This window comes from Oncorhynchus keta, chromosome 23 (genome assembly GCF_023373465.1).
Source record: "Oncorhynchus keta strain PuntledgeMale-10-30-2019 chromosome 23, Oket_V2, whole genome shotgun sequence".
In the NCBI taxonomy this organism is placed as follows: Eukaryota; Metazoa; Chordata; class Actinopteri; order Salmoniformes; family Salmonidae; genus Oncorhynchus; species Oncorhynchus keta.
Window position 1 is genome coordinate 19,368,838 of NC_068443.1, and position 72,089 is coordinate 19,440,926.

The 72,089-nt window shown below is 41.7% G+C and overlaps 3 protein-coding genes across 3 annotated transcripts; 2 read left to right on the forward strand and 1 right to left on the reverse strand.

Annotated features, from left to right (window-relative positions):
- The first annotated feature begins 274 nt into the window (after positions 1-274).
- iba57 (iron-sulfur cluster assembly factor IBA57) lies at positions 275-2,555 on the forward strand. The gene is made up of 3 exons (XM_035799680.1): positions 275-841; positions 1,056-1,405; positions 1,837-2,555. Exons 1-3 carry the CDS (start codon positions 465-467, stop codon positions 2,226-2,228), a joined length of 1,119 nt encoding a protein of 372 aa, XP_035655573.1. The 5' UTR covers positions 275-464; the 3' UTR covers positions 2,229-2,555.
- A 121-nt stretch (positions 2,556-2,676) lies between these two features.
- jmjd4 (jumonji domain containing 4) lies at positions 2,677-4,349 on the reverse strand (the record flags this gene model as incomplete). The annotated part of the gene is given in 4 exon segments (XM_035800740.2): positions 2,677-3,757; positions 3,881-4,087; positions 4,089-4,149; positions 4,246-4,349. Coding segments are annotated over 4 exon segments (582 nt in total), but the record flags the coding sequence as incomplete, so codon positions are not given.
- A 3,968-nt stretch (positions 4,350-8,317) lies between these two features.
- Positions 8,318-22,482, forward strand: snap47 (synaptosome associated protein 47). The gene is given in 6 exon segments (XM_035799681.2): positions 8,318-8,756; positions 9,137-9,665; positions 9,915-10,414; positions 11,227-11,348; positions 13,524-13,634; positions 13,636-22,482. Coding segments are annotated over 5 exon segments (1,275 nt in total). The 5' UTR covers positions 8,318-8,756; positions 9,137-9,159; the 3' UTR covers positions 13,672-22,482.
- Positions 22,483-72,089: the final 49,607 nt, after the last annotated feature.

Sequence of the window (72,089 nt, forward strand, 5' to 3'; positions counted from 1 at the left end):
ACCATATACCATGAGTATGACAAAACATGTATTTTTTACTGCTCTGATTACATTGGTAACCAGTTTATAGTTTACCTCCCCATCATCGAAATTGATTGAAGTGGAAGTAAATTACCTCAATGAGGGATCATTGCATTCATCTGGATTCACCTGGTTAGTCTGAAACCATGGGAAAGAGCAGGTGTTCCTAATGTTTTGTACACTGTAGAGTTGTCGGTCCATGAATCAGCGTACGCGAACGAGTGGATTACCTTGAAAACAACAGGCGGGTAGTCCTAGTCAGAGCTCCGAACACACGAATTTTCTGGTACGCACCCATCGTCGTGACGTAAATGCGCGCAGTGCATTGTGGGATTCAAAATGGAGTTTGTTATCAAGATGTCAGCTGAAACGTCCCGTCTTGGACTTATTTAACGAATTTTATTTAATTGTCTAGTTGCTGTTTTTCGCACACGTACCAAACAATGCACTGTATGGGATTGGTTTGTTTCGCTAGGGCCGCGGTTGGTCCAAACTCTTTTTTTCGACTTTACTCACGCAATTTAAATGCTAGAAAATGTTCCGAACGCCGGTACCAGTGGACAGATGCTCGGTGCCCAGCAGGATGGACCAACATCAATAATTACAGTCAGGAAGCACGTAAGAATGAATTGGGACAGTATGTTTGCTATCATCTTCCACACAGGACCTTAATGAAAGTTCAAGGGCAAGATACAAGATCGTTTCTTCAAGGTATTGTAACCAATGACATGGAGCTCTTTGCAAAAGAGGAACAGAACGTTTTGTATGCGCACATGCTGAACGTTCAAGGAAGGACACTGTATGACATTATCATATACAGGTAATGCCTTATTGTAACAGCTACATCTTGTTTACGGTCAGGTTAGCCGTAACCTCCATTGTGGGCGTGGCTTGCTTATCTAACTACTAAGTTTCACATAGAAGTTACTGTGCAGCAGTTAAGAATGATTAGTTACTAGAAACCCAGGCGTGGTATACATTTGAAGCACTCCCACATGATGTCTGACATGTTCTTTTTTTAAATTGTTATTTAGGTTGAAAGTAGCAGAAGCGGGTTGTGGTGTTCTGGTCGAGTGTGACACCACCATAAAGGACGTAATTTTGAAACATTTGAAGGTGTACAAAATCCGCCGGCAGGTGCAGATCAGCACCTGTCCAGAGCTTTCTCTATGGGCTGTGTTGCCTCAGGGAACAGCCCCAGGCCACAAGAGGCCTAAGCCAGATCTCACTGCCCCAGAAAAAGCTCTGATGTGGGAGGAAGATCCGAGAACTGAAGCCATGGGCTGGAGGTTGGTGGTGGACAACGAAGTCGATCCTCTGGAAATGATTCCATGGTGTCAGCAAGGCAACTCAGAAGAGTACCACAGGCACCGCTATGCAATAGGTAGGATCAGCCAACTAGAGGTTTAAGTAGTGGAAATGGTTTGCTTGCCTCATCTAATACTATGTGGTGTGTAGCCAACTCTATGGTTGTATATTGTCAACTACTGGGTTGTTGTTATGCCATATACAATAGAACAGTTGGTTGCAGTATACGGTATGCTGCAACCTGGTAGCCTAGTGGTTAGAGCGTTGGACTAGTAACCGAAAGGTTGCAAAATCAAGTCCCAGAGCTGTCAAGGAAAACATCTGTCGTTCTGCCGCTGGACAAGGCAGTTAACCCACGGTTCCTAGGCCGTCATTGAAAATAAGAATTTGTTCTTAACTGACGTGCCTAGTTAAAAAAAGGTAAAATAAAAAATATGGCTAGCAGGGCTGTTGGATTGAAATGATTCCTGTAATCACTGTATGTTTCTATCTACCTGTTTCGCTTAGGACTTCCTGAGGGGGTGAAGGACCTTCCTCCCGGGGTGGCTCTTCCTCTGGAGTCCAACCTGGTCTACATGCAGGGCATCAGCTTCAGTAAGGGCTGTTACATTGGCCAGGAGTTGACCGCCAGGACTCATCACACCGGGGTGGTGCGGAAGCGCCTGATGCCTGTACGCATGTCAGCACCAGCCGAAGGCCTGGAGGAAGGAGTATCGCTACAGACCCAGTCTGGCAAGCCAGCCGGGAAGCACAGGGCCGGGGTTGGAGAGCTGGGCCTGAGCCTGATCCGCCTGGCTCACGCTAAAGAGCCACTGACACTCAAGGCGTCAGAGGACACCACAGTGACTCTAGAGGCCTCTGTGCCAGACTGGTGGCCCAAAGACACTAAAGCAAAATGAGGATAGAGGTATTTATTGACCCCAACAATATGAAACGTACATATGTTCAAAAGAGCCATATCATTTCTACATGGATAGGGTCCATAGTTACATCTTCTCATTCCAAATTAATCTAATACAGTATTTCACTGGTACCACTAGCAGGCATGTCTGACAATAGTTTTACTTTGTTTGCAATATTGAAATTGCTTTAGATAGACTCTGAAATTATAATTTGCCTATCTTCCTTGAAACTATGCTGTTTGCCAGTTGTGCACCACAATTTACTAGCTATTGTCAGAAATATTACTATGCATCTCTGGTGTAATAAACATATAAGGACACAAAGTATGGATGTTAATCATTTTCTCAACATCTCATTCACACAAAACATCCATAAACGTATGTATTTCAAGACATCGGGCAAGTCATTTGGGCTACCTATCTCTGAAACCAAAGCCTTATCAACTAAGTGTATTGATAAAGATGCTCAGAAAGGGATACAGTGGCCTACTCCTGGTAAAGGGAGTGCTGCCCTCTAGTGGAGTGTATGGTTTCTTTAATCTACTCCAGAAAACTTTCAGTTTTTTAAATTTCACCTTTATTTAACCAGGTAGGCTAGTTGAGAATACGTTCTCATTTACAACTGCAACCTGGCCAACATAAAGTAGTTTGACACATACAACAACACAGAGTTACACATGGAATAAACAAAAATATAGTCAATAGTACAGTAGAAAAAGTATATATACAGTGTGTGCAAATGAGGTAGGATAAGGGAGGTAAGGCAATAAATTGGCCATGGTGGCGAAGTAATTACAATATAGCAATTAAACACTGGAATAGTAGATGTGCAGAAGATGGATGTGCAAGTAGAGATACTGGGGTGCAAAGGAGCAAAATATATAAATACAGTATGGGGAGCTGCTCTGACAGCTGGTGCTTAAAGCTAGTGAGGGAGATGAGTCTCCAGCTTCAGTGATTTTTGCAGTTTGTTCCAATCATTGGCAGCAGAGAACTGGAAGGAAAGGCGGCCGAAGGAAGAATAGGCTTTGGGGTGACCAGTGAGATATACCTGCTGGAGTGCAATCTACGGGTGGGTGTTGTGTGAGCTCAGAGTTGAATGTTCCAGTTAAAGTAATTGCACAGCATACATTCTAGAATGTGAGCCATCCTCTGCAGGTCACAGGCAGCGTGGTGCGGTCCTAACGTGGTCAGGGTATCTGAAAGATGCAGGGGGTAATTTGAGGTGTTTCAAGAGCTCAAGAAAGACATGCGGTTGTCAGCGATGATCTTTAGGAAAGAGGCAAGCTCTCTGTAGTCAATCCCAGAGCAAGACTTCATGATGACCTGGAAAACAAAAACAATTTAGTTACTACAGACCACAGCTTTTTCCAAAATAAATCTGCTTTTGACATACAGTATCTCCAAGTGTTACTCCACTCCTCTATCTCCCTCTGGACAACAGACAGCTCGTTCTGAAGAAACTGCCACATAATGTACACATTGCAGCCATTCAACCAGTTATGGTTGATAGAGATGGTGTCTTCCTGTAGGATTATGAGACAAATGGGGTTATTACATTTCAAACTTAACCAGATGAGCTTATATGTGCTTAACTGGCAATGATTTATAAATAAGTTCTTGCACCACATCCAAACAGCAGCACTTACCAAATAACAAACCTGATGGTGCCAACCACTGAGCACACGAATGATCTCCCCCGCTTCCTGAATGATCGCTAGTGGTTGGCAGGCCTCAACAGAGTGTGGGAACTGCCCCTTGTCTTGAAGCTCGGAAGTAGTGATGTCATATGCAAGGTTGCCATGGCTGTCTTGTAGAAACTCTTCTTGGCCCGGGGGAAACAGGAGCCATTTTTTTCCTGCCACAGATATTCACTGACCAGCTGTAGGAGCGAAACGCATCAGTGTGGAATGGCGTCCTGTAGTGATGAAAGAAACAAGCACATGATGTTAAGGGAGAGTGAGATAAGAGGATATCCATATTAGGGTCTATAATGAAATATGTTTTGTTATACCATGAGTCTTTGGGTTCCATGTAGACGAAGCGGTAGTCGTCCACCTCCAAGGTATCCCAATACTTATTGAACCAGTCAGAAGAAAAGAAGACTGGGGTGGTATAAACGTGTTAAGGAAAATCCCTGTTGCAGACAGGAGAGAACAGTTGAGCAATGTCTAAATCAAATCTCACATAAATTCAAATTTTATTGGTCACATACACATGGTTAGCAGATGTTAATGCGAGTGTAGCGAAATGCTTGTGCCTCTCGTTCCGACCGTGCAGTAATATAACAAGTAATCTAACAATTTCACAACATCTACCTTATACACACAAGTGTAAAGGAATGAATAAGAATATGTACATATAATATATGGATGAGTGATAGCCGAACGGCATAGGCAAGATGCAGTAGATGGTATAGAGTACAGTACATCCATGTGAGATGAGTAATGTAAGGTATGTAAACATTATATAAAGTGGCATTGTGATACATTTATTACATCCAATTTGTAATTATTAAGTGGCTAGAGATTTGAGTCAGTATGTTGGCAGCAGCCACTCAATGTTAGTGAAGGCTATTTAACAGTCTGATGGCCTTGATATAAAAGCTGCTTTTCAGTCTCTCGGTCCCAGCTTTGATGCACCTTTACTGACATCGCCTTCTGGATGATAGCGGGGTGAACAGGCAGTGGCTCGGATGGTTGTTGTCCTTGATGATCTTTTTGTCCTTCCTGTGACATCGGGTGCTGTAGGTGTCCTGGAGGGCAGGTATTTTGCCCCCGGTGATGTGTTGTGCAGACCTCACTACCCTCTGGAGAGCCTTACGGTTGTGGGCGGAGTAGTTGCCGTACCAGGCGGTGATACAGCCCAACAGGATGCTCTCGATTGTGAATCTGTAATCTGTTTGAGTGTTTTTGGTGACAAGGCAAATTTCTTCAGCCTCCTGAGGTTGAAGAGGCGCTGTTGCGCCTTCTTCACCACGCTGTCTGTGTGGGTGGACCATTTCAGTTTGTCCGTAATGTGTATGCCGAGAAACGTAAAACTTTCCACCTTCTCCACTACTGTCCCGTCGATGTGGATGCTCCCTCTGCTGTTTCCTGAAGTCCACGATCATCTCCTTTGTTTTGTTGATGTTGAGTGTGAGGTTATTTTCCTGACACCACACTCCGAGGGCCCTCACCTCCTCCCTGTAGGCCGTCTCATCGTTGTTGGTAATCAAGCCTACCACTGTAGTGTCGTCTGCAAACTTGATGATTGAGTTGGAGGCGTGCATGGCCACGCAGTCATGGGTGAACAGGGAGTACGGGAGAGGGCTGAGAACACACCCTTGTGGGTCCCCAGTGTTGAGGATCAGCGGGGTGGAGATATTGCTTCCTACCCTCACCACCTGGGGGCGTCCCGTCAGAAAGTCCAGGACCCAGTTGCACAGGGCGGGGTCAAGACCCAGGGTCTCGAGCTAATGACGAGGTTTGGAGGGTACTATGGTGTTAAATGCTGAGCTGTAGTCGATGAACAGCATTCTTACATAGGTATTCCTCTTGTCCAGATGGGTTAGGGCAGTGTGCAGTGTGATTGCCATTGCGTCGTCTGTGGACCTATTGTGGCGGTAAGCAAATTGGAATGGGTCTAGGGTGTCAGGTAGGGTGGAGCTTATATGATCCTTGACTAGTCTCTCAAAGCACTTCATGATGACGGAAGTGAGTGCTACGGGGCGATCGTCGCTTAGCTCAGCTTCCTTAGCTTGGGAACAGGAACAATGGTGGCCCTCTTGAAGCATGTGGGAACAGCAGACTGGGATAGGGATGGATTGAATATGTCCGCAACCACACCAGCCAGCTGGTCTGCACATGCTCTGAGGACGTGGCTAGGGATGATGTCTAGGCCGGCAGCCTTGCGAGGGTTAACCCACTTTTCCTAGCCCGTCATTGAAAATAAGAATTTGTTCATAACTGACTTGCCTAGTAAAATAAAGTACAAAAAAAAAAAAAAAAAAAAATGTAAACGTTTTACTCACGTTGGCTGCGCTGAAGGAGAGCCTGCAGATTTTGGTAGCGGGCCGTGTCGGTGGCACTGTATTGTCCTCAAAGCGAGCAAAGAAGCTGTTTATTTTGTCTGGGAGCAAGATATCGGGGTCCGTGACGTGGATGGTTTCGTGGTCCATGATTGACTGTAGACCCTGCCACATACCTCTCGTGTCTGAGCCGTTGAATTGCGACTCTACTTTGTCTCTAAACTGACGCTTAGCTTGTTTGATTGCCTTGCGGAGGGAATAGCTACACTGTTTGTATTCGGTCATGTTTCCGGTCGCCTTTCCCTGATTAAAAGCAATGGTTCGCGCTTTCAGTTTTGTGTGAATGTTGCCATCAATCCACGGTTTCTGGTTGGGGAAGGTATTAATAGTCCCTGTGGATACAACATCACCGATGCACTTGCTAATAAACTCGCTCACCGAATCAGCGTATACATCAATGTTGTTGTTCGACGCCATTCGGAACATATCCCAGCTTCAAGCAATCTTGAAGCGTGGAATCAGATTGGTTGGACCAGTGTTGAACAGACCTGTCGTGTTCCTGGTCACAATGTTGGTAAATTGGCATTATTCTTATATCCAATAGTTCCTCCCGGCAGTATGTAATAAGACTTAAGATTTCCTGTGGTAACAGTGTAAGAAATAATACATTAAAAAAAACTAAATACTGCATAGATTCGTAAGAACGCAAAGAGTACAGGTACTATTTATTACAAATAAACACTTTCAAATCTTTTGGACTGCTGCTCTTTTGGACTGAGGCAACATATCAGTGAATTCAATACCTTGACATGTGTCAATCCTTCAGATAAAATATTTAAAAAACATGAGCTGGCGCCCACCCAGAATAATAGTTTGTGTGGAGGTGCTGACTAACGGCGAATAAGCTATCAAAATAAAGTCGCACACTCCATGTATAATCTCCCAGCAATTTAATGGGTATTTACCAATGTTTTGGCATCACTGTGCCTTCCTCAGGGTGATGCCGAAACATTGGTAAATACCCATTAAATTGCTGGGAGATTATACATGGAGTGTGCGACTTTCTTTATTTTGATAGTTTCGAATTGTTCAGATAGACATCCTTTTGGTGACGTGTGTCCATTCTGGATGTATTCTTTCCAGTAGTGAATAAATAATTTGCTTGGGGTTTGCATTGTATTCTTTCACATTACTGTTTGCAACAGGAACCAGTCTCATCTGCAAGGGTAAAAATAAAAATAGAAAAACCTTATGTGAAAACAACTTAGAAATGGGTTATTTGTTCATCATAACTGCAGCACAAATTATATCAGATAATTCCACAGACGATGAGATATGGCTGTCAAATCACAGATCAGAACAGCCCATGCATCGGCTAATCAAACTCGTCCATGTCACACCAACATTATGAATACAAAGTTACTGGGCATTGTAATAGATCTGTAACAACATTTATTTACCAAATTGCTGCAGCAGTTTCTGGAAGGTTGGTTTCCCCTCTTCAGTGATCCACTGTTGTCTGCATGTCCAGTCTAGTGAATTTCCTCGAGAACATGAATGGGTGGTTGGGAAGTAAGTACCTTTTAAAGAATTTGGAATAGCTCAACTCCTTGTCTATGTAATCCACAAAGTGCGAAGACCAGAATTTTTCATAGGATTGCCTTGGTATTTTGACAAGGCTGCAGCAGTTATAGTAAGACTCCCTGTCTATGATAATCAATAATGTAAACAAATCCTGGATATAGCTAACTAGTTAGCAAGCAATTAAAACTGGCGATGTATCTACGATATAACTACATCATTTTGGGATTTGCATTACAAAGATACATCGAAAATTAGGAGGGTCTGGTTCGTTTATTCGAACCTACAAATAGCTTTCTATTTTACATGCTATGGCTATGATATTCAGTTTGCATTGCAAGGGAACACATTTATCGATGCACAAGCCCAATATTAATTACAAAGCTACATTTGTTTATTTTTTTTGCACCTTATTGTTTCCGTACATTTTGGGTATTGTCTGCTAATTCAACGTTGTCTTAAAAATACAATGTATGTAGTACATATAAGCAACGAAATTAGACAATCATTTAAATCTACACATTTAAGGTAGCAGGATCATTGTTTCGAGACGGACTGTAAACATGTCTGTACTGAGAACCTGCCGCTGTTCCACTTCCTAAACAAATCAGTCGCCTGCAAACAGGTGTTTTTATTTAATTTTACGAATTATTAAACTGACAGATTGAAATATATATTCACAGAACAACTGTTCTCGAATAAAAATTACTTTTGCACAATCGATAATATTAGCGCCTTGCCCAACATTGCAGAATTGTTGCCATTGATTTCCTGGGATAGTCATAACCCTGCAAGAGCTCACGTGCCAGGTTTCTAAAAAGTAAACAAAAACATGAACGTTGAATGGTCGCTAGCTATTTTGTTTGGTTACAGCTATTATTTAGTTTGCACACGAATGTAATTTAATGCTAAATATATTTTATTTTATTTTAGAGGTAAGTTTATGAAGATGGCTGCTGGCTGGATAACTAGCTAACGTTAGATAGCTTCCTGGCGTATTATGATTGTGCATGTTTTTATAGCCAGCTAGCAAGCTTAGCATATACAAAGTGGCCCTAGCAAAGTAACGTTAACTATTACACGATAACGTATGTTTCTAGCTGTAACGTTACTGCCATGCAGTAGGTCTAAATAGCTAGTCCAAAGTTCATTGATTACCATGATGACATCTAGCTAGCTACTTGAAATACCTAGCTGGTAGTTCCAAAGGTTTAGGGTCTAATCTTTAATCTTGATGAACATCTTGACCTTGATTCAAGTACTCTGTTATTTCTAATATGACATCTGAATTTATGTTCACCCCTCTTTACCTAAGTGAGCATCTGAAGCCAAGTCAAGATGACAAGCCCAAACCAAGACATCCCCATCCACAGCTGGCCAGGCTCCTACTACATCAACAGCGAGAAGCGCTGGGAGGCCGGGACCCTGTCCCTGACCCGCACCATATTGCGCTTCACCTCAGACCAGAGCAACGAGAACCTGGTTGGCTTCCGCCTCACCAGGATCATGGAGATCAAGATGGAATCGTCCAGCTTCATCTTCAGCGCTCTGACTGTGTTGGAACAGGGGAATCTCAAGCACTGGTTCGGCTCACTGAGGCCCAACCGGTTGGTGGTCTACAATGTCCTGTAGCATTTCTGGAGGGAGAGGTTGTTGTCCCCCTCTACTGAGGTCCAGGGGGCCGAGGCACAGCCCACCAAGGGGAGGGAGCTGATTAACCTGGTGGCAGGGGCTCAAAGACGGCTAGAGGACACAGGGAATGTCCTCCACCACCAGGGAGAGCAGTTTGATAACGTCATGCAGGGCCTGGACAAGATCGACTCTGATCTGGACGTGGCAGACAAGTAAGGAGGATTTTGATATTCTATTCTACCTCTTGTCCTTGTCATGTAACTGTTTTATTGTTTTTATGTTTACAAATATTGTAGCTTGCCATGGATATTGTCTGATGTTTTGATGCCTTTCTATTTACATGTAATTGGTTAATCTATAAGAGTAAGGAATTGAGATTGGATAGTCCAGAAGATTGATTTGTGTAAACCGTCACTGAATTGGATGGATTCCTCTAACTTCTGTCACCATTCACTCCGCAGGCTACTGTCTGAACTGCAGTCTCCCCCTTGGTGGCCTTTTGGCAAATTACCCTGGAAGAGTCAGCAGGATGCCAATGCTGAGCATGCTGCCAGAGAGGCCAATTGTAAGGGAACAGCAACAGGCAAGCACAGAGTGATCACCAGCATACGAGCCATCGTTTCCAGACGTGGGGACTCGTGCCTGAAGCCTGGCTGCTTGATGGTGATGGTCTCCTCTTTAGAAGTCCGAGACACAAACTATGTGCTCCTCCACCACTTTGAGAGGGACGAGGTGGATGACATCCGGGTGCACAACCCTTATGAGATCAGTGTGAGGCAGAGGTTCATAGGGAAGCCAGACATATGCTCCAGACTCCTGTCGGCTAAAATGCCGGAGGCCATGTCTGTGCTAGAGATGCAGTATAAGAAGAAGGTAGAGTACACGAGTGAGTACTCTACCTTTAAGACGACCCCAGCCACAACCCCATGTGACCAGAATCAAGTTTTAATATGGAATGCAGGTAAGAACTGTAGATTTCACCTCTGAAGTCACAGGCAGTTGTTCTTCTTTGTTTATTTTGTATTGTACATTGGTTTGTATTTGACCACCAAGTGGCAGTAAAGGTCTGTATTTTAGCATTAGTTCAATATATATATTTGAAATATCTTTAGGCTCAAATGTCATGATACACTCTAGATCATTTTATTTGGCACCCCAAGTTTTCTGATTTAAAACATATATCATTTTTGTTGTTTGACATAAGACTGTAAAATCCCCAGGATATCAGCTCAAAGTGTGTTTTAATTTAGGAAATCTGTTCCCAAGTGCTCCCACACATAACTAGAGAGACATTGGCGGTCGTATTCCAGTGTAATCAAGGTTTTAAAGGATTCTGTGTTTGTCAAATACTATATCTGTTTGGGATTCTTGCGGTTAATGTTGCTGTATACAAATTATTTATAACTATGTTGACCCCTGCTCTAGATTATTGATTTATTATACAATTCTGCCTTTTATGTTATGAGCTTTCCCCCATACATTATCATGGGGATATTGTTACGCTCATAGGATGATCATTTGTTTGTTTGAGTTGCCTTCTCACTGTACCACACAGGGTAGCCTAGTGGTTAGAGCGTTCGTTGGACTAGTAACCGAAAGGTTGCAAGTTCGAATCCCCGAGCTGACAAGGTACAAATCTGTCGTTCTGCCCTTGAACAGGCAGTTAACCCACTGTTCCTAGGCCGTCATTGAAAATAAGAATGTGTTCTTAACTGACTTGCCTAGTAAAATAAAGGTAAAATAAAAAATCTCTGTCCCCCTTCCTTGGAGCAGGCTTGCAGCAGTACCAGGAGACAGAGGTCCCCAGTACGGTCCCAGCAGGAGAGCTTTCCCAGGTGCATCTACATGTCCTTAAACCAGAGGTTACTCAGGCTGAGGTTCAGGAGCTCCGACAGGTGAGAGATCTCTCCATCTGTATACTAAAGCAGTCTAAAGTTATACTGCCCTTACATTGTCTCTCTTTCTGCTTAATACCTGTCCTGTAGACACCTGTTTTGTATGTAGAGGAAATGCATAATTTAATAACCATGTTACGATTCAGGAAAGGTATTCCATTTCAATAGCAGGTTTTAAAGAACAAGCATAACTTTGCCCATGGAAATCATGGGAAGATAAATGCTGTATTTCCATTCCAAACAGAGATTCACTGTAATGATTTAGATTTGTCAAATTATATTTTATATGTAAGTCGGTGAGACCACAAACCAAACTCCAATGTGTTTAGGAGAGAGAGAGGAGAGAGGGAAAGATACATGGCCAGTTATTTGGTCGACTTTTCTGGTCAGACAGTGTATAAAGTATTTCCATTCATAGCCATAATGTTGAACAGGGTGAGCTCCATACATGGTCTATGGTCGCGAGACATAAACAGTGACGCAAATGCAGTCAATTATTTTTTATTTAACACATTATTATAACTTTCTCAGAATGCTGTATTCCATATTAAACCTCTTCATAACACAACATTTTGTGTATATCTAAGACCACATATGTAATTGGTTGGTGAACCGTTACAGGTATGTTGTCATTTTCATAATCCTCCTGAAACATAGGCTACAGTCTCTCCAGACATATGGATGGTTCTTACTGTCCCATAAGCAATTCTTTCAAACTGAATGAAGCTAAGATTGAATGAGCCTTTTGTGGAAACTGCGTTTACAACGGAATAGTTAGTTAGGTATTGCAAGTTAAGTATTGACCACTTCAGAATGGTCTCAATACGATTGTATCTCAATATAGTTTTATATATAATCATTTTACAAACAAATCGATCATGTAAGTGACATTTTTCTCAATTAGTCTTTGTACAATTCAGGGATGTGTATTCTTTATCTATCAATGGATTATTATGTTGTGCTGATAAGTCTTAATGGTTCTTTTGAACTACAAAGCCTGCCACTTTCTCAAGTGATACGATAGTACACTTTTTGACACACCCAACCCTTCTCTTGAAGTCATTCATATCATGATTAGAACCTATAGTAAGAGCCCCTCGTTGAGAGCCACTTTCAACCTTATTTCCTACCCAAGTGTATAGCAAATAGACCCTTTTATCAAAAGATATTTGATACAGATTATCAATAGGTTTATTGTTCAAATCAGTTAAATATTTACAGTTCTTTATGTCCTAAACAAATTCCTACGAGTCACCTCACCTCACCTTTCATCAGTTTGCTGAGGTTATTAGCCTGCTTTTTAAAACTTGTGTGTATTTTACTAACATATCTGACTAAGTTAATACACCCAAACAAACCTAATTTTCAAGCAGCAGTGTGATGATATTGAACTTGAGCAGTAGGACTGAGTTAAAGGTCCTGTGCACATTGTGTCTGTGTCACTTACTGGCAGTTGAAAACGTACATAATGTCAATGGGTGTGTGTGTGTGAGCATGTGTAGGATAACATAATATTAGTTCAGAAACCACGGTGGAGTTAGGAGCGAATGTTTATTAGATTTTGCTTGGCACAACGCAGTTTATTTTAGATGTTCCATTGACCATTACATACACAGTTTTTGGAGCTTGGAGATGGAGTTGCAGAATTCCCTGAACACATGGAAAGTTGAAATAACATTTAATTTGACTTGTTTTTTATCGATGACCAGAGGAGCACCTCTGTCAAACCACCATGTGCTTGAGTATCATATACTAGTCACATGAATATAGTTTCACATGGCGATTGTGTCTTGACCTAGCGATGTAAATTCAGTTATTATAGATCGTTTTCTTTCTGTCTCCTTGGCCCCGGCAGGCAGTGGAAGAAGAATTATGACTGAGAAGAAAGTGTTATTCCTCCTCTCTGCTCATCTCCCCCGTCTTTTCCACTGACTGACTCACTCCCTCTCCTCTCAGGACATAACGCCTAGACAAGACACTTTTCCCCCCACAACAAGAAACAAAATGACTCCCACAGACCGAGGTCAAGTACATATGTCAAATACTTGAGCTGCACTTGATTTACTTTTCCCTGTAAAGTGAAACAGAAGAAATGGATCCAAAAGTGCGAACCACAAGCTAAATCAAGTGTGTGTGTGTGTGTGTGCCTATATGTTTCTCTCCCTGTTCTCTCAGATGCTAATGCAGCTGAAAAATCTTGCTCTGGAGGCTGAGACTGAGCTGGAGAAGCAAGACGAGGGCCTGGATGTTCTGACCACCTCTACGGACCAGGCCACCATGCACATTAGACAAACACACCTGCCGCATGAAAAGGCTGCTGTAACTAACTCACTTACAACGCAATGCAGAAATGCACCGAGTTGCTATTGCCTTACAACAAATGTATTCTGTCAGAAAGTTGTTGTACTGTACCTCTATATTTGAGGTTCCATAACCATTGAAACCAGATTTTACCATCTGCTTCGTTGTATCACATCAAGTTAAGTCTTAGCCTCAGGTGTAGTCATACACCCTTACCTCATTGTAACGTATAAAATATAGAAATCGATGTTCCTCTCAATGTGGTAATTACTGACCAGTCCACTAGATGTTATTTACACCAAGGTGAGGAAGCGTTCACTCATCAGCACTTTGTGGAGATATCGTCCTCTTTGCACTGACAAACTATGAATATATCCAAACTTGGTTGTTGTTGACGGGAGGTTGGACAGACATAATGGTCTCTGTCACACATGTAATCCATGGTTTCTGATGATGTACTTAAATCACAGTGTGGAGCGATTGTCACACCTGTTTTTTCCTTCTTCTTTTTCAGTTGCAGGTGTCAGTAAAGCCATCCCCCTCCCTCCATGCACATGGTTTCCCTCCAGCTCCAAGTGTTGCATGTTCCCATGTTTCTGCTGAGTAAAGCGATGCATCGAGTGGGATCTGTAGAACTGTGAGGTATGCAGTGGGTATGTAACATGTAGCAAAGTCCGTTGAAACTGTGTCCCTTGAAATACACGGAATACTTTACAGAGCCCCTACTCTTAAGTCAATTTCTATACCATAATGTTCCGTACTAGAGAAAGCAGGGAGTAACTCACAATAGGTTGTCTCTCTGACATTATCACGGGATTTAGGAATATCTGTATAATCTTATGTGTATATGAATGACTTGCATATTTCTATGCTGTGGTGTACTCGGATGTTTTACTGAAATGTAATTATTGTCTCGCTATCATTTGTGAACTTGCGATAAAATGTTATTTAAACTCAATATCTGGTAAATAATGCATTTCTCCGTACAAATAATGCCCAAGGCTCCCCATGGTACTGTACTGTAGAGAGCAGAGGAAGTATTTGAGTGGCGTGTAATTATCCAATAGAACACATTTACATAAAATACAGACGAATGGCTTTAAGTAGTACAGTACGACCCGCCCAGTTCATAAAAGGCAATTGACACTGAAACAAAATATAAATGCAACATGTTAACTGTTGGTTTCACGAGTTGAAATAAAAGATCCCAGAAATATTCCATGCGTCTAAAATTTTGTTCACATATTTGTTTACATTCCTGTTAGTGAGCATTTCTCCACACCTGGCAGGTGTGTTATATCAAGAACATGATTAAACAGTGTGATCATTACACAGGTGCACTTTGTACTGGGGACAATAAAAGGCCACTATAAAATGTGCAGTTTTGTCACACAACACAATGCCACAAATGTCTCAAGTTTTGATAGGGCGTGCAATTGGCATGCTGACTACAGGAATGTCCACCATAGCTGTTGCCAGAGAATTTAATGATAATTTCTCTACGATAAGCCGCCTCCAACATTGTTTTAGAGAATTTGGCAGTACTTCTAACTGGCCTCACAACTGCAGGCCAGATGTAATCACGCCAGCCCAGGATCTCCACATCTGGCTTTTTCACCTGCGGTATTGTCTGAGAGAAGCCACTGCGGACAGCTGGTGAAACTGTGGGTTTGCACAACCAAAGAATTTCTGCACAAACTGTCAGAAACCTTCTCGGGAAGCACATCTGCACGCTCGTTGTCGTCACCAGGGTCTTGACCTGACTGCAGTTCGTCGTTGTAACTGACTTCAGTGGGCAAATGCTCAAACGCTTTTCACGGATGAATCACGGTTTCAGCTGTACCGGGCTGATGGCAGACAGCGTGTATGATGTCACGTGGGCGAGCGGTTTGCTGGCGTCAATGTTGTGAAGAGAGTGCCCCATGGTGGCTGTGGGGTTAAGGTATGGGCAAGCAAAAGTTACAGACAATGAGCACAATTGCATTTTATCAATGGCAATTTGAAATCACAGAGATACCGTGACAAGATCCTGAGGCCCATTGTCATGCCATTCATCCGCTGCCATCACCTCATGTTTCAGCATGATAATGCACGGCCCCATGTCGCAAGAATCTGTACACAATTTCTGGAAGCTGAAAATGTCCCAGTTCTTCCATGGTCTGCATACGCACCAGACATGTCACCCATTGAACATGTTTGGGATGCTCTATCTACGTGTACAACAGCGTGTTCCTGTTCCCGCCAATAACCAGCAACTTCGCACAGCCATTGAAGAGGAGTGGAACAACATTCCACAGACCACAATCAACAGCCTGATCAACTCTATGTGAAGGAGATGTCTATGCGAATGAAATGTGTCGCACTGCACGAGGCAAATTATGGTTACACCAGATACTGTCTGGCTTTCTGATCCACGCCCCTACAAGAAATGTGTGCAGTGGTTGAAAAACAAATTGTAAACTTAGTGTAAACTTAGGTTGGAGTCACTTAAACTTCTGACTTCAACTGTAGGTTGGAGTCATTAAAACTCGTTTTTCAACCACTCCACAAATTTCTTGTTATCAAACTAGTTTTGGAAAGTTGGTTAGGACATCTACTTTGTGCATGACACAAGTAATTTTCCCAACAATTATTTAACTTATAATTTCACTGTATCACAATTCCAGCGGGTCAAAAGTTTGCATACTGTGCCTTTAAACAGCTTGGAAGATGTAAAAAAAAAAAAATTCCATGGCTTCAGAAGCTTCTGATAGGCTTATTGACATCATTTCAGTCAATTGGAGGTGTACCTGTGGATGTATTTCAAGGCCTACCTTCAAACTCAGTGCCTCTTTGCTTGAGTTCATTGGAAGATCAAAATAAATCAGCCAAGACCTCAGAAAAAGAATTGTAAGACCTCCACAAGTCTGGTTTATTCTTGGGAGCAATTTCCAAATGCATGAAGGTACCTCGTTCATCTGTATAAACAATAGTACTCAAGTATAAACACCATGGGACCACGCAGCCGTCATAACGCTCAGGAAAGAGACGCGTTCTGTGTCCTAGAGATTAACGTACTTTGGTGTGAAAAGTGCACATCAATCCCAGAACAACAGCAAAGGACCTTGTGAAGATGCTGGAGGAAACAGGTACAAAAGTATCTATATCCACAGTAAAACAAGTCCTATATCGACATAAGCTGCAAGGCTGCTCAGCAAGGAAGAGGCCACTGCTCCAAAACCGCCATAAAAAAGCCAGACTACGGTTTGCAACTGCACATGGGGACAAAGATTGTACTTTTTGGAGAAATGTCCTCTGGTCTGATGAAACAAAAATATAACTGGCCATAATGACCATCGTTATGTTTGGAGGAAAAAGGGGGTGGCTTGCAAGCCGAAGAACACCATCCCAACCGTGAATCACATGGGTGTAAGCATAATGTTGTGGGGGTGCTTTGCTGCAGGATGGACTGGTGAACATCACTAAATAGATGGCATCACGAGGAAGGAAAATTATGTGGATATATTGAAGCAACATCTCAAGACATCAGTCAGGAAGTTAAAGCTTGGTCGCAAATGGGTCTTCAAAATGGCTTAAGGACAACAATGTCAAGGTATTGGAGTGGCCATCACAAAGCCCTGACCTCAATCCAATAGAAAATTTGTGGGCAGAACTGAAAAAGTGTGTGCGAACAAGGATGCCTACAAACCTGACTCAGCTACACCAGCTCTGTCTGGAGGAATGGGCCAAAATTCACCCAACTTATTGTAGGAAGCTTGTGGAAGGCTCCTCAAAATGTTTGACCCAAGTTAAGCAATTTAAAGGCACTGCTACCAAATACTAATTGAGTGTGTGTAATCTTCTGACCCACTGGGAATGTGATGAAAGAAATTACAGCTGAAATAAATAATTCTCTCTACTATTATTCTGACATTTCACATTTTTAAAAAGAAGTGGTGATCCTAATAGACCTAAGACAGGGAATATTTGTTAGGAAATGTCAGGAATTGTGAAAAACTGAGTTTAAATGTATTTGGCTAAGGTGTATGTAAACTTCCGACTTCAACTGTAAATATCTGTATTCCCAGTCATGTGAAATCCATAGTATAGGGCCTAATGAATTGATTTAAGTTGACTGATTTATTGATATGAACTTTAACTAAGTAAAATCTTTGAAATTGTTGCATGTTGTGTTTATTTTGGTTCAGTGTAGTTCCCTTTATTAATTTAAGAATGATAATGAATAGAAAACAAAACAGGCAACAAAACAACACTCGGAGAGAGGCAAAGCAAGGCAACACCCAATAATAACAGGGTTCACGTGACAAATTGGCATGGAGATTGTCATAACTATGGCAAATGAGATGGAAGTGGAAGCTATTTACTATTGAAAGTTCTCCATGCGTGTCGGTTCCTGGCCTGTTGAATGAAAGTGAGTGCAGAGTAAACAGGCCTGTTGTTATTACATCCTGTTGGCACCAGGAGTTGGTTTGGTATCTGCTCACTGTGTTGGGGCCAGAGCTCTCTCTCACACACACATACGTACAACACCGAAGATGTGGCCACGGGTAGTGGCCACTAGCTTTCACGAGAGAGGGGACCACCAGGAGCCAAAAGCCCAGATTAACCCGATTTGGTGGGGTGGCTGTACTCTCATTAATGACTCAGGAAGAAGCTAAACTAGTTTTTAAAGAACACTGGCGACCTCTCAAAGGTCTCAGCCCGGGTACATCACTGGGATGTGATCCTACACTAAAGATGTAATAAATTGAGGATGAACACTTGTCATGAGTTACATTGCCTTCGGAAAGGATTCAGACCCCTTGACCTTTTCCACATTTTGGTACGGTACAGCCTTATTCTAAAATTGATTAAAAATAATAATAATTGGCATCAGTCCACACACAATACCCCATAATGACAAAGCAAAAACAGGATTTTAGAAATGTTTCCTAATAAAAAAACTTGAAAAAACTGAAATACCACATTTACATAAGTATTCAGACCCTTTACTCAGTACTTTGTTCATGCACCTTTGGCAGAGATTACAGCCTCTTCTTGGGTATGACGCTACAAGCTTGGCACACCTGTATTTGGAGTTTTTCCAATTCTTCTCTGCAGATCCTCTCAAGCTCTGTGGATGGGGAGCGTCGCTGCACATCTGTTTTCAGGTCTCTCCAGAGGTGTTCGATCGGGTTCAAGTCCGGGCTCTGGCTTTGCCACTCAAGGACATTCAGAGACTTGTCCCGAAGCCACTCCTGCGTTGTCTTGGCTGTATGCTTAGGGTTGTTGTCCTGTTGGAAGGTGAACCTTCGCCCCAGTTTGAGGTCCTGAGAGCTCTGGAGCAGGTTTTCATCAAGGATCTCACTGAACTTTTCTCCATTCATCTTTGACTCGATCCTGACTAGTCTTCCTGCCGCTGAAAAACATCCCACAGCATGATGTTCCCACCACCATGTTTCACTGTAGAAATGGTGCCAGGTTTCCTCTCGATGGGACTCTTGGCATTCAGGCCAAAGAGTTCAATCTTGGTTTCATCAGACTAGAGAATCTTGTTTCTCATGGTCTGAGAGTCTTTAGGTGCTTTTTGGGAAACTCCAAGCGGGCTGTCATGTGCCTTTTACTGAGAATTGACTTCCGTCTAGCCTCTCTACCATAAGGGCCTGAATGGTGGAGTGCTGCAGATAGGATTGTCCTTCTGGAAGTTTCTCTCAATTTCCACAGAGTAACTCTGGAGCTCTGTCAGATTGATCATCGGGTTCTTGGTCACCTCCCTGACCAAGGCCCTTGTCCTCTGATTGCTCAGTTTGGCCGGGCAGCCAGCTCTACGAAGAGTCTTCGTTGTTCCAAACTTCTTCCAATTAAGAATGATGGAGGCCGCTGTGTTCTTGGGGACCTTCAATGCTGCAGAACTGTTTTGGTACCCTTCCCCAGATCTGTGCCTCGACACAATCCTGTCTCGGAGCTCTACGTACAATTCCTTCGACTTCATGGCTTGGTTTTATCTCTGACATGCACCTGTCAACTGTGGGACCTTATATAGACAGGTGTGTGCCTTTCCAAATCATTGTCCAATCAATTGAATTTACCACAGGTGGACTCCAATGAAGTTGTTGAAACATCTCAAGGATGATAAATGGAAACAGGATGCACCTGAGCTCAATTTCGAGTCTCATAGCAAAGGGTCTGAATACTTATGTAAGTCAGGTATTTGTTTTTATTTTTAATACATTTGCATACATGTTTTTGCTTTGTTATTATGGGGTATTGTGTGTAGATTGCTGAGGATTTTTTTTTTTTATTTAATCAATTTTAGAATAAGGCTGTAACGTGACAAAATGTGTGAAAAGTCAAGGGGTCTGAATACTTTCCGAATGCACTGTATATGACAAGAAAATTGTTGCCGGAGAAAAGGGGGTTATACCAAACACTTCTTCTAGTCTGATCAAAGATGGTGAACTGGAGAGAGTTTCTTCTGTTGTTGATTTGAGCGATAAACAGTTCCATTCATTTGGGAGACCCGGTGTCCCGAACTCCAGAAGCATACCACATGGTTATGTGCATTCTTAGCCTCTAAAAAAAGGTTGAGGAAGGGAGAGAGTGAACACATACTGCCGTGGTTTCGAAGCAGCCCTGCTTTAGAAGGAAGTGGTGTCGGTCTGGTCTGACCACAGATGCATGAGATCCGGCATTGCCTTCCTAGCGGATGGTATGGAGACACCATGCAGGCCTGGACTTCCAAGTCTGTTTACTAGATTGTCCCTGTGGTGAGGTCGTTCTTTCCAACAAGGAGCGTGTCTCAATTGAAAGCCAATCAATCAAGTTCTGCTTGGAAAGAGCTTCACAACGGCTGTGGGATTCTGTCAGGGCACATGTGGGTTGCTCTCTGCTCTCGAAAATAAGGAGCCATGTGATTGTTATACCAAGTCAGAGTTGTCATTTCCCCAAGGGCTTTGAGGTAGATGTTGTTTTTGCTTTCTGTAAAAATAGTGCTCAAGACATCTCTCATGACATTCTTTGTTATTTAATTACCATTGTTTTGTATTTAGGTTACCTTGGCAATATTATCACAGATTGCATCAGTAAAATAATACATGTTTTCTGTGTTGGTAAATGTAAAATATTTAACTGACAATTTTTCTGTTTATCATGCAAATGAAACTCTGTTAATGTCGGTAAGGATTTTGATGTTTATATTCATCAATGTGATTCATTTTGAGAATGGATTCCAAGGTCTCTAATTGGAAATGAGAGAAATACACAATATTATTTTATTCCTGTGTAGCACTATAATATTAGAGTGTGTCTGTAATGGTTGGACTCTTGACTCATGTCCTGGCTGGTCTCCTACTGGTGCAGGTGTTGCTGCTGCTGTGTTCGTTTCACGACGCAGAGGGAGGCTCCAGTTTCAGGAAATTAGGCCTGTTGGTTAATGTTAGAACTGGAAGGAAAAGTTCCTGGAAGGTGGTTGAGTCCAACCGGGGGGTGGTGAATTGGTTCCCTTTCTATTAGAGAAAAGATATGACACCCACTTCTTATAGATGGCTTTGGTTGAAAGTCAATTGTGTCATACATGTTTTACAATACGTTTGCTGTAAACTTACAGTACATGAATTGCATTTTATGTGTTTTCAATCCATTTTTATAACATTCCTCCATAGTTGACTTCAATGATTGATGTCATAAAAGTAGTGGTAAGAGTTTTGTTTCTGTTTGTGTACCTGTTGTTGTTGATGAGGATTTGGCTTCAAATTAATTTAACTTCCGATTGCAATCCCATCAGAAGATGCCCTATGTTTTAGTATTCATGTGGTACTTTCCCACTGAGAGACAGAATGATATCATATACCTCTTGCACTTGTTATTGTTATCTTTTCTTTGGTCTTCAGACGGAGGTGCACTTTGTTGGATTTCCGTTTCTCTTTATTCAGAGAGTGACTCTCATCTCTGCTAGAGGGAGTTAACTGCAAGTCGCCCTGGCCAAAGTAAACTCCAACCATGGTCTGGTCTTTCTGAAGCAACTCGAATGAAGGTCTACTACTCCATAAGCATTGGTGTGTGAACAGCACCGGCCTACTGTATTGAACAGCTGAAACAATTGTGTGATCACTATTTAAACTTAAATTGACTTGTATGCAGTGACAGGTAGGTTTTAGCTGAAAAGTAAACCAATGTGGATTGTTACCCAATTATTTAATATTTACACAGTAAACATCTTAAAATATACAAGATTCTAATTGTTCTCAAGGACCAGTGCCACTGTTCTTGATTAAATATAGGGACATTTAATCATTGTTGTTGAAGGACTGATAATGGGTAAATTTCCTTTGAGATAGTATCCTAATGAGTGGTGTCTCAGTTATGTATGATCATGACACTTGTTGGCTGTAGATTCAGAAGAGGGCAGCAGTGAGTTGCTTATTCAAGGGAATGTTGGGCTGCAGTTAATTGATAGACAATTATTAGACCTTGTGAAGTTTCAGTACTTGGGTCTGGTGTCTTATTTCTATTGAAGCTGTATGTAAAAGTTTTCACTATTTTGTTGTGATCGATTTGTGTTACTTTACATTCTAGATATGTTAACCGATGCTTCACTCTGAACTAGATTTGTCAATGGGCTTCTTATTGAGCAACCCTCATATTGTAAGTTAAAAAATCAACCCACAATTTGACACTCACGGTTCTTTCTCTATTTCATTCCAATTTTGGGTTCCTTATTTTCCTCTTCGTAATGATGTAAAAAAAAAAAAATCTGCCCCATCTTCATTTCTACTCTTTCATATTATGGAACAGTTACAGGGAATAGGAAACCATTTCCCAAATAAACATTTTCTTGTTTTCTTTCTGAAACCTACCCTAAAAACGCCTCACATTTCTCTTCTGTCTGCTGAATGAAAACACAATGGTCAGGAGTGTAGCCTACCTTTGGCAAAGAGTTAGGAGCTAGGGACGGGGTCTTTTTGTGATGACTGGATTATGTATTCATTAAAATCACATCTATACTGCTCCCCAAACAGGTTGTCAGGCTGGGAGCCAGCTCACACCGCATCAGTACTTTTACGAGTGGGCCCCCCAGAAACTTTCAGCGAGACTGTTTTTAGTGGCTCTTGATGCAAATGGAAACACTTAGCTCCCACAATAAATTACCCTGCAGCCAGAGATGGTGATGCCACACTGCACAGACCCCCAGCCCTGCCACTCTGCCCGGTCAGAGAGATACTTGCACACGTAGCAGCAGAAGTGTTTGGATTGAGCAAAAGTCGCGGTTATGGATAGTGGAATGATGATGGCAGACGGTGAATGGACATAAACAAGAAAAAGGAATGGGGTTGTTATACTAGGGTGTAGTGTCCTCTGGTGAAGAGTGATAAAGGCAGGAGATATCATAGCCCCCCTCCCCGGGGTTGAGATTGGGTTCGTGTCAGGATAGTCGAGTGTCTTGCTCTTCATTTTTTGGAGGGAAATAGATAAACAACCATTAGTGTTGTTTGAGTTCAGTGCTCTCCAGAGTAATACTCCCATCTCACCAAAGTACTACTATTCAATATAGCTACTATTATTCTGAATATGCTTTGTATGATTAATAGATACATTATGAAAGCTCTATAGGCTATTGTCAAAGTAGCACTTTCTCGGCCAATCAATGACATACTCTCTTTCTACCAGACTCGGATGTCGTCAAGTTGAAACATTACAACAACACACTTACAGGTACTTTACTTAAACTGCTGTATTAGAAGTCCAGGTGCATAAGGAAATAATAGTTGCAAAATGGTGTGTTGCCTTTGTCTAAGAACATCTACCCCAAAAAATAATACAAATGATTATGCCTGCTGGTTATAACTTGTTTGACCGCCTAATGATGTAATTGCAGCTGACCAAACTGATTGTTGTTGAAATATAGCCCCGCTGTTATAGCTACGTTGTGACAATGTTGTGTGTTCACCGAGAGGGCCAACGGCACAACCATAACAAACACAACAAACACAGCTGAATGTGGGGTTTCCATTTCAATTGCATGACGGGGCACGCAGCGTCTGGATGGGACTTGGGAAAAGGGAGCTCAGTCATCCGCTGTGCTCTGCTCTGTTTGGCTACTGGCCAGCATGGTAAGCAGAGCCCTGACAGTACAACCGACCTGTGAAATCATTGTCCAGATGCACGTAAACATTTCCAAATGCAAATGATACATAAAGAGATGGACAAAATCAGTTACAGGTTGTGCACAACAGAATGAATGCAGGGACTGCAGGAGCATGTTTGACAAAGTAAAGCTGTGCCAGATTAAAGGGTTGCGCCTTTAATGAGGGTGTTGACCCTAGAAGGTCAGGTCAGAGAGACTGTGACGTAGGCTGATGTTCAAATTGTATTAGTTTTCATTCAAACACTCCCAGTGTTTGATCGAATCTGCCTGGAGCGCCTGATGGGGAGGATTTTGCATGCATGAGACTATTCCATTGATTCCATTGCACCAGGCAAACTCAGTTAAGCGCAGCTAAAGTATAAACAAAAATAATAATAATAACACTACCGTTCAAAGGTTTGGGGTCACTTAGAAAGTCCTTATTTTTTTTTTGTCCATTAAAATAACATCAAATCGATCAGAAATGCAGTGTAGACATTGTTAATGTTGTAAATGACCATTGTAGCTGGAAACGGCTATTTATTTTAGGGAATATGTACATAGGCATACAGAGGCCCATTATCAGCAACCATCACCATGTGTTCCAATGACACGTTGTGTTAGCTAATCCAAGTTTATCATTTTAAAAGGCTAATTGATCAATAAAAAAACATTTAGCAATTAAGTTAGCACAGCTGAAAAATGCTGTGCTAATTAAAGAAGCAATAACACTGTCTGTCTTCAGACTAGTTGAGTATCTGGAGCATCAGCAATTGTGGGTTCGATTACAGGCTCAAAATGGCCAGAAACAAATCACTTTCTTCTGAAACTCGTCAGTCTATTCCTGTTCTGAGAAATGAAGGCTATTCCATACGAGAAATTGCCAAGAAACTGAAGATCTCGTACAACGCTGTGTACTACTCCCTTCACAGAACAGCGCAAACTGTCTCTAACCAGAATAGAAAGAGTGGGAGGCCCCGGTGCACAACTGAGCAATAGGACAAGTATATTAGAGTGTCTAGTTTGAGAAACAGACGCGTCACAAGTCCTCAACTGGCAGCTTCATTAAATAGTTACTGCAAAACACCAGTCTCAACGTCAACAGTGAAGAGGTGACTCCCGGATGCTGGCCTGGAATCACATAGTAACCAAAAAAGTGTTAAACCAATCAAAATATATTTTATATTAGAGATTCTTCAAAGTAGCCACCCTTTGCCTTGATGACAGCTTTGCACACTCTTGGCATTCTCTCAACCAGCTTCATGAGGTAGTCACCTACTTTGTGGAATTTAATTTCCTTCTTAATGCGTTTGAGCCAATCAGTTGTGTTGTGACAAGATATGGGTGTTATACAGAAGATAGCCCTATTTGGTAAAAGACCAAGTCCATATTATGGCAAGAACAGCTGAAATAAGCAAGGAGAAACAACAGTCCATCATGACTTTAAGACATGAAGGTCGTTCAATCCGGAAAATTTCAAGAACTTTGAAAGTCACATTCGCAAAAACCATCAAGCACTATGATGAATCTGGTTCTCATGAGGACTGCTACAGGAAAGGAAGACCCAGAGTTACCTGTGCTGCAGAGAATGAGTTAGAGTTAACTGCACCTCATATTGCAGCCCAAATAAATGCTTCACAAGCGTTCAAGTAACAGACACATCTCTACATCAACTGTTCAGAGGAGACTGCGTGAATCAGGCCTTCATGGTCAAATTGCTGCAAAAAAAACACTACTAAATGACACCAATAAGAAGAAGAGATTCGCTTGGGCCAAGAAACACGAGCAATGGACATTATTCCGGTGGAAATCTGTCCTTTGTTCTGATGAGTTCCAAATTTTAGATTTTTTATTCCAACCACCGGTCTAATGTCTATTGCTCGTGTAGAGTAGGTGAACGGATGATCTCCGCATGTGTGGTTCCCACCATGAAGGAGGAGGTGTGATAGTGCTTTGCTGGTGACACTGTCTGATTTACAGTTGAAGTCGGAAGTTTACATACACTTAGTTTGGAGTCATTAAAACTTGTTTTTCAATCACTCCACACATTTCTTGTTAACAAACTATAGTTTTGGCAAGTCAGTTAGGACATTTACTGTCAGGACCCGGTTACGAACCCGGGTCTCCGGAGTGAGAAACAGTCACTTAACCAACTGAGCCACGAATAGTCGGCAGAACCCAGAAGATGTGGCAGACACAGCAGTACTTGAGACGGTGTATTTAATGAAGTAAAAAGTGAAGTCCTTCAGGAAAACATGAAACTCCACAACCTCAAAAGGAATTCCACAAGAACAAAGGTAATCCTCCAAGACAAAAAGGTAAATCCACAAGGTGGTAGGTATAGCATAAAAAGCCTCAAAAGATACTCAAAAAATAAATAAACAAGAACAAAAAAAGAATTCCACAAGAGAGTCCACCGGGATCAACAAGAGTTCACAGAATACTAGGGCTGGGTGCTAACATACAAACACAGAGCAAAGAACTGAGGAAAATATAATAATAATAATAATAAATAATAATATATGCCATTTAGCAGACGCTTTTATCCAAAGCGACTTACAGTCATGTGTGCATACATTCTACGTATGGGTGGTCCCGGGGATCGAACCCACTACCCTGGCGTTACAAGCGCCATGCTCTACCAACTGAGCTACAGAAGGACCAAACTAAGGGTTTATATACAATCAGGGGAAACAAGGCACAGGTGCAAATAATAATGGGGATCAAGGGAAAACAAAAGGTCAAAAAGCACAATGGGGGCATCTAGTGACCAAAAACCGGAACAACGCTGGCCAAATCCTGACAATTTACTTTGTGCATGACACAAGTAATTTTTCCAACAATTGTTTACAGACTGATTTCACTTATAATTCACTGTATCACAATTCCAGTGGGTCAGAAGTTTACATACACTAAGTTGACTGTGCCTTTCAACAGCTTGAAAAATTACAGAAAATTGTGAAGATACTGGAAGAAGATTGTGAAGATACAAAAGTATCTATATCAACAGTAAAACGAGTCCTATATCGATATGACCTGATAGGCCGCTCAGCAAGGAAAAAGCCCCTACTCCAAAACCGCCATAAAAATGCCAGACTACGGTTTGCAACTGCACATGGGGACAAAGTTCGTACTTTTTGGAGAAATGTCCTCTGGTCTGATGAAACAAAAATAGAACAGTTTGGCCATAATAAGCCGAAGAACACCATCCCAACCGTGAAGCACGGGAGTGGCAGCTTCATGTTGTGGATGTGCTTTGCTGCAGGAGGGACTGGTGCACATCACTAAATAGATGGCAGCATAAGGAGGGAAATTTTGTGGATATATTGAAGCAACATCTCAAGATGCTTTTTGCATCTTGGTCGCAAATGGGTCTTCAAAATGGCTTAAGGACAGCAATGTCAAGGTATTGGGGTTGCCATCACAAAGCCCTGACCTCAGTCCAATAGAAAATGTGTGGCCAGAACTGAAAAAGCGTGTGCGAGCAAGGAGGCCTACAAACCTGATTCAGCTACACCAGCTCTGTCAGGAGGAACGGGCCAAAATTCACCCAACTTATTGTGGGAAGCTTGTGGAAGGCTACTCGAAATGTTTGAACCATGTTAAACTGTTTAAAGGCAATGCTACCAAATACTAATTGAGTGTATGTAAACTTCTGACCCACTGGGAACGTGATGAAAGAAATTAAAGCTGAAATAAATCATTCTCTCTGACATTTCACATTTTTAAAATAAAGTGGTAATCCTAACTGACCTAAAACAGGGAATTTTTACTAGGATTAAATTTCAGGAATTGTGAAAAACTGTATTTGACTAAGGTGTATGTAAACTTCTGACTTCAACTGTAGCCACCATCAAATGACCCACCCGCCCCGCTAAATGTCATTATAGCCGTCTAATCTATATTTATTTTCCTTTAGCTGAGAGTGATTGGCTCTATAGCCTAACCTTGACCTACTAACCTTTCAGCCTACTTTTATTTCCCCTTTCTTATTATTTTTATTATTTGTAGTTATCATTTTCACATAGGCCTCCACCATTTATAGGCTGTCGATTACGACACATTTACAGACCTAACGAAAGTGTCAATGTGCCATTTTTATACCTCTAGCCTTATCCTGTTGATATTTCGTTTTAATAAAAATTAACAACTTATCCTATAGATCCCTCTTAAGGATTTGCCACAACATTTATGTTTTAATTGGTCCAAACGATTAGCCCTATGTCCTTTGGGGGAGGTATTTGTAGGCTGGGCTATTGATTTTATTTTCTGCTTCTTTTTTACTGCGGTCTGGACGAGGGCTACTTACTTAGTGCGTGGCGGAGAGGATGAGGCATTTCTTCGGGGGGGGATGTTGTGCATTGCTAACTGTTCACGTTTTTATCCGGAACACAGAATTGAGACTGAGCGTGGGGTTAAATAAATCCAACGGGTTATTTCGAGTTGTTTGGGAACTCGGCTGATTTGGGAACTCAGAGATTATTTTATGTACACCATTTATTTTTATTTTATGTGATCGCAGCTGTAACTATTATCCACTGTCACGACTTCCGCCGAAGTTGATCCCTCTCCTTGTTCGGGCGGCGTTTGGCGGTCAAAGTCACCAACCTTCTAGCCATCACTGATCCTCTTTTCGTTTTCCTTTGGTTTTGTCTTGTCTTGTATCACACCTGGTTCCAATCCCATTCGTTACATGTTGTGTAGTTAACCCTCTGTTCCCCCTCATTGTCCTTGTCGGTGGTTGTTTATGTGTAAGCATAAGTTATGTTCTGGTGTGCGACGGGTTTTGTACCCACTTGTATTATTTTGTATATTTTGGTTTTCTGAGTTTTTGAGCACTTATTGAACTGCTCCGTTTTATACCAAGTTCTATCTCCTGCGCCTGACTTCCCTGCCACCAGCACGCACCCTTACATCCACCTATACCCAGAGATGACTTGCACTAGAGTTTGATTACTATTCGATGACGTTGACTAGTACCTTTAATCTACGGACATAGAACTGCCATGGTCCAGGTCATGCAATAAAACAGAAAAATATACTATGTGCTCTAAAAAAGGACAAAGCAGACATTGCGCTATTACAAGAGACACACCTCTGTGATGCCGAACATGCTCATCTCCGCAGAGCTTGGTTGGGACAGGTGTATTTCTCGTCTTTCAAATCAAACAGAAGAGGCACAGCCGTACTTATCCATAAGCATGGTCCATTCATAATTGACAAAAACATATCTGATCCGGAGGGAACATTTATTCTGATAACTGGGTCACTGTATGGGCAAACAATTACTATCTTAAACATATACGCCCCAAACACAGATACTCCTGCTTTCATGTCAAAAAAATTATAACCCTGTTCAATGAGCATTGTGTTTCCTTTTGGAGTGCTGGCCAGAGATTTTAATTGTACCCCTCAACCCAACCCTGGACAAACCATCTCAAGTCCCCACCACAAACCCTAGATCATAAAGATGTTGAAGTCTTACTAAAGAGATGGGACTGATAGATGCCTGGAGAGAGACTAATAGCTCATGTATGGACAATACATACTACTCTAATGTCCATAATACCTACTCCCGTATAGATTACATTTTGTCCCCAAAGATTTTCATAAATTCAGCCACGTGTACAATCGGACCCATAGCACTTTTAGATCATGCCTTTTCCACCGCCGCTTTGACCTCTGCAAAATCACCCCGGGGTCAAAGAGCTGGAAATTCAACACCTTCATGTTATCAAACGAAGCATTCCATACATTGGTAACTACATGGATAGACAACTACACACAAGACAACATAGACTCTCCTGTTTCTCCGGCCACAATGCTGGATGCTGCCAAAGCCACACTAAGAGGTCATCTAATTACATATGCTTCCTCTAAGAAAAAAGCACTGGAAGCACACAGGCTAGATCTTGAGAGGGAGCTGGAACGCTGTGAAAAAGTACATGAACAATCCCCAGACAGCACCTCCTGGAGTCAACTTAAAGCAGCCAAAGCCAAACTGAACTTGGACTATACTCAGGACATAAAAAAAAAATGTTTTCTTTACAAAACAGAAATACCATGAGTATAGCAATAGGCCTAGTAGATTGCTTGCTTACCAATTAAAACAAGAGTAGTCCGAGCGTTCAATCATGACCATTCAAACAGCAGAGGATGAGGTCACATATGACCCAAATAAGATACGTTTTACTTTTCATGATTTTTACTGCAAACTACAGTGAGGCAAAAAAGTATTTAGGCAGCCACCAATTGTGTAAGTTCTCCCACTTAAAAAGATGAGAGAGGCCAGTAATTTTCGTCATAGGTACACTTCAACTGTGACAGACAAAATGAGAGAGAAAAAAACCCAGAAAATCACATTGTAGGATTTTTAATGAATTTATTTAGCAAATTATGGTGGAAAATAAGTAGTTGGTCAATAACAAAAGTTTATTTCAATACTTTGTTATATACCCTTTGTTGGCAATGACAGAGGTCAAACGTTTTCTGTAAGTCTTCACAAGGTTTTCACACACTGTTGCTGGTATTTTGGCCCATTCCTCCATGCAGATTTCCTCTAGAGCAGTGATGTTTTGGGGCTGTTGCTGGGCAACACGGACCTTGAAATGCTTCTTACGAAGCCACTCCTTCATTGCCCGGGCGGTGTGTTTGGAATCATTGTCATGCTGAAAGACCCAGCCACGTTTCGTCTTCAATGCCCTTGCTGATGGAATGAGGTTTTCACTCAAAATCTCACGATACATGGCCCCATTCATTCTTTCCTTTACACGGATCAGTCGTCCTGGTCCCTTTGCAGAAAAACAGCCCCAAAGCATGATGTTTCCACCCCCATGCTTCACAGTAGGTATGGTGTTCTTTGGATGCATGGAGAGCCCGCAGGTTTTGGTAGCGGGCCATGTCAGTGGCACTGTATTGTCCTCAAAGCGAGCAAAGAAGCTGTTTAGTTTGTTTGGGAGCAGACATCGTGGTCTGCGACGGGGCTGGTTTTCCTTTTATAGTCTGTGATTGACTGTAGACCCTGCCACATACCTCTCGTGTCTGAGCCGTTGAATTGTGACACTACTTTGTCTCTAAACTGACGCTTAGCTTGTTTGATTGCCTTGCGGAGGGAATAGCTACACTGTTTGTTTTCGGTCATGTTTCTGGTCGCCTTGCCCTGATTAAAAGCAATGGTTTGCACTTTCAGTTTTGCGCGAATGCTACCATCAATCCACGGTTTCTGGTTGGGGAAGGTTTTAATAGTCGCCGTGGATACAACATCACCAATGCACTTGCTAATAAACCCGCTCACCGAATCAGCGTATACATCAATGTTGTTGTTCGACGCCATCCGGAACATATCCCAGTCCACGTGATCAAAGCAATCTTGAAGCATGGAATCAGATTGGTTGGACCAGCATAGTTTCTTTCTATAGGCTGGGCGCAACAAAATGGAGTCGTGGTCAGATTTTCCAAAAATGGGCGGGGGGTGGCTTTATATGCGTCGCGTAAGTTAGAATAACAATGATCCAGGGTTTTGCCAGCCTGGGTTGTGCATTCGATATGCTGATAAAATTTAGGGAGCCTTGTTTTCAGATTAGCCTTGTTAAAATCCACAGCTACAATAAATGCAGCCTCAGGATATGTGGTTTCCAGTTTACATAGAGTCAAATGAAGTTCTTTCAGGGCCGTCGATGTGTCTGCTTGGGGGGGATATGCACAACTGTGATTATGATCGAAGAGAATTCTGACGCTCCGTCTGCCCCTTCTGCGTCACCGTTGTATTGGGTTGCCGGCTGGCATCCGATCCATTGTCCTGGGTGGTGGACCAAACAGAGGATCCGCTTCGGGAAAGTCGTATATCTGGTCGCAATGTTTGGTGAGTTGAAGTTGCTCTTATATCCAATAGTTCCTCCGAACTGTATGTAATAAAACCTAAGATTTCCTGGGGTAACAATGTAAGAAATAACACATAAAAACCAATGTACTGCATAGTTTCCTAGGAATGCGAAGAGAGGCGGCCATCTCTGTCGGTGCTGGAACCTGTTTACACAGCGGGAAATGCAGAACAATTTTATTTTTGACTATGATCAGCGTGCCAACAATGTACGGATACAAAATTTAAACAACTGATCATGACAATGAGGTGAAACTCCAGGACAACAGTTGTGATTGTCCCTTACATATTGTCCATTTTACCTTGACCTGTCCTTTTTTAAGGATATGTTGTTTGTTAACATGACAGCACATGTTTTATTTGATTGAGCACCCTTTAGGTTAGGCTATTTGAGTTAAGCTATTTGATCGGAGAAACCTGCATGATCATTACACTGTCATAGTATAATTACACTGTCATAGTGTAACAGTCTGTAGGCTACGGAAAACACCACTTACTCTTTATTCCATTTCCTATATCTGCTACATGATTTACGTTAGATAATTTTTTGGATTGAATGTTGGTGGTGCACTACAGAGATAAGTCTCTCCAACAGCACCCTGGAGAGGCGCGCTGGGAATGGACAAGCAAAATATTTTGCACATCTGACAAAGTGGTTACTGCTTATCTAAGGGCGGCATCAGCGCTCACCTAAAAAGCCCATATGCCACTGTTTGAGAGAAATTGGCATTGTTTTTGTACATAATTATGTGAGGTTTTATGTGTTGTTGTTGGAAGTGCGTCTTGGTCAGTTTAGCTCAGAAAATGCTGCCTTCGTCAATCTGCCACCATAGGCAGCCACCAAAAACCTGCTTAATGAGTGGGCCGGCCGTGGGCACTCATTTTTTCGTCTGTCAGATTTTTACAAATGCACTTCTTGTAAAGTTTTGACCTTATTCCCCTCTCCCTGAGTGTTTCTTGCCATGGTGTTCACTGTTTTCTTAGAAGCACAGATGATTAGAATATTCCTTTTACTGTAATTTTGCATTTATTTGTGAACATCTTTCAAGCTTTAACACATTGTGACAGAGGACATAGTGGGGTGAAGGAGAAAGCAGAACACATGGTAGACAGATTGATTCCATTTAAATTATAAGATTTCTTTTTTTCTTCTTTTTTTTTCTCTACAAAATACAAACTTATACATACGAACAACAACGTGCAGATGCCCACAAACAATGACTAGATCTCTTCTGCCCTGACACGTAAGCAGGCACCTCTCTAGTGCCTGCATTTTTACAATAAATCAGAAAATGTCCAAGATTTACTATTCATGTACCATGCAGGTCTTTCTCTATCTGTCTGTCTCTCTTTCTCTCTCTCTTTCTCTCTCTCTACCATCCGTGTCTCTCCATCATCTTCTCTTTCTGTGGGTTTATTTCCATAACCACAAGGATTTTTTGGACAACACCTATTTTGTGGAAACCCCTTCCACAATCCCAAACGGTTTGTCCACGTAACCTCAGAGGAGCAGCCAGCAACTCTGTAACTGGAGAAGATTGAGTACACACACACTAGACCGTAGCCTGGTGAGCCTATTGAGAAGTTAAAACAAAGATTACCAGATGCTTATCCAGTCCAGTCCTACCATATGTGAGTGAGGTGCAGGATACTGGGCAAATGTGGTAGAGGTAGAGGGAGTGGGAGAGAGAGAGAAGAGGCTTGTGATCCTTTGACCTGCGGTGTTCATTACAGATTGAAAAAAATAAAATCCCTGAATGTCTATTGACCATAAAGCTAATGGAAAACAATGACGTGCTATGTCGTCTGTCAGTTGGTTGGAAATGTAGTTTTCCTCTCAGGATATCAGTCAGGAATCCACTTCTTCACTGATGAAAACCATGGAGCAGTCAAAACAGTTGCTCTGTAATTCCGCATGAGGCCTGGTTTCAATTAAAGCTTTGAATATCAAAGACAATCACTCCCATTTTAATGTGCCTTTTTTATGTGTACCCAGTATATTTTGATGGAACATTTGTGGGTGGAGCACTTGCTAATTGGTATGGAAAACTTGCACCTGTGGTAGACCAATGTTTTGAGAGTCAGAAAAATTAAATATTTGCGTTCTTTTGGTCTCTTTTGAGGAGGAGTTCGAGTTTATCCCAAAACATTTTCGGACCACAATCGCATCTGACCATATTAGGCAGTCAGAGAGTGAACAATAGACATATTTGGTGCTTCTGCTCCAGCTCAGTTATAACTGTCAAGTAACCTACCAAAACACCAGCTGGCCCTAATGATATACATTTGCCTTGCACCAAGTTCGGGAACAAAACATGAAAATAAACAGAAAACTTTGGGAATCGGGGGACGAGGGCCACTTGCCATTAAGAGACAACTGTGCTGCCAGATTCCCAGGACTGTCTCTGTTGCTAAGCCCTGTGCCACCACCTCATTAGTGGTAATCATGAATGAACGAAAATGCCAAGTTCCTTTTGATCAGATCATCTTGTGTCAGAGTTGAGTACTAGCAGGTTGAAGGAGGATATTATGTCATTGTTTTCACGGCTCAAAACACAAACTTCTGGGACGTTTATTGTGACACTTTCTGTATTATGTCATTATATGACCCACTCTTACACAGCAATGTCACAGATGACAGCGATGTTGAATGAATACTACTCTATGGGTTTATACATAATAAATGTTATGTTAATGTTAATTTTGAACAATAACCAACTGTACCAACCCATTAGAATAGTCTAATATTGGGACCCTGTGTTGTGCAAAATTAATTGACAGTAGGCCTACTTTTATTTTGACTAGCACATAAAATGAAACCAAAATCTCCTATTCCACATTTTTCTGATGAGGTTGTCACAGTGAGTGAGTTGTTTTTGTTTTCTTCCTCTGCATGCGTTCGGCAGGGGAGGATCCATCAAGACATTCTTTCCATTCTGGAGGAAGAAGAGGTGGAATCACTCCATCTATATATATGACGACGTGCGTCATTCTCCTCCCTTCTCTCCTGCCCTGTGCTTTTCTGGACCGGGGATATCTATATTCTATGATGTTAAAGTTACTGTGGTGATCTCTCATTTGTGGTGGAGCCCTAATCCCTAAATTAGAAGGGCAATATCATCAAATATTCCTTACATCTGCAAACCGAATGAGAGAGAAGTTTCCCTTCTAGATAGAAGGCTGGTAGAGGGTTCATATGGCCCACTGGGTCAGGTACACTGTAGACCACATATTTACTGTACATAATGGCTGCAGTGGTGAAGCCTTTGTGGTTTATGAGTTATGATGCAGGGGGAGATGCTCTCTTAAGAGATTTACCATAAGGATTTACAGTGCAGATGCAGAAAACATGTTCTCTTAGGTAAGAGATATACTGAAATGAACCTCTAAAGGTTTCATCCTTATTGGAGCAGTGTATAGCAGGCCTACGGGCTGGGAGATCCGGGTTTGATACCTGCAGCGGGCGTACGTTGCAAAACAGCTACAATACTGTACGAGAAGGATTTGGATCTCTTCTTGGATTGTTATAGTCAGCTGATGCATCCGTCATCAACTTGAGTTGACCATCATTTTAAACAGGTTTAAGGCATCTGCATATTGGCCATGTCAGGTGCACAATGGGGATATAATGTGCTTGGATATTTTACTGCAAGACTCAACCACTACATTTCTTGTCCTGACCTTTTCACGATGCTTGAAAAGAGATCTGGCTGTTACATTGTAATAACATATTCATATTTTCTGCATACCAAACATGATTTTAATGATAAAATAACACTTAGTTAAGCCCACCATATCCCTTGTTCAACAAAACCCTTCCTTGAGTGAAACGTGATTTATTTGAGTATGAATTTAAAGTTCCTTCAAGGAATCCTGTTACATTGAAAATACAGCCTGGAAAAATGTAAATCAATTGTATAAGCATAGTATTCCGACAGATACATTAGAGCACTGCTCTGCTCAGCACACTACAATAATGGGTGCTGGCTGTGGCCTAGGAATAGCGCCACCTGTTGGAGGACAACATATTACTGTAACAGTAGTATTAGTACAAGTAAAAATACAAATGTAGACCTCCACAAGTCTGAATCATCCTTGGGAGCAATTTCCAAGAAGGTACCACGTTCATCTGTACAAACAATAGTACACAAGTATTAACACCATGGGACCACGGAGCCGTCATACCGCTCAGGAAGGAGACGCGTTCTGTCTCCTAGAGATGAACGTACTTTGGTGCGAAAAGTGCAAATCAATCCCAGAACAACAGCAAAGAACCTTGTGAAGATGCTGGAGGAAGCAGGTACAAAAGTATCTATATCCACAGTAAAACGAGTCCGATATCGACATAACCTGAAAGGCTGCTTAAGCAAGGAAGAAGCCACTGCTTCAAAACGGCCATAAAAAAGGGGACAAAGTTCGTACTTTTTGGAGAAATGTCCCCTGGTCTGATGAAACAAAAAAGTTGAACTGTTTGGCCATAATGACCATCGTTATATTTGGAGGAAAAAGGTTGGAGGCTTGCAAGCCGAAGAACACTATCCCAACCGTGAAGCACGGGGGTGGTAGCATCATGTTGTGGGGGTGCTTTGCTGCAGGAGGGACTGGTACACTTCACAAAATAGATCGCATCATGAGGGAGGAAAATCATGTGGATATATTGAAGCAACATCTCAAGACATCAGTGAGGAAGCAAAAGCTTGGTCGCAAATGGGTCTTCCAAATGGACAATGACCCCAAGCATACTTCTAAAGTTGTGGCAAAAAAACAACAAAGTCCAGGTATTGGAGTTGCCATCACAAAGCCCTGACCTCAACCCTATAGAAACTTTTGGGGCAGAACTGAAAAAGCGTGTGTGAGCAAGGAGACCTACAATCCTGACTCAGTTACACCAGCCCTGTCAGGAGGAATGGGCCAAAATTCACCCAAATTATTGTGGGAAGCTTGTGGAAGGCTACCGGGAAGGTTTGACCCAAGTTAAACAATTTAAAGGCAATGCTACCAAATACCAATTGAGTGTATGTAAACTTCTGACCCACTGGGAATGTGATGAAAGAAATAAAAGCAGAAATAAATTATTCTCTCTACTATTATTCTGACATTTCACATTCTTAAAATAAAGTGGTGATCCTAACTGACCTAAGACAGGGAATTTTTGTTAGGATTAAATGTCAGCTGAAATCCTTAAATCAAACACCAATGGTATTCACTAAGTTGATGGTTTATATTTACGTAAATGTTTTACAGCTTGTCATTCAAATGTTTTTATTTTTTGTATCTTTTTGTATTATTTTATATGTTTTACATATGATAAGGCCACGTAGAGGGACATAAATAATTACAGACACCTGTGATAATCTGAAGTACCCAAAAAGGCCACTAGATGTCATGTAATAAAATTCCCCCTAAAAATGGAAAGTTACCAAATTCTGGTAGTTTACTGGTAAACTTTGAAAGTTACCACTAATTTACCCTTTCTTTGCATCCCTAACAATTAGCAATCGGACAAATGATCTCAATCCTCATTCAAATGGTAATGGTGTTGTACAATGATGCATTTCTTGAGTATTAGATGAAGATCTGCTTCAATTTTGCCACACAAATGAGTCAATTCATTCACATGTGAATAGGAGGGCTTGAACTTGCAGCTGGGTGATGACATACTTTGTGTATATCAGTCATCAGAACAATAGGTTATGACACAGCGTTGTAATATTCCATCTGGAACAGAGATCTTAGTTTAAAAAAAATAATATTTCTTATTGTGAAAAACATAAGAACCTTATTTTGAGCACATTGCCTGGTATCTAAAACACAGTGCTTCAATTTACTCCAACAGAACCCCAGAAGTGAAACCGCAGTCTTTTGTGGGTCACTCCACTCGCTCACACCCATTGTCACAAGTCTCTTAACGTGATTTATAGGGGTCTAGCATTTCACAATATAAAAACTAGAATTTATTAGTTTGGTCCTCGTCAATTTGTTTTCCGCCAGAGACGCAGCTGACCTTTTGTGAGAATATGAAAAATACATTTTGGGCTCGTTTAGATTAGTTACAGAACCATTAAGCCGCTTCCTCCCATAGGTTCCACAAAGTCCTAAGAGCACACAAACACGTTGCTCAATGATCGCATTAGAGCATTACTATATACTGAGGTGATATCAAAACCCAATCCACCACCTAGTAATAATTAGCCCTAGGTCATCATGTATCGGGTACAACTGGGCCAAGAGATATGTTGTAAGCAATTTTGTGTCAGCATGCTTTTGATTATCATGTAGAAAATATCTGTCTTGGTTCTCTAGTCCAGACATCTAAAGGAACCTGAACCTGTTGGGAGTTCCTTTCCATAATATTTCTCTTACACTCTCCTTGGGTAATTTTTTTGTTTCATATACCCACTGTGCTGTATTATGATAATTGATTGTGTTGCAGGTGTTGAATTATGTTATTTAATCTCCTCAGTTTTTCTGCAAAGTCATATAACTGGGATTTAGGAATGGTTTTCATAATGTGTGCACACCTGCTCCAGATGCATCGTCTGACTCGAGGTCTTTGATTAGGCAATAACGACTGTTGATATTATGCGAATTCATGGGAAGGACGCATACATATGTAGGATCTTAATTTGAGCCAGTTTGCCTAGGAAAGGAAATAATCCTGCAGCAACAGTAAATTTGAATTATTATGTGGATTATAATTATTTGACATTTTTGTAGGGGTTGATACATTTTTCATAAAATAAAATCAAGTATGACATTTCAAAGTGGAAATTACAAACTTTACAAACCTCAAATACACTACGTGCTTTTAATTTCCTTGATTGCAGGAAAGTTCTCCTGCAACAAGGTGACAAATTAAGATCCTACATCTGTTCTGCTTTTTACAATCCATACAAGAATTCTTCAGAGGCATATATATAGTAAGTTAGTGTTCTCAACTATTAATATGTCTGGTTGTGTTAGTACAAACTTCAGCCATAACCTTCAGAACTTTTACAATCATATTCAAGGTCTCTGTTATCTCTCTTATTTTTTTTTTTTTTTACAGTAGATTACCTGGAGGAATTTGAATTAGCTTGTGACCTCTGACCCCACCCAATTTAATTATCCTGCCTATTTTGAAAGGAGAGAAACACTTATTTTAATATCTCTGTTCAGTGCCAGGCATTCTTTTTGTGTCTTTCTCTTAATACGAACCAAAGATCTCATTAATTCCAATAAAATACCTTCTCCACAGTACCATTAGTTACCCTGAGAACTGTGGGGATTTTTGTGGAGTAACTTCCTTCTCATTGACTCCTCAAACTAAATGCACATATGGGGCTGTTACTCTGCAGTGAACATCAACCCAGGCCTGTAATTTAAGACTTGTGACTGACTGTTGGGGATGGTGACCTCCTGTGTGTGTGAGTAAGCCTGTGAAGGCTTCTAGTGCAAGGCGGGCCAGGACCAGAGAGAGGGGGACAGGACAGGGGTTTTACTAGGCCCACCCGCTAGGAGAATGCAACAATTTCCTCTTCATAAATCAAAATGAACACAGTCTGTCTGGGGGCCTTCAATAGAAACAGACTAGAGAATGTCCAGTTTCCTTTATAGGGTCTGAAATTAACTTCCTTGTTTGGAGGATTGCCAGCCATTGAATACGTTTTTCACTTTGGGCCAAAATGACACATCTCCCACCCAGATAAATAGTCCTAAAACCTACCCAATCTTCCCATTTATCTTCAGCCCTTTTGAATAACCTACGGAATCCTGAGCAAACCATTATCGTAAAAGGAATGTGCTCTAGCAGAGCAGACTAGGGCATCAAAGCTGCATCACAAACTAAACCGAGTCATTTAAAACAAATTAGATTAATATCACTGTTATTGATGATGCTTGAGTTTGTAAAGGTGTGAGAGGCATTCCTATGGAAGTGTAACTGTCTTGGTTAACGTCACATCTGCTCCGCCAGTCCCCCCCCATTGGTTGTGTTTAGTCATTAATATTACTTTACACAAGTAAAGATATTGTCATTTTCAACATTTACGGGCTCCTAACCAACTGTGCTATTTTGTTTGTTCTTTCGCATTGTTTTCAACTCAATTTGGAGATAATGTCGCTGCTACCGTCTCTTCTGACTGAAAAGAGCTTCTGGACATCAGAACAGCGATTACTCACCTCGAACTGGACAAAGATTTTTTAGTAATGAGTCCGACTTCCTCAGTGTGAAGAAAATACGGAGAAAAAGGGGGAGGAGGGTGGGGTGCCTTGTAAGAATTCCCCCGACGAGTAGGTAAACCTCCACTTCCCTCCGTATTATTGGCCAACGTGCAAGCATTAGAAAACAAACTGGACGATCTACGATTAAGACTGTCCTACCAACGGGACGTTAAAACTGTAATATCTTATGTTTCACTGAGATGTGGCTGAACGACGACACGGATAATATAGAGCTGGCTGGCTTCTCAATGCATCGGCAGGACAGAGCAGCTACGTCTTGTAAGATGAGGGGCGGGGGTGTTTGTCTATTTGTCAATAACTGCTGGTGCGCGGTGTCTATATTAAAGAAATCTCAAGGTATTGCTCACCTGAGTTAGAATACCTCATGATAAGCTGTAGACCACACTATCTACCAAGATAATTATCATCTATATTATTCATAGCTGTCTATTTACCGATCCTGGCACTAAGACCGCACTCAACGAGCTGTATAAGGCTTCTGAACATCAAATAAGAAAATGCTAATCCAGAAGCGGCTCACCTCATGGCCGGGGACATTAATGCTGGCCAACTTAAATACAGAGGAAATAAAATAAAACTAACCATGAAGTGCTTTGAAAGGCTGGTCATGGCTCACATCAACACCATCTTGCCGGAAACTCTACACCCACTCGAATTCGCATACCGCCCAAACAGATCCCCAGATGACGCACTCTGAATCGCACTCCACACTGCCCTTTCCAACATGGACAAAAGGAACACCTATGTGAGAATACTGTTCATTGACTACAGCTTAGCGTTCAACACCATAGTGCCCACAAAGCTCATCACTAAGCTAATGAACCTGGGACTAAACACCTCCCTCTGCAACTGGATCCGGGACTTCCTGAAGGTCCGCTCCAGGTGGTAAGGGTAGGCAGCAACACATCTGTCATGCTGATCCTCAACACTGGGGCCCCTCAGGGATGTGTGCTTAGTAGTCCCCTCCTGTACTCCCTGTTCACCCACGATTGCGTGGCCAAACACGACTCCAACACCATCATTAAGTTTGCTGACGACACAACAACGGTGAGACAGCCTTGGAGGTCAGACACCTGGTAGTGCGGTGCCATGACAACAACGTGGTCTCGTAGGAAAAGGATTGTGAACTATAGGAAAAGGAGGGCCGAACAGGCCCCCATTCACAGCAACGGGACTGAAGTGGAGCGGGTCTAGAGTTTCTAGCTCCTTGGTGTCCACATCACCAACAAACTATCATGGTCCAAACACACCAAGACAGTTGTGAAGAGAGTACGACAACACCTTTCCCCCTCAGGAGACTGAAAAGATTTGGCATGGGTCCCCAGATCCTCAAAATGTTCTACAGCTGCACCATGGAGAGCATCCTGACCGGTTGCATCACCGCCTGGTATGGCAACTGCTTGGCATCTGACCATAAGGCGCTACAGAGGGTAGTGCATATGGCCTAGTAAATCACTGGGACCAAGCTTCCTGACATCCAGGATCTATATACTAGGCAGTGTCAGAGGAAGGCCCAAAAAATTGTCAAAGATTCTACTCACCCAAGTCATAGACTGTTCTCTCTGCTACCGCACAGCAAGCGGTACCGGACTGCCAAGTCTAGGACCAATAGGCTCCTACCCGCCAAGTCATAAGACTGCTGAACAATTAATCAAATGGCCACCCGGACTATTTACATTACCCACCCCCACCCCACCTTTGTTTTTATACTGCTGCTACTCGCTGTTTATTATCTATGCATAGTCTATTTACAAATTACCTTGACTAACCTGTACATTGACTTGGTACCGGTGCCCCCTGTATATAGCCTCATTATTGTTATGTAATTTTATTGTTACTTTTTTTACCTTTAAAAAAAATGTTGTTTTACTTTAGTATATTTTGTAAATATTTTCTTAACTGTATTTCTTGAACTGCATTGTTGGTTAAGGGCATGTAAGTAACACATGTTGTGCATGTGACAAATAAAATGTGATTTGATTTTTCTGTGACGGCGTATCTAGATGTCTCCTCCCATCACAAAAACAGAGCCATTTTCCCAGTAATCAGATTCTCTACAGGGACGAGAAGATATGGAACACACGTACAGAGCAGTCATATGAGTCACTCCACCAAGGTGTGTGTGTGTGTGTGTGTGTGTGTGCGTGCGTGCGTGCGTGCGTGCGTGCGTGCGTGCGTGCGTGCGTGCGTGTCATGTCAACGACACTGTGTCGTTAGCCATTATACGCATTCACAATCCACAAAGAATCCAGACAGTCGTTAGTCATCACACATCTCCTAAGAGATAAGAAATTAGTTTGAATGTTTTGGCTTCTCATTGAAATGTACTGTCTGGGCTGTGTCATCAAGTATTTATTAGTAATGAGTTATGCAATGATTATTCATCATGGCAAATGTGCAGCGTCCTTTTAGAACCTGTAGTAACACATGCTATAATTAAGGAATAAGGCCAGAGGAGATGTGGTATGTGGTAGCCCTTAGCCGTGGTATATTGGCCATATATTACAAACCCTCGAGGTGCCTTATTGCTATTATAAACTTGTTAATTGGAGCATTAAAAATAAATGTTTTGTCATACATGTGGTATACAATCTGATATACTATGGCTGTCAGCCATTCAGCATTCAGGGACCACTCAGTTTATAACGTGTCATAAGTCACAATTCGGACATTGACATTCATTCAAATAGGGCTGTTTTTTAAGCTCATGTCCTGAATATGCCAATTATAAACCAACGAGTAAATGTCATAGCATAAAAATGAAAACAAAAGTATGGTTAAGAATCCAAAGGTTTAAGTTGGAGATAGAGCCACTAAATTGGCACGTGCAAAATCAATCTTGAATATCCGCCCCACCTTGTCTCCTTGCCTTCTTTTTCTGAATATTGGTGGTAAGATGAAAAAATGTCAGTCCTTGGCAGCCCATATTTCCAATGTAAACCCACAGGAAGGATGTACTGGAACAATTCACCCTGCAAGGCATCTGGCTGGGAATCTGCAGGGCTGTGTATGTGCGTGCGTAATTGGTCCAGCAGCAGAGCAATGACCTTAAGTTTAGTTTCAGGCAGTTGGGAGGCCTTGGAGACAAACGGCATCAATCCCAGAGCCTGGGAGATTCAGGTTTCCACTAGCTTCTATAGCAACAAAGTCAGATTTCACAACCACAAAGCCAGATTTCACAGACAAAAAGTCAGATTCCACAGCCACAAAGTCAAAATTGTCTACAATTTGTTTTGTTTTTTAAATCTTAATTCAAGGTTAGGGTTAGGCATAAGGTTAGCAGTGTCATTAGATTTAAAATAACATTTTAAGAAGAGAAATTATAGAAATGGGCAGGGCTTATAGCTTTGTGGGTATAAAAGCTGGTGATGACCCAGAGCCTGTCCCTCAGATCCCTCGCATTCTCTCATTCTGAGGGTCGAGTAGAGTAGTAATACTATGCCGCTGAGGAAAACGCATACACACATAATAAGGCTGCCTGGAGTGCCTGCACAATTCGGACATTATTATATATTGTACAAATGTGTTTAATGAAATCTCTACGATAATATGGAGTGTCTGTAATAGTTATAATATCAATGTAATGACATATTTGTCTGTTTTTACAGAAAAAGGCATTGAGGTTACATGGAAATGGAACACACTCTTGTATGTTTATGAAGTAGACAGTCAAGTGGGCTGTGTTAGCTTGTGTGTATTTACAGTGGGAGGAGGGCAGGGAAAGGAGAGAGACATCCATTACCACTGAAGGAGATGGTTAGCAAGTAGCGCCCCAGCCCAGCGAATATGTCTGCCATGAGAAAACTATGTCTCTAGCCCGACCTTGGGTGTGAAGCCCTCATACACACGCACGCCACTTGCACCAGGTCCAAGTTCGTGCGAGACATCTGGCTGGTACTTACTCAGAATGTAAGGAGGGTTGTCGAAGTAGAAAACCTGACCCCCACCCTCCTCAACACATACACACACTTTCACATACACACACACCCGCCCACCCCATTTTTATTTGTACAACATTACTAGTGGTCGTTATGGAACTGGTGCACAGAGGAACTCCCCACTGATCCTCAGAGGAGCGGAGCTGGTCCGGGGAGGGATCCAAGCAGCTGGGGCATTAAGCTAGCTGGAACTGGGGAAGCCTCCGTGCTCTCCAGCGTGAACTGAGGTAATGCTTTAGACATCCGCAGCACTTTCTAATTATGCCAGACGTTCGACGCTGTGCAACTACTTTGTGTGTCTGCTGGCTGCACTTCGCCAACTGGTAGAGGAGCCAACGCAAGCCATTTTAACTCTGTTGAATGGGTAAGGCAGACACAAAGGGATGTCCTTGTGTCCTCATTATGCCATCATGCTCTTGTTTGGCCAATGGCACATGCAGCATTTACTATCTCGCCTCAGGTAGATTGTGAGATTATGTAGATATTAAATCACAATAATCAACTTCTGTGATTTCAGACATTCGTCACCAGACATTTGTCTATTGGAGTGCATCATTACGGAAGCCCTGAAACCGAAGGCAAAAAAATAACTTAAGCATTCGGAATTCATGAATGATTATGCTGAGCAGGAGGGGGGAGCAACCCAGGGTGTCAAAACACAGAAATTTGAGGTTTGGAGAATTTTCTAAATTTGACATTTGGAAATACGTGGATAAATGTCAGAATCTGAAGTAAAATTGGTAAAACCATGATATCTTGTTGGCCCACTTACTTGCTCTGGCATTCAAAAGCAGCCCTATCAAAGACTTGTCGATGAATAATCATATCAATGTATGGAATCAGTGAATGAATGGCTGCAAGAACGGCCTGACAAGCACAACTGGCGCTGCACCTCCTGATATCTCCTGAGGAAAGGAAGTGTTTAAGGTCAATGTTTTATGACCTCACTAACGATGCTGACTTCCTGTTGGGTGGGTAGCCTACAGCAGTGGTTTGCAAACTGATGGTCGGCAGGTTTTTTTTAATATATATATTGAGAGTCAATATATATATATACAGTTGAAGTAGGAAGTTTACATACACTTAGGTCATTAAAACTCATTTTTCAACCACTCCACAAATTTCTTGTTAAACTATAGTTTTGGCAAGTCGTTTCGGACATCTACTTTATGCACGACACAAGAAATGTTTCCAACAATTGTTTACAGACAGATTATTTCACTTATAATTCCCTGTATCACAATTCCAGGGGGTCGGAAGTTTACATACACTAGGTTTACTGTGCCTTTAAACAGCTTGGAAAATTCCAGAAAATGATGTCATGGCTTTAGAAGCTTCTGACAGGCTAATTGACATCATTTGAGTTAATTGGAGATGTACCTGTGGATGGATTTCAAGGCCTACCTTCAAACTCAGTGCCTCTTTGCTTGACATCATGGGAAAATCAAAAGAAATCACCCAAGACCTCAGAAGAAAAATTGTAGACCTCCAACAGTCTGGTTCATCATTGGGAGCCATTTCCAAACGCCTGAAGGTACCATGTTCCTCTGTACAAACAATAGCATGCAAGTATTAACACAATGGGAACATGCAGCCGTCATACACCTCAGGAATGAGACACGTTCTGTCTCCTAGAGATGAATGTACTTTGGTGTGAAAGGTGCAAATCAATCCCAGAACAACAACAGATGACCTTGTAAAGATGCTGGAGGAAACAGGTACAAATTATCTATATCCATAGTAAAACGAGTCCTATATCAACATAACCTGAAAGGCCGCTCAGCAAGGAAGAAGCCACTGCTCCAAAACCGCCAGAAAAAAGCCAGGCTATGGTTTGCTACTGCACATGAGGAGAAAGATTGTACTTTTTGGGGAAATGTCCTCTGGTCTGATGAAACCAAAAAAATAATTGTTTGGCCATAATTACCATCGTTATGTTTGGAGGAAATAGTGGGAGGCGTGCAAGTTGAAGTACCCCATCCCAACCGTGAAGCACGGGGTAGGCAGATTATGTTGTGGGGCTGCTTTGCTGCAGGAGGGACTGGTGCACATCACAAAATAGATGGCATCATGAAGCAGGAAAATGACGTGGATATATTGAAGCAACATCTCAAGACATCAGTCAGGAAGTTAAAGCTTGGGTACTCCAAATGGACAGTGACCCCAAGCATACTTCCAAAGTTGTGGCAAAATGACTTAAGGACAACAAAGTCAAAGCATTGGAGTGGCCATCACAAAGCCTTGACCTCAAACCTATAGAAAATTTGTGGGCAGAACTGAAAACACGTTTGCGAGCACGGAGGCCTACAAACCTGACTCGGTTACACCAGCTCTGTCAGGAGGAATGGGCCAGAATTCACCCAATTTATTGTGGGAAGCGTGTGGAAGGCTACCCGGAAAGTTTGACCCAAGTTAAACAATTTAAAGGCAAATACTAATTGAGTGTATGTAAACTTCTGACTCACTGGGAATGTGATGAAAGGAATACAAGCTGAAATAAATAATTATCTCTGCTGTTATTCTGACATTTCACATTCTTAAAATAAATGGTGATTCTAACTGACCTAAGGCAGGGATTTTTACTAAGAGTAAATGTCAGGAATTTTGATAAACTGAGTTTAAATGTATTTGGCTAAGGTGTATGTAAACTTCTGACTTCAACTGTATGTATACATATATTTTTTTTTAAGTAACTCAATCCGGATTTGAATTTACTCTTGAAAGTTAGCTTAGTAGAATTTAAAAGTTAGCTTAGTAGAATTTAAAAGTTAGCTTAGGTGCAATTTCGAAATTTGGTAGTGCATCATCAGTTCCTCTTGTCATATTAGTCATTGCATACCTTGCTTAGAGAGATATGTATAACTTGTCAGAAATGTCCAGATCAACTAGCCCATGTCAGCTGTTCTTAGCCCATAGATATTGCTATAATTTTTCTGTCACTCAAATATCACGTGAATACATTAGACATGCCAAAATGTATAGAATTGCAAATACGTTTTTTTACCCAATGAGACAATATGTAGAACTGATGTAAATTAGCTTTAAATCTGCAAAACGAGGGATGTTAACATGTTGTGTCATGAACAGTGTTTGTGCCAATAGAAGGAGACTTGGCACACGTGCACAGGATGTTCCCCAATTTTGGACGGGGGGCCCAGAGTGAAAAATGTTTGGAACCCCTGGTCTACAGTACAGTGTGATTCATATTCATATTTGAGAGTCAATGAAAATCATAATTTACCTCCACTTTTACTGTATCTACCTGCCCAGTGGCTATAGTTGAAAATTAGCCAGCTGGCATATTTAAAGACATTGTTGATTCATGTGAATTGTCCCTGTCAAATTAACTCAGAAGTAGGGTAAAGTAAAGCTACTTGTGCATCATGAAAAAATGTATCTTCACAAAATTAGCGTACAATCTCCCCCATGATAACATTGTGTGTTTGTTAGCCAAGCTTGGTCTTAAAATAAGGTGGCAATAAGACGAAAGAAATGCTTTTGACTGAAACCATTGATTTGAGTAAGCTGTAAGTTGTCAGTGATTAATATAAACCATTTCCTGCTATTGCTACCTATGTTGTATACACTGAAACAGAGATTGGTGTAGCAGGCTCTACTACAAAGATATAGTACCTGGTAATTATGTTTATTTATCTTAATTCTTGTCTTAATTATTCCACTAAATGGGCAATAGTTCTACTTTAGTTAATTTCCTTCTGTTCATGCCTTTGTGAGGTATTGTTCGTTTTGACTCTACTAAGCCTTTTCCTAGCTCGTTTGTGAGAACCATTTATAGCCTTCAGTCCTAGTTTTGATTCATCTGCCTGTTTGCCTACCTGTATATGACCATTGCCTGCCTGTGACCACGATTCCTGCCGCGCTCTGCGTGTGAATCTACACTTTTTTCTCCCTGAGTATTCATTACAGGAAACTTACATCACTGAATTGTTACACTTTTGCCCTCCTTGAAACTTAATCTCCACTGTCCCACCTCCTTCCCAAACCGGCACACACATAGAACGTTGCCAGTGTTTGCAGCTCACCGGCGGTTACAATTACAATTTTGAGCTTTGACAACAAACGAAATCTGGGTGAGTAATTTAACTCGAGAAATCCCATCACTACCTATGCTGCAGACATGGGTAGAGAGAAGACAAAATCCCCAAGTAGTCCCACCTCAGAAATAGTGTTGATAGTTTAATGATCAGCGCTCTGAGCACCACACCCTTGCCACTCTAGTTGGATATGGCCGCTGTGGTGTTGTGATGTCAGGTGCTTGAACCCGTGGGCTCCTCGAGCTCCAGCCCCAGCTCTCCACTCTGTTCTGTTCTTGGCCAGATAATTTACAGGGGGTGTAATTCCCTCAGAGCAATGACATTACTGTGCGTGACTGTGAATGGAACACTAACACCGCTCCAGCTCCCAACGCTACCATTTATTTCTCATTTGTTTATGCTAATCAGTAACAAATGTGAAGTTTTTTTTCCCCTTTATAGATCCTGGGTGAGGTGAGGTGATGCTGCTGCTCAAATCGTTAACTGGAATGATACTTTAAATTAAGGTGATTATCATGTTCACAAGGGGAATTTCGAGCTACATTTCTTTGCTTATATTCATGAGCAAGCACCTACGTATTAAAAAGGCTGAAATAACTTCTTTCTCTGTCCTCACTTAATTTATTATATTTTTTTTTTTACTTTTAATTTACTTTTGACATTTTTTTTCAGAGGGTGGAGGGGGTTACAGGTACAAAAACCATCAAAGAAATGCATACAAAGATAACCCGAACCCCCCCAGTCCCCATCCACCCGCATTCTCCCTCCCCACCTAGAAACCATGTTTCCCACCTCGCCTAGCCCCTCCACCGACCTGAAAAAACCATGCCTCCCATCCCAAGCAGCATTGGAGGTTGCTTATCAGTCCCCCAACCCATCCATCCCCTGAGACTCCCCTTACCCCCCCAAGTATATTTGTCCAGGCCTCAATTGTTCTTTGACTAGCACCATTAATTCTCACTCTCAAAAATTCTAATGTTTAACTTCTAGTAGTAACTGTATCCACTGGTTAAAATGAGAGAGTGAGGTGGTTGACATCTTAGAGACAACATTTTTTTCACAGCATTGCTGCCTGCCAGCAGTAATCTTCTCTGATTGTTTGAGAGACTCAAGGGGCTATCCATCGTTAAGTTACATAATATATGCAACATATTGAATATTTAAATTAATGCTCTTCAAAAGTATTTCACTTTTCCCCAGAAGCATTTAACTGCAGACCACTCCCACATCATATGAAGGTATGTGCCTACCTGATTTAGGGGACAAAGTGAACAGTTGGGAGTTGGGTCCAATTTCAGAGTAAAACATTTCCTTGGTGCTAAATACAGTCTGTGAACAAATTTTGACAAAAGTTGATCGTTCGGATTAGGGGATGCCAAGGTCATATTTTTCCATATTATGTTCCAGTTAAAAGGTTGTTCAGATTAAATTATATATGTGGACCATACTTTTTTTAATGAGCTTTGCAAAAGTTCTTTATATATTATAAAGATCAGTCCTTTCGGGAGCCCATCATTTATTTATACATTTTTCGGTATTTGGGTTACCCATGGGACTCCAATGGCCAGCATAGCTAACCTAAATTGTAAATATAGAAAAAAAGCAGTTGCCTGGTAATGTGTATGTATCTTTCAAATCTTGGAATGTTCTCATACCATTACTGTTCTTGATATTGGTAAGGGTACAGATTCCACATTTGGACCATTGGAGGGTTACAATAGGCTACCCTCCAGATCGCAGTGAAATATTGGGAGTATCGGCGTACCTTTTTGTTTCCCAGTTACATTGTTTTTAAATCTATTGAGTTGATTTGAGCATTCTGTTAAAGTTTCTGGCAACAATTTTATCTACTCCCAAATATTGGAAATGATTAGGATTCCATAAGTGGAGTCCTTCATTGGGGTCTTGAGAGGCAGTGGGGCTGATTTGGTTAAATACATTTTATAATATATATTTTTAAGCTGAATTTGTCTTCAGTGTGTTTGGGAGCGATTGAGGTACACATATATAAAGTATATACAAAAGTATGCAGACACCCCTTCAAATTAGTGGATTTGGCTATTTCAGCCACACGCTTTGCTGACAGGTGTATAAAATCAAACAAACCGCTATGCAATCTCCATAGACAAACATTGGCATTAGAATGGCCTTACTGAACATCTTAGTGACTTTCAATGTGGCCGTCATAGGAAGCCACCTTTCCAACAAGTCCGTTCGTAAAATGTCTGCCCTGCTAGAGCTGCCCCGGTTAACTGTAGGTGCTGTTATTGTGAAGCAGAAACGTCTAGGAGCAACAACGGCTCTGCCGCAAATTGGTAGGCCACACAAGCTCACAGAATGGGAGTGTTGAAGTGCGTAGCGAGTAAAAATCATCTGTCCTTGGTTGCAAAACTCACTGACGAGTTCCAAACTGCCTCTAGAAAGCAATTTCTGCACAAAAACTTTTTGTTGGGAGCTTCATGAAATGGCTTTCCATGGCTGAGCAGCCACACACAAGCCTAAGATCACCATACACAATGCCAAGCATTGGCTGGAGTGGTGTAAAGCTCACCGCCATTGGACTCTGGAGCAGTGGTAATACGTTCTCTGGAGTGATGAATCACACTTCACCATCTGGCAGTCCGAAAGACAAATCTTGGTTTGGCGGATGCCAGGAGAACGCTACCTGCCCAAATGCATAGTGCCAACTGTAAAGTTTGGTGGAGGAGGAATAATGATCTGGGGCTGTTTTTCATGGTTTGGGCTAGGCCCCTTAGTTCCAGTGAAGGGAAATCTTAATGCTACAGCATACAATGACATTCTAGACGATTCTGTGCTTCCAACTTTGTAGCAAGAGTTTGTGGAAGGCCCTTTCCTGTTTCAGCATGGCATAAAGCAAGTGTAACAGTATAACTTTAGACCGTCCCCACGCCCCTACCCGGGTGCGAACCAGGGACCCTCTACACACATCAACAGTCACCCTCGAAGCATCGTTACCCGTCGCCCCACAAAAGCCGCGGCCCTTGCAGAGCAAGGGGAACCACTACTTCAAGGTCTCAGAGCAAGTGACGTCACCGATTGAAACACCACTAGCATGCACCACCGCTAACTAGCTAGCCATTTCACATTGGCTACACTCACCCCCTTTTGACCTCCTCCTTTTTCCGCAGCAACCAGTGATCTGGGTCAACAGCATCAATGTAACAGTACAGACTTTACGCCCGTCCCCTCGGCCCGACCTGGGCGCGAACCAGGGACGCTCTGCACACATCAACAGTCACCCTCGAAGCATCATTACCCATCGCTCCACAAAAGCTGCAGCCCTTGCAGAGCAAGGGGAACCACTACTTCAAGGTCTCAGAGCAAGTGACATCACCGATTGAAACACCACTAGCGCGCACCACCGCTAACTAGCTAGCCATTTCACATCGGCTACACAAGGACCATGCAAAAATGGTTTGTTGAGATCGGTGTGACAGAGCCCTGAACTCAATCCCATCGAACACCTTTGGGATGAATTGGAATGCGGACTGCCCGACCTCACTAATGCTCTTGTGGCTGAATGGAAGCAATTCCCTGGAGCAATGTTCCAACATTTAGTGGAAAGCCTTCCCAGGGGAGTGGAGACTGTTATAGCTGCAAAGGGGGGACCAACTACATATTAATGCCCTGGAATGAGATGTCCAATGAGCAGGTGTCCACATTCTTTTGGTCATGTAGTGTACATTGTCTAGATATAGTAGAATATTGTCTGCGTATAATGAGATTAAGTAGATTTTAGAGAAATTTGTGTTATTTCCTTCGATTGATTAATTGAATTACAGTCAACTGTATAAGGAAATAAGCAAACAGGAAACCACTCACCCAGAGGTGGCGCTCAAAGTTGCTGGAGACTTTAATGCAGGGAAACTTAAATCAGTTCTACCAAATTTATATCAACATGTTAAATGTGCAACTAGAGGGAAAAAATTATAGATCACCTGTACTCCACACACAGAGACGCATACAAAGCTCTCCCTCGCCCTCCATTTGGTAAATCAAACCACAACTCTATCCCCCTGATTCCTGCTTACAAGCTAAAATTAAAGAAGGAAGCACCAGTGACTCGGTCTATAAAAAAGTGTTTAGATGAAGCAGATGCTAAACTACAGGACTGTTTTGTTATCACAGACTGGAACATGTTCCGGGATTCTTCCGATGGCATTGAGGAGTACACCACATCAGTCACTGGCTTTATCAATAAGTGCATTGAGGATGTCATCAACCAGAAGCCATGTATTACAGACATTTGCACTGAGCTAATGGGTAGAGTTGCCGCTTTCATGGTGCGGGACTTTAAACCAGAAGCTTATTTATTTATTTATTTATATATTTTTTTAACCTTTATTTAACCAGGCAAGTCAGTTAAGAACATATTCTTATTTTCAATGACTGCCTGGGAACAGTGGGTTAACTGCCTGTTCAGGGGCAGAACAACAGATTTGTACCTTGTCAGCTCGGGGATTTGAACTCGCAACATTCCGGTTACTAGTCCAACGCTCTAACCACTAGGCTACGCTGCCGCCCCATATAAGAAATCCCGCTATGCTCTGCGACCAACCATCAAACAGACAAAGAGTCAATACAGGGCTAAGATTGAATCATACTACACCGGCTCCGACGCTCATCTTATGTGGCAGGGATTGCAAACTATTACAGACTACAAAGGGAAGCACAGCTGCGAGCTGCCCAGTGACACAAGCCTACCAGACGAGTTAAATCACTTCTATGCTCGCTTCGAGACAAGCAACACTGAGGCATGCATGAGAGCATCAGCTGTTCCGGACGACTGTGTGATCACGCTCTCCGTAGCCGACGTGAGTAAGCCCTTTAAACAGGTCAACATACACAAGGCTGCGGGGCCAGTCAGATGACCAGGACGTGTGCTCCGGGCATGTGCTGAACACCTGGCAGGTGTCTTCACTGACATTTTCAACATGTCCTTGATTGAGTCTGTAATACCAACATGTTTCAAGCAGACCACCATAGTCCCTGTGCCCAAGAACACAAAGGCAACCTGCCTAAATGACCACAGACCCGTAGCACTCACATCCATAGCCATGAAGTGTTTTGAAAGGTTGGTAATGACTCACATCAACACCGTTATCCCAGAAACCCTAGACCCACTCCAATTTGCATACCGCCAAAACAGATCCACAGATGATGCAATCTCTATTGCACTCCACACTGCCCTTTCCTACCTGGACAAAAGGAACACTTATGTGAGAATGCTATTCACTGACTACAGCTCAGCGTTCAACACCATAGTACCCTCAAAGCTCATCATTAAGCTAAGGATTCTGGGACTTAACACCTCCCTCTACAACTGGATCCTGGACTACCTGATGGGCCTTCCCCAGGTGGTGAGGGTAGGTAGCAACACATCTGCCACGCTGATCCTCAACACTGGAGCTCCCCAGGGGAGAATGCTCAAGTCCCCTCCTGTACTCCCTGTTCACCCACGACTGCATGGCCAGGCACGACTCCAACACCATCATTAAGTTTGCAGACAACACGACAGTGGTAGGCCTGGTCACTGACAACGACGAGACAGCCTATTGGGAGAACGTCAGAGACCTGGCCAGGTGGTGCCAGAATAACAACATATCCCTTAACGTAACCAAGACTAAGGAGATGATTGTGGACTACAGGAAAAGGAGGACCGAGCACGCCCCCATTCTCATCGACGGGGCTGTAGTGGAGGAGGTTGAGAGCTTCAAGTTCCTTGGTGTCCACATCACCAACAAATTAGAATGGTCCAAACACACCAAGACAGTCGTGAAGAGGGCACAAGAAAACCTATTCCCCCTCAGGAAGCTAAAAAGATTTGCCATGGGTCCTGAGATCCTCGAAAGGTTCTACAGCTGCAACATCGGGAGCATCGAGACCCGCCTGGTACGGCAATTGCTCGGCCTCTGACCGCAAGGCACTACAGAGGGTAGTGCGTATGGCCCAGTACATCACTGGGGCTAAGCTGCCTGCCATCCAGGAAATCTACACCAGGCGGTGGCAGAGGAAGGCCCTAAAAATGGTCAAAGACCCCAGCCACCGACTGTTCTCTCTGCTACCGCATGGCAAGCGGTACCGGAGTGCCAAGTCTAGGACAAAAAGGCTTGTCAACAGTTTTTACCCCCAAGCCACAGGACTCCTGAACAGGTAATCAAATGGCTACCTGGACTATTTGCATTGTGTGCCCACCCCAACCCCTTTTGTTTTACACTGATGCTACGCTCTGTTTTTCATATATGCATAGTCACTTTAACTATACATTCATGTACATACTACCTCAATTGGGCCGACCAATCAGTGCTCCTGCACATTGGCTAACCGGGCTATCTGCATTGTGTCCCGCCACCCACCACCAGCCAACCCCTCTTTTACACTACTGCTACTCTCTGTTCATCATATATGTATAGTCATTTTAACCATATCTACATGTACATACTACCTCGATCAGCCCGACTAACCGGTGTCTGTATGTAGCCTCTCTACTATTTTAGCCTCGCTACTGTATATAGCCTGTCTTTTTACTGTTGTTTTATTTCTTTACTTACCTATTGTTCACTTAATACCTTTTTGCACTATTGGTTAGAGCCTGTAAGTAAGCATTTCACTGTAAGGTCTACAGCTGCTGTATTCAGCGCACGTGACAAATACACTTTGATTTGAATTGTCTAGGCCAGGGTTCCATTGAAAATAATTAAATCAATTGGATTGCCCTGTCTGCTCCTTCTAGTGATTCATACAAGGAGAAGACTGATCAGAGATGCAGCCAAGAGGCCCATGATCACTCTGGATGAACTGCAGAGATCTACAGCTGAGGTGGGAGACTCTGTCCATAGGACAACAATCAGTCGTATATTGCACACATCTGGCCTTTATGGAAGAGTGGCAAGAAGAAAGCCATTTCTTAAAGATATCCATAAAAAGTGTTGTTTAAAGTTTGCCACAAGCCACCTGGGAGACACACCAAACATGTGGAAGAAGGTGCTCTGGTCAGATGAAACCAAAATTGAACTTTTTGGCAAGAATGCAAAACGTTATGTTTGGCGTAAAAGCAACACAGCTCATCACCCTGAACACACCATCCCCACTGTCAAACATGGTGGTGGCAGCATCATGGTTTGGGCCTGCTTTTCTTCAGCAGGGACAGGGAAGATGGTTAAAATTGATGGGAAGATGGATGGAGCCAAATATAGGACCATTCTGGAAGAAAACCTGATGGAGTCTGCAAAAGACCTGAGACTGGGACGGAGATTTGTCTTCCAACAAGACAATGATCCAAAACATAAAGCAAAATCTACAATGGAATGGTTCAAAAATAAACATATCCAGGTGTCAAGTCAAAGTCCAGACCTGAATCCAATCGAGAATCTGTATAAAGAACTGAAAACTGCTGTTCACAAATGCTCTCCATCCAACCTCACTGAGCTCGAGCTGTTTTGCAAGGAGGAATGGGAAAAAATGTCAGTCTCTCGATGTGCAAAACTGATAGAGACATACCCCAAGCGACTTACAGCTGTAATCGCAGCAAAAGGTGGCGCTACAAAGTATTAACTTAAGGGGGCTGAATAATTTTGCACGCCCAATTTTGCACGCCCAAAGTTTGAAATATCCAATAAATGTTCCACTTCATGATTGTGTCATGATTGTGTCCCACTTGTTGTTAATTCTACACTTTATGTTTGAAGCCTGAAATGTGGCAAAAGGTCGCAAAGTTCAAGGGGGCCAAATACTTTCGCAAGGCACTGTATACCTGTCTCAAGACCCAGTGGTTAATGCTTATTTATAAAACCCTCTTAGGCCTCCCTCCCCCTATCTGAGACATCTACTGCAGCCCTCATTCTCCAAATACAACACCCGTTCTGCCAGTCACATTCTGTTAAAAGTCCCCAAAGCACACACATCCCTGGGTTGCTCCTCAGTTCAGTTCGCTGCAGCTAGCGACTGATCCGAGCTGCAAAAAACACTCAAACTGGACAGTTGTATCTCCATCTCTTCATTCAAAGACTCAATCATGGACACGCTTACTGACAGTTGTGGCTGCTTCACGTGATGTATTGTTGTCTCTACCTTCTTGCCCTTTGTGCTGTTGTCTGTGCCCAATAATGTTTGTACCATGTATTTTGCTGCTACCATGTTGTGTTGCTAACATGTTGTTATCATGTGTGTTGTTACCATGCTGTGTTGTCATGTGTTGCTGTTATGTTGTTGTTTTTATTTATTTATCGCAACCGCCATCCCTGCAGGAGGCCTTTTGCCTTTTGGTAGGCGGTCATTGTTGATAAGAATTTGTTCTTAACTGACTTGAAAAGTTCAAGGTATTTTTTTTCTACAAACAATTGTGATCAAATGACACACTTAGCTGTTCTATGAGTGGTCTGAGGCAGGCGTTTCAAGTGCAACGTTAATGAAGATGTTTTGGAGAAATGGCCCGGAAATGTAAAGATGCTCTTAGGAAGGTTATAATGATGAATTTAGCCTTAGGATGCTTTTGGAAACTGGGCCCAGAGCAGATATTCCCTGTTATAACTATGGCTGAGGGATTGGCATATAGTATTGCAATTGGAGCCAATTCCCATATTTTCCTACACAGACATGAGATATGACCATTCTAGTCTATCAAAAGCTTTTTTTGCATTGAGATGTAATACAGCCTAAGGAGCTGTTGTTTCTGATGAAGCATTTCAAATATGCAATAGTTGACAGAAGTTATCCGGGGATAAATGCTTTTTAACTAACCCGCTTTGGTCTGTTCAGACCATAAATAGACCTCAGGAGGAATACTCTCCCATCCAGGTGATTTGCCTGTATTCATGTATCCAAAGCCCTTTTGAGAGATTCGGGCTCCCAGCACGGTGGCTGGTTTCCTCTGTTGAGATTGGAGGAGTTCGTAATTATTTTAGAAAATACTTTGTTTGGCTTGGTGTAGATTTACAATCAGATGTGTACAGTTCTTTATAGAAGCAGGTTATTCTTTGATTGATTAATTTGAGTTCTGATAGTAATTCCCCCCTATCAGCTGAGGATAGAGCCCCATAAAAAAACAACTATTTCAATCAGCACAGGCGTAACAAAATCACAAACTGCAATAAAATAAATTGTTTACCTTTGACGATCTTCCTCTGTTTGCAATCCCAATGCTTATTGTTAAACAATTAATGTTTTTTTGTTTGATAAAATCGATTTTTATAGCCTAACACGAAACCTTTTGTGAACCGCTTGTGTCGTGAATTCCATCTCATTCCATTTTCAACGACACATTCGATGTAAGTACACACACGAAACGTGACTTTTCCAGTCATGTTTGGTTTCATTGCAATCAACTGGTTTGTTTGTAACACAACCAAATGTGAGGGGTCATTTCGCGGGACGTATTGACTGAAAGAAACCGATTTGAAGACAACAAGTAATGACATCATTGTGCACCAATGATATGACCGCTGTTTCGTTGATTGACTGTATTTTAACTCAATGACCACTGATCGTCTTGAAATCTAGCTGGGTAGATAGCCAATGAGCTGAGGTAAACGGCAATATGTAATGTTTATGTGTTGGAAGACCATCCCATGTAGTAAACTCCGGCGTAAAGAGGGTCATTCGCCATTGAAGTTTCATACCGGAAGGAGCAACGCATGTTACGCACAGCGTTGTTTTGGTAAAGCGCGTCTTCAGCTGTTTATATATCAATCAGTATGGCGACTAAGTCAGGGAAAGCTAAATCTAAGTCTAGATATACAGATGTACACACAATTTTAGAAGAAATTGATCGGGAAAATGAGACAGATTGTTGGAGGACAATTCATTTAGGGATTCCCAAATGGAGGAATATTTTTTGAACGGAGAGGACATCGTTTTGGACTGGTAAGTTTTTCTCATGCCAATGCCTTTGAAATTAATAATATAAAATATTATTTGTGAAATTAAATAGCCTATTTGAGGCTGTTGGGGGGAGGGCAGGCCCACAACAATGGCCAAAGTGAAATGGAGACAGTAGATACAGCTGGTCTGTTGTAATATAATAAAGACAGTAGATCTAGCTGAAATGTCATAATATAAAATAGACAGTAGATCTAGCTGGTCTGTCATACTATAAATGAGACAGTAGCTCTAGCAGGTCTATAATAATATATTCAACCTTATGTTTCCTGTACTCTATATATATCTGTTTATTATACCTGTTGATACAGGGCTCATATGTGAAACTATTCTAACTGAAAATTTTCTTTCACAGTGACACTGACTCCGAATGGGAGCCCCCAGTGCCATGGTGTCCATCCCCCACTGAAGCTGGTTCATCCAGCTCCTGCCACAAGTGGTGTTCATCTGCCCAAATTTATTTCTGCAGGCGTGGATGTGCCTCAGGGCCAAAAGGGCACAGCATGGAGGCGTCGCTGTGTTCTTTGCAAAATGAAGTCCCCCATCACCTGCACCACATGCTTGGTGACCCTCTGCTTTTCAGCAGAAAGAGACTGCTATGGCACCTGGCACCAGCAGCACAATATTGTGTAGAGGACTGAGGGTCTTCCAAATATTGAAAGTGTTATTTTGTAAATGTAGATATTTTTTTCATATTTTTTTCTCCATTTTTTGGGGGTGTGTGTTAGAATACCATTTTGGTATTTTGTATATAGTTATTCCATTCAAAATGTATAACTTTTAACCAATTTGGCCACTTGGGTACATTTGGGATACTTGTGTGGGACACCTGGGTGACTTCATGATAAATGTCATGTAGCACACTCATTTTGGAAGTTATCATTCTGAAACACGAGTACTGTTGCCCTCTTATATTTTTCACTGAAATTGTCCCCATCATCATATCTGAATGTTTGTTTTTTCTTGTTCATTTTAAAGATGATGATACAACAATAAAAATGAAAAAACATATGGTTTTTCATTGTATTATCTAAACCAGATCTATTGTGTTATATTCTCCTACATTTAATTCACATTTACACAAACTTCAGAGTGTTTTCATTCAAATGAAATCAAGAATATGCATATCCTTGGTTCTGAGCCTGAGCTACAGGCAGTTAGATTTGGGTATGTCTTCAGGCGGAAATTGGAAAAAGTAGGGGGGTAGCTACCCAGCTATAAAAAATGCAGCCTCAGGATATATGGTTTCCAGTTTGCATTGGATATAATACGGTCGGCATTTGATTGTGAGGAATACTAGGGCAGGTGAACAAAAGTATGTTGTTACAATTACACCATGAGTCGTTAATCATGAAACATACATCCCCGCCCTTCTTCTTAGCAGAGAGATGTTTTTTCCTGTTGGCGCGATGCACTGGAAATCCCGTTGGCTGTACGGACTCCGGCAGCATGTCCCTAGCTAGCCATGTCTCTGTGAAACAGAGTATGTTACAATCCTGGGTATCTCTTTGGGAAGCAACTCTTGCCCTAATTTCGTTGACTTTGTTAACTAGGGACTGGACATTAGCGAGTAATATACCCGGAAGCGGCGGGTGGTGTGCGCGCATCCGAAGCCTCACGAGAAGACCGCTCCGGCACCCTCTCCTCCTCCGACAGCATTGTTTTGGGTCAGCCTCTGGAATCAGTTGAAATGCCCTGGGAGGTACAGTGAGGGGGAAAGTATTTGATCCCCTGCTGATTTTGTACGTTTGCCCACTGACAAAGAAATGAGCAGTCTATAATTTTAATGGTAGGTTTATTTGAACAGTGAGAGACAGAATAACAACAAAAAGAATCCAGAAAAACGCATGTCAAAAATGTTATACATTTATTTGCATTTTAATGAGGGAAATAAGTATTTGACCCTTCTGCAAAACATGACTTAGTACTTGTTGGCAAAACACTTGTTGGCAATCAGAGGTCAGACGTTTCTTGTAGTTGGCCACCAGTTTTGCACACATCTCAGGGGTGATTTTGTCCCACTCCTCTTTGCAGATCTTCTCCAAGTCATTAAGGTTTTGAGGCTGACATTTGGCAACTCGAATCTTCAGCTCCCTCCACAGATTTTCTGTGGGATTAATGTCTGGAGACTGGCTAGGCCACTCCAGGACCTTAATGTGCTTCTTCTTGAGCCACTCCTTTGTTGCCTTGGCCGTTTGTTTTGGGTCATTGTCATGCTGGAATTACCCATCCATGACCCATTTTCAATGCCCTGGCCGAGGGAAGGAGGTTCTCACCCAAGATTTGAAGGTACTTGGCCGCGTCCATCTTCCCTTTGATGCGGTGAAGTTGTCCTGTCCCCTTAGCAGAAAAACACCCCCAAAGCATAATGTTTCGACCTCCATGTTTGACGGTGGGGACGGTGTTCTTGGGGTCATAGGCAGCATTCTTCCTCCTCCAAACACGGCGAGTTGAGTTGATGCCAACGAGCTCCATTTTGGTCTCGTATGGCCACAACACTTTCGCCCAGTTGTCCTCTGAATCATTCAGATGTTCACTGGCAAACTTCAGGCGGGCATGTACAGTGGGGAGAACAAGTATTTGATACACTGCCGATTTTGCAGGTTTTCCTACTTACAAAACATGTGGAGGTTTGTCATTTTTATCATAGGTACACTTCAACTGTGAGAGACGGAATCTAAAACAAAAATCCAGAAAATCACATTGAATGATTTCTAAGTAATTAATTTGCATGTTATTGCATGACATACTGTAAGTATTTGATCACCTACCAACCAGTAAGGATTACGGCTCTCACAGACCTGTTAGCTTTTCTTTAAGAAGCCCTCCTGTTCTCCAATCATTACCTGTATTAACTGCACCTGTTTGAACTTGTTACCTGTATAAAAGACACCTGTCCACACACTCAATCAAACAGACTCCAACCTCTCCACAATGGCCAAGACCAGAGAGCTGTGTAAGGACATCTGGGATAAAAAAATTGTAGACCTGCACAAGGCTGGGATGGGCTACAGGACAAGAGTGTGCTCCTAATCTCAGCTCGTTACCCGTATAAAAGATAAATGGGAGCCAGAAATTTTCTGATTGAGAGGGGGTCAAATACTTATTTCCCTCATTAAAATGCAAATCAATTTATAACATTTTTGACATGCGTTTTTCTTGTTGTTATTCTGTCTCTCACTGTTCAAATAAACCTGCCATTAAAATTATAGACGGATAATTTCTTTGTCAGTGGGCAAACGTACAAAATCAGCAGGGGATCAAATACTTTTTTCCCTCACTGTATAGACAAATGATCCACTTTGGGAAAGTCGTATTCCTGGTCCTAGTGCTGGTTGTGCTGGTTGTGCTGGTAAATTGACGTCTCTCTGATATCCAATAGTTATTCCCGGCTGTGTGTAGTAACACTTAAGGTTTTTGGGGCTTACAATGTAAGAAATATTACCTAAAAAAAAACGAAATACTGCAAGTTTCCTGAGGACTTGACGAGAAGCTGTCATCTCTATCGGCGACACCATTTCATGTGCTAATTTAGTTACATTACATATTGATCACAGAATGTAGGATTTTTCAATAATTAAACATTGATACGCTCCCCAGTGGTTGGGCCTGGCTGCCAAGTGGGTGGACCTCCAAGGCCCACCAATGGCTGCATCGCTGCCCAGTCATGTGAAATCCATAGATTAAGGCCTAATACATTTTTTCAATTGACTGATTCCTTATATGAACTGTACCTCAGTAAAATCTTTGAAATTGTTGCATCTTGCGTTTTATATTTTTGTTCAGAATATGTTGACAATTATTTGAAAATAAGTATTTTAATTCAAAGCCACGACAAAGCCAAATGTTTCAATCGCTGCCACAGGAACTGGAACCCTGTTTTCATCTATCATTAACAAACTTAACGCCAATTGGACTTTCCACTGTTTTCTAAGCATTTCTTCTTTTGCAATACAAGTTCAGATACACACAGATACTTAGGGATGCACAGAGATACACAGTCATAGAGTCCTTGCCTCCCCCATGCCACGTGCTATAAAGTTGAGACTTGGTTTGAGGGGGACTGTTGAAAGTTTACTGGAGCCCGAACAACCTCTGTGGCCTGTCAACAAAGGTTTTCAATGTGAGAGACTCCAGATGGAATCCCACACTTTGAGCTGTCATAACGAACGGCATCACCAGAACACATAAGTGAAAATTGCTGATGTGGAGAGAGAGAGAAAGAGAAAGGGAACATCATTAATAAAGATAATGAAGCAGATGGCTCTGTCTAATGGCTCTGTTGGGACACATTCTGATGAGAAGTCAGTGGGGGGTTCGGGCGTAGGGTGGGCCTCAGTGGGAAAGCCTCTAATGTAGAAACAGGCTGCTTACCACAGCATGTTTTTGACCTCAAAAATCCATAATAAACAAATGCTTCTTGGGCCACAAGAAGGCCCTCCGTTGCCAAAAGAAATGCAGAATAATACCAGTTGGGGTCCAAGAGTTACTTCCTGGAGCCATGTGTGACTGATTTGGTGTCAATTTGGGGATTTGGATGTCATTGCAATGACATTATGATGACACATTGCACTTTCCAATTCAAATTAAGATGATTCTTCATAGTTCTTCCAGATGTTTGCAAGACTCAACTTTTGGGTTTTGCAATGACAAGATAATGTGTCTTCTTGGGAGTTTCTCAAGATTTGTTGTTCCAAAGGTCACTTTAAAAGTGTATAATATGTGCTTCCCCAATGGACACCGACGTCAGTTCAACTTCTAGTTTTGATTTACATTTGGTTGCGTTGTCAACTAACATGAATTCAACATGAAATCAACAAGAAATGTCACCATGTCACTGGATTTAGGTTAAAAGTTGGGGGAGAAAAGACTACATTTCCTTATGTTGATGACTCATTGCAAATTCAATCCATTTTCCATTGTGATTCAACGTGATCACATACACCTCTGGAAAAAATGAAGAGAAGTTGCACATTTTGGGGAATATTCAGAGGTGGAAACTTTCCGTGGGAATTAACGGGAATATATGAGGATTAACGGGAATATATGCAAATTAATATTAATACCATTTAAATGTAGATGTTTTTTTTTGCATTGGAAATATTTACCATATCATATGGAGACAGAAACATAAACCTTCTACCTTATCATAAGTAGACATAATTGCTTATTATTATTATATAAATAAATAAACTATTTAGTTACGAATTGAACTTTAATTAAACGAGTTGACTCTTCCCCTGGGATGATTTCACTGAACAACAAAAGAAACTGAATATTTAATGATCCCCAACGATCCATTGCATCTCCCAAAAACATTTTTCAACATACATCTGTAAAATTATATCTGTAAACCTTTGTTTGTCCTCTAAAGCTCCCATGTATTCTTCCTGGACCTCCTCAATGTCCACCTCTTGAACATCAGACTCTTAAGGCCTCATCTTCACTGTCACTGTCCAACCTGTTTGACAACGGCTCGTTGTCAGGCTCAAAAAGCCTCAAATTTGCCCTGATGGCCACCAATTTTTCAACCATTGTATTGGTCAGCGTGTTGCGTGCTTTAGTGTGTGTGTTCCCAAACGGTGGCTGATGAGATATGTTGGCTTGACTGTCATATTGTATCTCCATCCCAAAGTCCTTGCTTGGAAGTGTACTTCACCAGACTCCCAAGAACCTTGCCCTCATCCAGGCCAAGGTGTTGAGACACGGTAGTCATGACACCATAGGCCTTGTTGATCTCTGCACCAGACAGGATGCTCTTGCCAGCACACTTGGGGTCCAACATGTATGCTGCGGCGTATATGGGCTTCAGGTAGTCTTCACACTTTTTGATGTATTTCAGAACTGCAGTTTCATCTGCTTGGAGCAACAGTAAAGTGGCCAGGGCAGTATGGATTTCTTCTCTTACATCTGCAAGCAGTCTGAACATCAGACAGGATGGCATTGTTTCCCTCAATCCGTGCAATGGCTACTGCTATAGGTTTCAGGAGTTTCAGGCTGCTTACCACTCTTTCCCAAAATTCATCATCCAGGAGGATCCTCTTGATGGGGCTGTCCATATCGACAGACTGTGATATGGCCATTTCTTGGAGAGACTCTTTCCCCTCCAGGAGACTGTCAAACATGATGACAACAGCACCCCAATGGGTGTTGCTGGGCAGTTTCAATGTGGTGCTCTTATTCTTCTCACTTTGCTTGGTGAGGTAGATTGCTGCTATGACTTGATGACCCTTCACATACCTAACCATTTCCTTGGCTCTCTTGTAGAATGTATCCATTGTTTTCAGTGCCATGATGTCCTTCAGGAGCATATTCAATGGAGAAAATGGGTGTGATGTGAGGTTAGGACTCCTCCACTTTAGCCCAAGTAGCCTTCATGTTCGCAGCATTGTCTGTCACCAGTGCAAATACCTTCTGTGATCCGAGGTCATTGATGACTGCCTTCAGCTCATCTGTAATGTGTCTGTTGTCCCTTGTGTCTGTGCTCTTGTAGAGTACTGGTTGAGGGGTGGAAATTATGTAGTTAATTATTCTTTGCCTATGAACATTTGACTGCCCATCAGAGATGATTGCAATACAGTCTGCTTTCTCTATGATTTTCAGGACCTGCACTTGAACTCTGTTGAAATCTGCATCCAGCAAATGAGTAGATAAAGCATGTCTGGTTGGAGGGGTGTATGCTGGGCGAAGAACATTCAGAAATCTCTTCCAAAACACATTGCCTGTGACCATCAGAGGTGAACCAGTTGCATACACAGCTCGACAAAGACATTCATCAGCATTTCTGACTACGTTCCTCCATTGAGTAAAAAAAAACTTCTGATTCCAGGAGGATCATGAGCTGTTGCTATCGATAAGGTGTCTGATTCAACATTTTCCCCTCGAATAGAAGTAGAGGGACTTTTGTCAGAGGTTGTTTGTTGTGAGCGCTGAGGAAACTTTATGCACTTGGCCAGAAGATTCTGCATCTTGTTTCATTCTTCACATATGATTTGGCACAGTATTTGCAAATGTACACAGCTTTTACTTCTACATTAGCTTCTACATTCCTTCTACATGTCTCCACACATCATATAGTGCCCGTGGCATTTTAGAAAAAAATATGTTTAAAAAAAACCCAAATACAATTCCATGTACAGATAAATAGTTAAGCAGTTAGATTGAACAACTCCTTTGTAGGATAAATGTTTTAAAATGAAACAAGTATGGGAACAGTTGAATTAACACTCTTCATTTAGCAGGATCAAGCAAGCTAAAACCCACATGGTAGCAAAAACTAACTAGTAGAAATTGTTAAATTATAAATGATTTAAACACAATTTGCTGTAGGCTACTAATTACTATTTAAAAATCATGTATGTCATCAAATATTTTCACCCCACCCAGTATTGTAATCATCACTGATCCTCCACCAAATTTCAGATCAATACGCTGTCATGGCCAGCCCCATCTCCAGACCTGAACCCCATTGAAAACCTCTGGAATGTGATCAATAGGTAGATGGATGGTCACAAGCATCAAACAAAGCCGAGCTGATTGAATTTTTGCACCAGGAGTGGCATAAAGTCACCCAACATCAATGTGAAATGCTGGTGGAGAGCATGCCAAGATGCATGAAAGCTGTGTTATTCCACCAAATATTGATTTCGGAATTCTTCCTAAGTTAGAACATTACTATTGTGTTGTTTAAAAAGGGATATGAACGTATTTTCTTTGCATTATTTGAGGTCTGACAACACTGCATCTTTTTGGTTATTTTGACCAGTTGTCATTTTCTGCAAATAAATGCTCGAAATGACAATATTTTGGGGGGAATTTGGGAGAGATGTTGTCAGTGGATTATAGATTAAAATAAAAATGTTAACTTTGCCCAAACACATACCTATAAATTGTAAAACCAGTGAAACTGATACTTTTGCAGTGGTCTCTTCATTTTTTCCAGAGCTGTATAATTGTTTTGTTTAAATGACATGTAAACAACATTGATTCAACCAGTTTTTGCCCAGTGGATCGTTTGACTGGCTCGTGTCCTCCTCTATTGGTAATGGTTAGGTTGTCATACCGCATGCGTTGCATAAACAAGAGAATACGTTGAACTCTAATATTGACCCATTTGTTGTTGCTGATTATCCATCGTTTGTTGTGAATGACGATTCCTATATTTGCTCATGCAAATATAACATTACATATCACTCTCCATGAATTCTGTTTGAATCGAGACTCACATTCTGTATACAGTAGTTGCATATTCTTCTCCAGGCTTGCCTTGCCTGAAGAAAGATAGCCCTCTGAGAAGGGGAAACTGGGTGTTGATACGCCCAGGGGCAGTGGAAAAAAACTCTCTGTGTGAACTGTCATCACCAGATAGCCACAAGGCCAGCTAATCTGCTGCCAGGCCGCCATGTGGTACTTGCGCTCTCCTTGGCCGGCTTCCTCAGTACGCAGGCAGGCACTAGGAGAGAGCTTGGGTTGGGTGTACCCGCAGCTGAGCTGGAAATCCTGAGCAGGGATAGGGATAGGACACATACTAATTACGAGATTGGGTTTCTTTCTTTCAAAAACATCAGATGTGATGTGACTGAAGCTTAGGATAGAGACACATGTCCTGCATGGGGATGGGGAGGGACATCAGCGTGAGTATACAGTAGGTTGTAGGCATGTTACACTCGAAAACGCATGGACACGTCTGTCTGAGGGAGAACTGTGTTATCTCATGCTGTAATGATTTCATATCCTTCTAAACACTCATGAAACTGCTTGGTGGTTCCCCTTGCTTTGTTCCTGTGGAGAAGTGATGGTTTTGTCATCAGGGTTTTATATGGAACCCATGTCCAATCGTGTTCTCAATTAAGTGTTTGATTGTGATACCATAGCACTTGGTTCTCATTTTATTCATGTTGTCTATTTTTTTTAACCCAAATAGCACAAATACATGAAAACAATTTGACAAGTTATCTTAAATAAAGTTTTTTGTTTTATTCGAAGATGAGATTTGAGATGAAAACCACTAAGAGTTTGACTGGGCTTTCATATAGACAGGAGTTACAACAAAGCATCATCTTATAATCTCTTCAGGTGGCAGAGGGACCATAGCCTCCACATTTCTCCTGCCAGTGAGATGGTCAGTCATAGACACACTGGTGGTCATGAGTCATGAAGCAGTCAAATTTCATGTGACCGTTTAGTCAAGATAATTAGGCTTCTCCAAGCTCTGATGCCGCTGATGGTCATTAGTAGCCTACCAAACTTATTATCTGCCTGGTACTCAGCACTCTATTGTCCCTCTAATCACTGAAATCAATGGAAATGTATTCAAAAATCTAATCAAACACTTAATGAGATCCCATGAGTTCATGTTGCGCAACATTTCAATATGCAATTCTTCTGCAAGATGGCATCTACTGAAAAAAGGATGATCAACTTTCAATAGGCTAGGCTACTATTTCTTTTTTGCAAATTTCCTAATATTGAGCACATGACTTATATTTACAACAGGAGTATAGCCTACCTGGCTGGCATGAAAATAAACCATGGGGAAAACCACCCTCCATTCGCTATTTAAGTACATAGATATATTAGAGTTCATAGATGTATTTTTTTCCTACTGCCCTGTTTTGATACTGGTGCAGGATAATGGTCCATTCTAAATCAAAACAAATGTCACACATATATTATTTAGTATATGTAAAGAAAAGACTAAATCAAGTATAGTCTGATGGGTGACAATATTAGCCTATCACTTGTGAATGATGCCCAGCATAAGAAACAATGCCTTTTTTGCGACTTTTTCAATTCATAGTCGCACACCTCATGTAGCCTAGCCCATAGATATGTTTTAATAAGATTTGTATCACAACTAAAGTGGCCAAATACCTTCCTAAAATTAAGCACATTATTTTGCTTTACAAGGGGTGTAGAGCCTAACTTGCATACTGTACATTTAAAAATATATATTTCACCTTTATTTAATCAGGTAGGCTAGTTGAGAACAAGTTCTCATTTACAACTGCGACCTGGCCAGGATAAAGCACAGCAGTTCGACATATACAACAACACAGAGTTACACACGGAATAAACAAACATACAGTCAATAATACAGTAGGAAAAAAATCTATATATAAACAGTGAGTGCAAATGAGGCAATAAATAGGCCATGGTGACGAATTAATTACCATATAACAATTAGACACTGGAATGGTAGATGTGCAGAAGAGTAATGTGCAAGTAGAGATGCTGGGGTGCAAAGGAGCAAGATAAATACATAAATACAGTATAGGGATGAGGTAGTGGGATGGGATGTTTACAGATGGGATATGTACAGGTGCAGTGATTTGTGAGCTGCTCTGACAGCTGGTGGAAAGCTAAGGCTGCTATAGTGGCCAAAGAATTTGTCCGATGGGTCTCTTAAGCTAACAGTCCGATGTACTTAACTAGTAGCCAGTTAGCTGGCTAGCTTTTGATGAGTTGATGGGTTCTTAAGTATAAGAATAGCAGATCCATACAGCATTCGGTGAGGCGGGTTGCAAGAGAGCAGCTATGTTTGGAGCATTTATTTCTCACGCAGAATAGAATAGGTCAACCTTTGTGCTATGGGGGATAGTAGATTGACATAGGCTCGTGCTTTTGCTGTTCGTTAGGCCTACTCATCTTGTTGGCTGATAAAAATTAAATGTGGACGGTTCCTTCAATATCTTCAATATTAACATCGGAATTGGATAAGGAGGCGCACAGTTGCATCCCCGATTTGTCTGTCTTCACTTGTAGCCTGTGAGAAAGACCCGATCAGGTGATGGTGTGTGCAGCATTCAGCGAGAAGGGCACAACAGCCACTTGCTGCAATATGCATAGATTTTTTTTAGCGTGCATTACGGCCACACAAAGGGGATGCTGCTGTGAAATTCTAGGCATTATCAAGTGCTTGTCAAATTCTGAATGAGTGACTGTGAGTGTGTGTACAGCCTGTGCAAAAAAACAAAGCAGAGCTCATGCCTTTCAAGGTACTTTTTTCAAATCATCATTAGAGTTGCATCTTGCAGCCTTACAATGTATTAAAAATCTAAACATATAGCCCAACGTTTGTAGAACCACTAAAGCTACATTAATAACTCTAAATTAAGCATATAGGAGTACCTATTTCTTTGTTAACCGCTCAACATAGAATATGTGCCTCACGTGCGCACTCACTCAAATAATTTGGAGACGATATCCTTTCTATTTTATTCAGCTTTGTTCAATTGTATTCTTCATACTATAAAATAATACCATGGAATTCTAAGCAAATCTTGTCTTCTAAATGAATTAGTATAGTCCACAGCCATTTGGCATAGCCAGAACAGGACCTATCATAAGGGCAACTCGAGAGTATGCTATTCTGTTGTTCTGAAATAGACTACATTTTCTTCATATCATGCTTCTTTCGACCTGTCTAAAATAAATAATGGATTTATTGTGAATTTGTAGGCTATATAACATGGACCTCTTTGATTTTTAAAAATGTAGATGTTTTTCTAAGGTCAGCATCAGTGGCTTTTAGGCTATGTGTGGAAGCCAGGAGATGCCAAATGTGTTTATGTTAATTAAGTGTCAATTACCATGAGACTGACAGTTATTTGCTTGACAATCACCAGCTGCCGAAATTCTGTGACCACCACAGCCCTAGTCAGTCAGTGAGTTGGTCCGTCTGTCCATTGGTCCGACAGATCAAAGTGAGAATCAGCCCCACCAACAAAGATAAATACACACTTCCTCTCTACCCTTTCACACCGCTCTTTCCCACACCCCTAAAACCCTTGTTCTGTACCATAGCCAGCTCAGAGGAAATGACAGACCACATCAAGAGGCTCTATTGCTTCGACAGGAACGCCTGCACCAACTTTCAGGAGTGAGGGGAGACTCTAAGATATTCATGATTGCGTGTTATTTGTGTGTATTTTATGGCAACTTTCACAAGTGGCAACACAACATGTCCAAACCTAATATGATTTATACTCATTTTGACCTGTCATTTAAACTGCTGCTCTGAAGGCAGCTTGTTTATTTTCTATATTTAAATAGTGTAATAGTGGAGGTACATAAAGCTGGCACCCCCCATGGACTTACCATACATTCCTTGTCCACCCTATTGTACATTGCTCTTTTTTACCATACTTTGGTATGGTCATTAGCAGAGTATACATGATCCCAATTATATCTTCAAGACACCAGCGATTTGAAACACAAAAAAGTTGATTGTGCTGATTTATTGGCACTTTGAACCATATCGTGCATTGTAGGTTAAGAACTTGGTCGATAGTACTAGAACGATGTCACAGTACTAGAATGATGTCATATCTGAATTCTGCCAATTCTTTATGCACGTTCGCCATTGGCTTTGAATGTACTCTACGTCATCACCCATTAACAAATGATAAATTCAGGTCCCATGTTTAACAAACACAAATACATTCAATAGATTTACTGTACAATGTTTTGTCGTTTTACAAGCCAATGAACACAGACATGAATAAGTCCATCATTGACCTGCCTTTGATCTCAGTGAACTACGCAGACAGCTGGCAACGCTTGTAGACCACTCTCTCTGTTTGTCTTTAACCTACTTGCTCCCTCCATCTCAGTTCCTCCTTTTTTTTTACCTCTCTTGTAGACTTCCAGGCTCGTTTGATGAGTATTTCATGATGACTTTCAGTGTTAAAGGGTAAATCTGCAGTTTCTACGTCAATCTTTGGACTTATAAATGAATGAAATATATACCCATTAAGAACATAACTCATAAATACTTAGTGAGCTTAGTTGAACTGTCTTAGTCCATTAAAACCCAAAATATAATCTTGTTTTACTCCAATATTTGTAAACACTGTAATTGTAAACAAACACTGTATAGCCTCAAAACATGAATGGTGTCAAGGATGGTTAGTCCCTGCATCCATAGCTTTGTATATGAATTTGAATTTCTCCAGCCCCATTCCTTAGCTATTTACCAAAACAGTGGTGGGGTGCCCACTTTTTTATTGTTTTAATTGCTGATGTCAGGGCCAACTCTATTTCAATTCAGTCAATTCAGGAAGTAAACTGAAATTGTAATTCCTATTCCAATTTTCCTCATTAAAAAGTAATGAAGAGGAATTGAGGAAATGCCGCTGCTTCATTGAAATGGAATTGACCCCAACCCTGTTACTCACATCTAGATGACTAACCTGGTGATTTCCCTCAAAGTGAGGCGACTGGCCTTGTAATTTCCCTGTTTCACAGCCGATTAGAGTATTGGCTACTCCTGGGTACAGTAGAGTAGCACGCTAGAGTGCACTTAAAAGTCATGTAAATCTAGTACTATTGATCTCACACCAGTGCTCATTGGGATTAGCTAGAAATTGATGGAATGCACCAAACAGAGTAGAGAGGAATATATTGAATATAAATATTCAAATTGCCTAGCCCCAGTGACTCTTATCATTGTCCTCTACTTTAATATCAAAATGTCCACTGAGGACACGAGAGATAGTAGCTTTAATATTTAAAGATTTCTGTCTCATTTCCTTATGTAGGCCATAATAGTCTTGAAAAACAAAAGCTTACACAGTTCACCTGTTTCCTCAATCTGTGACTAGCACCAAAAAGCTCCTCTTATTTGGACAACCTGAAGGAGTAAATCAACAGTGTTTTTCTGGCCAGGCCCTTCTAGCTCCCTTCTGAGACATGTTCTCGTCATGGATAAAAATGGCAGCTGCTTGAAAAATCCACCCGGGGCAATGAATTATATTTAGCCATTCCCCTAAACACTGCCTGTTTTTATTTTAGGGGGGGACACACAAGGCCACCCAAAACAAAATTGTATAACGTTAGATTATTCCATTTGCTTTACTACAAACAAGAGGAGAGCACGCCAGGCCAGTCCTACATCGCTTTTCCAAATTTCTTCTGCACAATTTTATTTAATGCCTCTCCTCCACAGGAAATCCACGCACGTCTCATAAGTTTCTCCACCTGTTTGGAAATGTCTTTCAAACATTTCGGGTCCCTGTGAAAGATCATAAGCAAGTCAATTAATGAGCAAATAAAGTTTGTCCCTTGCTCAGAAGCAGTCCATTCTGGAGAATATGAATCATCTTGTAGATTCATCTTTGGGTAACACCTAATGTTGTCTGTGATTCATGCAGACATGAATAGTAGCTGTAGCTTCAAAGAGACTCACTGGGAGAATTGAGCCATGATGTCCCAAAGCTCTTTTTCACCTGATTGTAGCCATCTCAACTGGTTCCGCCCAATTATAAACACCTCTACAGGACTTAAGATTCGGTTGATACCGGCACGTGTGGTGAAATGTATGGAAACGTACTTCTCATGCAATAA

Excerpts from the sequence above, each read along its gene's own strand:
- iba57 (XM_035799680.1), top strand. The coding sequence starts at position 465 with ATGCACTGTATGGGATTGGTTTGTTTCGCTAGGGCCGCGGTTGGTCCA. Across the intron at positions 842-1,055 it reads TATGACATTATCATATACAG|GTTGAAAGTAGCAGAAGCGG; the intron begins GTAATGCCTTAT and ends ATTGTTATTTAG. Across the intron at positions 1,406-1,836 it reads CAGGCACCGCTATGCAATAG|GACTTCCTGAGGGGGTGAAG; the intron begins GTAGGATCAGCC and ends TGTTTCGCTTAG.